We start from the raw sequence: 72,089 nt of genomic DNA on the forward strand, positions 1-72,089 counted from the left end.
CTTGATCGTTACAGTCTTAAATGTTACCGTTACTTTACCTAATGCTAGCATTAATTGCACCATTAATGCTGTACAAAGACATTTAACGCTCCTTACTAGTTTTAGCATGGAACAAGACTGATTTCTTTGAAACTTTCTGCAAGACTCTTTTAAGGTATTAAAGCTGATCCTACTCAAGAGTCTCAGAAGCCGTTTTTGATTATAGACGTTGGATTCAAAGTTTTCTATATATAAGGGTCAATCCTTTATAGAAAATAGGATTATTATCATTATCAACGCAACGATTATTGCAACGCTAGTTTGAGCTATCAACAACAACTACTTATCTTCAAGGTCAACATACAGAAATGCAGCACACGCTTTATAATAGACATCTGATCTTTTGAGATCATTTTGTGCTGCTGTTTTTTCACCTTTTCACAAGCTATACACTTTACTACATCTTGTTGAGAAGAGTCTTTAATCTGAAAAGAGCCTTTTCAGAACTTTGCTATATTACATTGTGTTAACTGAGTGTTTCAGTAGGCGAAGGATAAGTCCTACTGAAGTGAGTGTGTACAAGTGTTGTACTGTAAAAACCAAAGTCTTTTAGCGATACCTTCTGGAAACAGAATAAGGGGAGACGTAGAAGATTTTACCTTCGAATTTCCAAAAACAAACACTGTTTCATTGCCTACTGTTTTACTGTTTTCACTCTCATATCATCATATCGTTTCCGCACTTATTATTGTGATCTGCTGAGTATTTATTCGAAAACGATAAGATATAATCTCTAACAGGATTCTAGCACCCTTTGCAAAAATATTCAACAAAGGAACGAGTTTATTCACCCCCCTCTAAACTCGATATCGATCCCAACAAGTGGTATCAGAGCGGGTCATTCTTGTTCTAAAGAATCTACAACAGATATGGCAAATTTCAGTAAAGTTCCTATGTTCTCAAAAGAAGATTTTGATGACTGGAAGATCAGGATGCAAGCCAATCTTGCAGCCCAAGACGATGACATGTGGTTTGTCATCACATATGGTCCATTGAAGATTCTAAAGCCTTATACAACTATTGTTGTTACTGATGGTGCGCCACAAATGGTTGAAAAACCAAGAAGTGAATGGACTGGCGAGGACAAAAAGAAAGCTAATCTAGACAATGTTGCGAAGGATATTCTCTACAAAACACTTGATAAGAACACCTTCAGCAAGATCAAGATGTGTTCTACTGCAAAACAGATTTGGGAGAAACTCATCAAAATCTGTGAAGGAAATGAACAGACCATGGAGAAAAAGTTGTCTGTAGCAATGCAAAAATTTGAAAATCTCAAAATTAAAGCTGGAGAAACTCTGAGAGAGTTTGATGAACGTTTCAACAACTTGATAAATGAGCTAACAGCTCTGGGAAAGGAATATGACAACAGAGAAATAACACTCAAAGTAATGAGAGCTTTACCCAAGAAATGGGATGTAAAAAATATGGCTATGAGAGTATCTAAAGATCTGAACAAGTTAGAACTACATGACTTGTTTGCAGATTTAAAAGCCTATGAGTTTGAACTGGAAGTGAGAAGTGGAGAAAAGCCCTCATCGAATCCACCTACCAAGACTCCTACTGCTACTGCTACTGCTGCAGTTGCTCCAAGTGCATCACCTGCTACTGCCATTGAAAGCACATCTGAAAAGACTGTTGAACAGATCAGGGATGATGCAATGTCCTTATTTGTGAAGAAATTCTCCAGATTCATGAAGAAAAATCACCGAGCATACCAAAATCCCAATATAAATTTCAAGAAAGATTCACCATCTGGTGACATGGCGTGCTTTAACTGTGAAAAAATCGGACACCTAATTGTTGATTGTCGGAAGCCGAAGAAAGATGATCAGAACAAGAAGGAGTACAAGCGAAATGATAAAAAGTCCAGAAGAGACCGCAAAGCAATGATTGCTGAGGAAAGTAAATTAAAGTGGGTGGATTCTAGCTCTGAGTCTTCTGACTCAGATAGTCACTCTATTGATAGTGATGAAGAAGAAGTCAAATATCTCATGGCAAACTGATGCGATATTGGAAGGCCAAGCCCCAAGAGAAGCATGGGATTCTTTGGAGTTGCCGGAAGGACCAATCACGAGCGGACGAATAAAGAAATTCAAGGAGGCACTATATCATGGGATTCTTTAGAATTGTCGGAAGGACCAATCACGAGGGGACGAATAAAGAAATTCAAGGAGGCACTACATAGAATCATGAACAGTCGAGAAGGGCTTATGAGCGAGGAGCAAAGTGCCGAATGGTTCTTGATGCATGGGAGTGAGTTTGGGAGTTGTAGGAGCATTATTCAAGCATAAAATGTTGAGGAATCCCGAGAGCATCGCGCCTGGGCGGGTACAAATTATTACCCGAACGGGACACCTTCGTCCCCAAAAATAAAAGTGCGAGAGTCTCGCACCTGGGCAGACAAAAGTTACCGCCCGGGCGGACACAGTTTCGGGAAAAAAAATATTATTTCCTTATTTTTAGCACTAGATAATTTGGTAAGTTATCTTTTGATATCTTTTGAATTTGTGATGAATATTTGGACGAATTTTGAACATAATTTTCAGATTATTATTGATTGAATATCAATCTTTTGAGATTTTTCTCTCAACTTTCAAGGCTCTTGCTTTGTTTTCAAAATCAAACTTATCAAAGTTTTAACTTTGTGGCGTTTGTCAATCGTTCTTACGCGGATTGTCAAAAACGAGTTCTTTGAAGGTTCGTTCGAGTGTTGATTGTTTTCTTGTGATTATTTATTGCTAAACCGTTCATAGTTTAGAGGTGAATATCACGTAATACTTGATTCAAAAGGTCGGGACAACAACAACGATTCCTTGTTCGTTATTGAATTGAGGGCGTGATTCTAAATTAATCGTGTTTGCTATTCTTACGTACGTGGATTCATATCATTTGGTATCAGAGCTTAAACTCATTGAATTCAAGTAAGTATTTTTCGTTCTTAAATTTTCAGATCTGCAATTATCCTTTTCGTTTGTTTGTCAGATCTGTTATCCTTTCGTTTTTTTCAATGCTATCTTTTAGTATATCGTCCTTCATCAGTTTCTGGAATTTTGGTGATTTTTTTGTTGGGATTTTCGAGAATACTCAGCCTAGCAAAAAAATTAAAATTGCCAAAAATCCGAAAATTCACCATTATTTCTTTTTGATATTTTGCTCTAGTATATATTGTGAGTCATATTCAATTGTCTCTCACAATCAAAAAAAAATATTTATCTTCAAATTTCTTGTCTACGCAGTCCAAGTGAGTCGATCACAATTGTTCACAAGTTGAACTTGATTGTTTGATATAAAAATACAAAGCTTGAGCACAATTTCGAGAATACTATAAAATTTGAGTGAAATTACTTGAGTGCAGTGAATTTTCTTTGGAGTGACTAGTGAGTATTTGTTGTGAGCAAAAAAAAATTAAGAGAGGAGAGACGAGCGAACTTTCTTTGGAGTGACCGTGAGCATTTGGGTGAGGAATATTTTGTTTTCTACTAACGTCTTTATTGCAGATACAAATTTGAAATTAAATGGAGAGGGAGGTAGGAGATAGTTCGAACCTGGGGTTGTCTAAGGTTCAAATGGAGGCGTTGTTTGGGCATTTCACTAGGATGATGAGGGTAGAGTTGGAGCCATTACATGAGAGGATGAGTAGGATTGAAGTTAGTACTAGTGGGAATAAATATAAGCCTAAGGATTTGGGTAGAAGAGAAGAAGAGGAAGAATATGATTTGGGAGGAGAAGAGGAGAGCCAAAATGAGAATTGGGGCAGGAATGGAAGAGGTAGAGGATTTGGGAGAGGAAGAAAGAAGCTGTACGGGGTAGATATGATGGGAATAGGGAAGATGGTAACATGGGTAGTATTAAGATGAAAATTCCTTTGTTCCATGGGAAATCTGACCCGGAGGCATATTTAGAATGGGAAAAGAGGGTAATGATATTGAATACTTATGGGGATTATGAATCTCAAAGTGATGGTGATGATGATAACATGCCTGAGTTGGAGGATCCAGTTGAGGGATATGAAGTGGTTGTAGGTGAAGCGTTGGTGATTAGGCGTATCATGAGTGCCCAAGCCGAGGAGGATGAGGCGAATCAGAGGGGTAACTTATTCCATACTAGATGCTTTGTAAACGAAAAGGTTTGCAATGTTATTATAGATGGAAGAAGTTGTGCCAATATAGCAAGTTGTGAGATGGTGGAGAAGTTGAAGTTGGCCACTTTAAAACATCCTCAACTATATAGGCTTCAATGGTTGAATGATTGTGTGGAGGTGAAAGTGAACAAGCAAGTTTTGGTACCTTTTTCTATTGGGAAGTATGTTGATGAGGTATTGTGTGATGTGGTGCCAATGCATGCTTGTCATATCTTGTTGGGTAGACCTTGGCAGTATGATAGGAAAGTGACACATGATGGTTTCAAGAATAGGTACTCATTTGTACTAAACAAATAACCGATTGTATTACTTCCCTTGTCCCCAAAACAAATATTTGAGGATCAATTAAAGAAAAGAAAAAGAGATGAGGCCGAAAAAATGAGTGTTCAAAAAAGTGAGATGGCCTTAGAAAAAGAAAGAGATATGGTTGAAAGAAAGAGTGAACAAAATGGTGAAATGACCATAGAAAAGAAAAAAGAGAGAGAAAAATGGGCCAAAGAAAAAGAAAAGAAAAATAATTTGAAGACCCAAAAAAGTGAAAAAAGTGAGGTTGAGAGTTGTTTATTCTTGCATAAACCATTTCATGTACCTTTGTACAAGGTGGTTTATTCTTATTGTGATGACATAGCCGGTTCAATCCCGAGCATGGTTAACTCTTCGTTGCAGGATTCTAGTAGTGTGATGATGAAGAGGGGAGCGAATGTTGATGGTACAAAAATGCCGTGGAGTGATCCATATGATGTTGAAACCAATCATCGTGAGGTAAGGGTAATTGACGCCGCAACGACCATGAGGTATGACCTTCTTCGTTACCTTAGTTCCTTGTGTTGTCGTTTTCAAGGGTTCGGAGAGCGTATTGAACATGTGATATTTAGGAGGTATAACTGTGACTTATCCTTTTTGCCTAAGTATCTTAGAATTGAGGATGATAATATATTTCATGAATCAAATTCAACTGATATTGATTTTGAGTTTTCAAAAATTGTCAAATTGATGAGACTTTGTTATGGAGATGACATGATGGCGTTGGTATTAAACACATATGATGTGATAAATGAAAGCATGGTTAGTACATTTTGTGTGTCACATTTGCAGGATTTATACTTAGCTGATGATTTTGAAAGGTGCATGATAGAACATGATAATTCCTCCATTCATGATGGATATATGTTTAAAGAGAATAAATTTTACATTCTATATTCATTGCATGAGGTAAATTTTATTCCTAGTGAACTGTGGATGTACACGCATATGGATCTTATTTTTGTGTTAACTAGGTCTAAGAAGGGGAGGAATCGGATATTTGTGATACTTAATCATATTTTATCATTTGGTGTCATTTATCAATTGGTGTATGTTGAGGTTGGTGATTTGATAGTGAAGGAAACCTTGGAGTTGGAGTTCAAAGCATTGATGGGACACGTGGGCGATAGCACCTACAGACTTGAGTTTAAAAGTAAGCATGTTGATCATATAATCCTTGTTATTACTAACTTGCCTCATTTTTGTGTAGGTAGCAAAGATTTGAGGACAAATCGTTTTCAAGAAGGGGAGGATGATGCGATCATGGTAGGCCAAGCCCCAAGGGAAGCATGTGATTCTTTGGAGTTGTCGGAACGACCAATCACGAGGGGACGAATAAAGAAATTCAAGGAGGCACTACATCATGGGATTATTTGGAGTTGTCGGAAGGACCAATCACGGGGAGACGAATAAAGAAATTCAAGGAGGCACTACAAAGATTCATGAACAGTCGAGAAGGGCTTACGAGTGAGGAGCAAAGTGCCGAATGGTTCTTGATGCATGGGAGTGAGTTTGGGAGTCATAGGAGCATTATTCGAGCATAAAATGTTGAGGAATCCCGAGAGCATCGCGCCCGGGCGGGTAAAAATTACCGCCCGAGCGCGACACCTTCTGCCCCAAAAAGAAAAGTGCGAGAGTCCTGCGCCCGGGCGGACAAAAGTTACCGCCCGGGCGGACACAGTTTTCGGGAAAAAAATATTATCTCCTTATTTTTAGCACTAGATAATTTGGTAGCGTATCTTTTGAATTTGTGATGAATATTTGGACGAATTTTGAACATAATTTTCAGATTATTATTGATTGAATATCAAACTTTTGAGATTTTTCTCTCAACTTTCAAGGCTCTTGCTTTGTTTTCAAAATCAAACTTATCAAAGTTTTAACTTTGTGGCGTTTGTCGATCGTTCTTATGCAAATTGTCAAATACGAGTTCTTTGAAGGTTCGTTCGAGTGTCGATTGTTTTCTTGTAATTATTTATTGCTAAACCGTTCATATTTTAGAGGTGAATATCACGTAATACTTGATTCAAAAGGTCGGGACAACAACAACGATTCCTTGTTCGTTATTTAATTGAGGGCGCGATTCTAAATTAATTGTGTTTGCTATTCTTACGTACGTGGATTCATATCACAAACACTGAATCAACCTCGACATCTGGAGAGGTATTTGACTTTTGACTCTGATGAATTTACACGAACTGATTTAGTTAAAGCAATGCATGACATGGTGGAAGAGTACTCAAGACTTTCTCAATCATTCGAGGAAGTTAAAACTCAAAATCAAAACTTAAAAGATCAAATCAGTAAGCTTACTTGCTTGCAAGAAAACAGCTGTAGTGATCTAAAAGTTAAGATTAGTAAGTTGAAAACTGAGAATGACAGAGTAAATGCAGATTACCAGACAATGAGGTCTGAGAAATAGAAGCTATCGGTTCTGGTAAATGCATGGAATAAGTCTTCTGTTTCTTTAGAGAAGATACAAGAATTACAGAAACAATCTGGAGACAGGAGTGGTCTCGGATTCAGTAATAATAAAAGCACTTATGAATCAAGTATTAACTAGAACTGGATACAAGCAAAGGAAAATACGTTAATTTTGTTAAATCCAGTGTGGTATATGAACCAGTAGTACCAACTATTCGAGTAGAAAGGTTTGTATATCAGACAAACAGAAGGAAGCATTATGGTCTGGTTATGTTGAACCTAAGGGAAGAGTCCACAGGAGTGCTTGATCTAGTAGAGGATTCAACTCAGGAGGAAAACCCTCTATGAAGGTTAGAAACTACCGGTACTATAATTCTAGACCTGTTCATAGGAGATAGAGAATAGACGACAAAAACAAAAGGGAAGAACAACATCCGAGAATGCATTCTGTTAGAAATAAAAGACCTTCTGTTGCACACATCTTTGTGGATACCCGAAGTACAAGGTCACCTAAAATTGTACAAATGTGAGTTCCTAAAGGACTGATAAAGCTTGGACCCAAATAGATTGGGTACTAGTTACTAAAACTTGTGCTTGCAGGAACATGAGAGGAAAGCCAAGATCAGCAGCTCTACATGGTTATCTCGACAGCGGATGTTCCAGACATATGACTGGACAAAAGAGTCTACTTTCAAAAATGATGATTTGTATTGGACCAAAGATAACTTTTGGGGACAACTCAAAAGGTAAAACCATGGGTAAGGGTAATATTATCCATGGTAATATTACTATAAATGACATTCTCTTAGTTGAAAATCTTTGTTACAATTTAATCAGTATTAGTCAACTGCACGATAATGGTTACTCAGTAGCTTTTCAAAAGCACACCTGCACAGTTAAAGATGCTGATGAGTCTACTATCTTAACAGGAAAAAGAGAAGGCAATACTTACAAAGTATCATGGAACATAGATCATGTTAATGTTCCTACATGTTTAGTTGCCTCCCTTAGTGATAAACATTGGTTATGGCACAAGAGATTGAATCATATGAACTTCAAGTCAATCAATAATCTCAAGAAGCAGAACATAGTTGATGGTTTACCTGATATTAATTTCTTTAAGAATCATGTTTGTTCTGCATGTCAACTTGGCAAACAAGTAAGATCTAGCTTTAAGAATAAAGATAGTAAATCAACATCAAGATGTTTAGAATTATTGCATATAGACTTATTTGGTACAATCCCTATCATGATCTTAGGGGGAATGAAATATACTCTTGTTGTTGTTGATGAATTTTCTAGATTTACTTGGGTGATATTTCTTGATGGAAAAGATCAAACCAGTTGCCTCCTGATCAAGCTTCTGAAAAAGATTCAAAATGAAAAATCAGTTTCTATCATTAAAATCAGAAGTGATCAGGAAACTGAGTTTACTAACAAGATTCTTGAGTTGTATTTGGGTTAACATGGTATACATCATGAATATTCAGCTGCCATAACGCCTCAACAAAATGGAGTAGCTGAGAGGAGAAGCAGAACTCTTAAAGAAGCTGCTAGAACAATGCTAGCAGATGCAGACATCTCTTAGCGCTTATGGGCATAAGCAATCAATACATCGTGTTACACACAAAACAAAACCATGATCAACAAAAGGCACAATCAGACCCCATATGAGATATGAAAAGGGAGCAAGCCTAATGTATCATATTTTCATATATTTGGTTGCAGATGCTTTGTGCATAATAATGGCAAAAATTATTTATCTGAATTTGAATTAAAATCAAATGCTGGACTATTTCTTGGATATTCAGCAATAAGAAAAGCATTCAGAATTTTCAATAATAAAACTCTCAATGTTGAAGAATCTATTCATGTTGTTTTTTTATGAAGATAGCAGTGCTCCTGGAATTTCTAACGTGTCAAATCTAAGTAACAGGTTAGACATGATTCATCTTGAACTGGATAGTGAAGATGATGCAGAACCAAGTGTCAAAGATGCTCAAAATCCAGAACCAGACATTCCTGTGGTAGAACCAGTTGTTCAGACACAGGACATATCAGAACCAGAAGTTGACATTCCAGAACCTGCTATTGTTTTAGCTGAGCATGATTCGAATTCATCAAACCAGGAAGAAATTTCTTAAACTCTTTTGTTTGGAGAAAATCTCACCCTCCATCTTTGGTTATTGGTAATACAGCAGCTCCATTAAGAACCAGAAGGCAAATAATTAATGAATATATGCATGCTGCTTTTATCTCTCAGGATGAACCAAAGAAGATTGAAGAAGCTCTTCTGGATCCCAGTTGGATTGATGCTATGCAAAAAGAACTGAATCAATTTAAAAAAAATGAAGTGTGGTTTCTTGTACCCAGAACATCTCATCAAGCAGTTATTGGAACTCGGTGGGTATTTAGAAACAAGCTAAATGAAGAAGGTACTGTTGTTAGAAATAAAGCAATACTGTTGGCTCAAGGTTTCAGACAAGAAGAAGGAATAGACTATGATGAGACCTATGCACCAGTAGCAAGGCTTGAAGCAATCAGAATATTCTTGGCCTTTGCTATTTTCAAGAACTTCAAAGTTTATCAGATGGATGTGAAAAGTTCTTTTATTAATGGTCTACTTCAAGAAGAAGTCTACGTTGAACAACCCCCGGGTTTTATTGATCATCTCTTATCGCATCATGTTTTTAAATTACCCGAAGCCTTGAATGGTCTGAAACAGACACCTAAAGCTTGGTATGAAACTCTCTAACATTTTCTTGTCAATCATGATTTTCCTCAGTACCAGTGGTTTTTGTCAATTTCTTGGTGATAGGTTGATCTCCTGGTTCAGTAAAAGCAGACTTCCATAGCCACGTCTACGACAGAAGAAAAATACCTTTCTTCTGGAAGTTGCTGCCCTCAATTACTTTGGATGCAACAACAACTTAAGGATTATGGAGTTCAAGCCTCTGAATCGCCTATATTCTGTGACAATACCAGTGCTATAGCAATTACACACAATCCAGTACTTCATTCCAGAACGAAGCACATTGATATCAGACATCGTTTTATTAGAGATCATGTGTAGAAGAAGAACATTCGTCTGGAATATGTCCCTACTGATCAACAAGCAGCATATATCTTTATAAAGTCTCTGCCAGAAAATAAGTTTTCTTATTTTCGTAATGTTCTCGGTTTAATTGATTTATCTTAACTACTGTTTACTATCTTCTGTTTTCTTTTTTGCAGTAAGTAAAAACAATAGATAAACAAGAGATGTGACAAAATGGAATATTTCATTTAAAAAACCATATGCTTTACATTGTCTAAGCTATTACAATTTTTGATATCAGCAGTACTAAGAAATTATAGAGGATAACCTAATTAGAACATGCTGGAATCATCCCACTCTTTTTGCATGGTCGTGGTTTGTAAAAGGGATGATTCCGCAGCTTAGTCCTTCTATAAATTTTAATAATCTAACTGATTATTCAGATTAAAGGTCAAGGAATTTCTTTCAAGTCTTCATCTCTTGGAGAAAGATGCCTTCAAACATCTTCTTACGAGACGCCGGAAGTTGCCTCTGGTACTCCTCTGCTGCATCCGACTCAGGAGAAGACTCCGAGAGAATGGTTGCACTATCCATTTGATTTGATTTGTTTTATGTGTAAATGACTTAGTTTGTGTATTTGTAGGTATTTATAGAGCCTCGGGGAAGCTAAAAAGTCACTCGACTGTTCACCTCATGCACGAATATCAAGAGTCATCTGTCATTCCCTCATAACTCGAATCTTTTCATTTAATATTTGTTTATTCGTATTAATTTAGGGGGAATATTATTGACTGATATTTCCGTGCCTTGTCAAAAACAGAAGGAGATGTGTCTTTTCGATAAAACAATGTTTCTACTGGTTTTTATCAAGATGTTGGATATATTTCAGTGCTTTATAACTTCCAGTAGACATTATCATAAAATGACAAACTCTCTTCTGATTTCTATTAGTAATCGCTTGGACAGCCCGCCTCTTTTATTGTATTTCAAAACTTTGGCGTACCTGACACTCATCTTTTAACTTCTCAAAAACCAACCATAAACATATTGACACGTGTCCTTATGCTTACACTGATGGCTGTAAATTTTGTATATTAACCGCCTCTTCTCTCTCATTTCAACTTTTTACGATTTCAGTCTATTGCTTACTAGCTACTGCTTTCTCTCGTATTCATCTCAATTACATAATCTACTTCGTATTCATCTTATTTGCAGAAATGGCTGGAGCTTCTCTTATCAAGTTAACTTTGCATCGGTTCTGATCATCAAAGATGAGAATCTTCTTAAGATGTTCAGGGCCATCGAAAAATCTTGTCTCAGGAGATTTCTGGAAGTCCATACAATTATCTATAAGACAACCCTCCTGGACTTCTATGCTAAAGCAACCATTGAGTATGGGAAGATCATTTACTCCCAGGGAGATGCATCTATTACCATTGATGCTGCACTGCTGGGATCAACTTTCTTTCTTTCATTCTCAGGTACTTCTGATTTTTCAACTATTTCTTAGGAGGAGATGTCCACTGCTCTCATCACTTTCTCAGCTTCTGGAGAGGAACTCTCTCCTTCTTGCTTCAAGAAGCTTCTGAAAATGGAATACCAATTGCTTGCCAATATCGTGGCAAAGGCGCTTCTGGTCAAAACTGGTACGTTTGATAAACTGACCAAAGAAAAAGTTCAAGTGATGATAGCTATAACCTTTGACATTAAAGTAGACTGGAGTCGATTTTTGTTCAGAATAATGAAGGATATGATTTTAAGAAATGGTACTGGTTTTGCTATTCAGATCAGCATGATGTTGAAGGATGCTGGTTTTTCACTTACTTCTGAACAGGATGCTTCTTATGTCACAATGGCGGATGCTGATAATGTACTTGCTCTAAGGCCTAAGCAAATTGTGGCTGAATTTGTTGCCCTGAAAAAGGAGATCGGCGACACTCAAACTGAGGTTCTAGCTCCTCAGAAGAAAATCAAGATGAAGAGAGTAGTTGTTTTTACTGACTCGGACAAAACCATATCTGAAGAGTCCGCTTCTCCCAACCAAGCCTCACTCCTAGCCACCCCCAGCAAAAAGAAATCCAGAACCACCATTCGCCTCAAGAAAACATCAGCCGTTGCTGATCTTGACATTTTCCCTCTTAGACAAGTGTTTCCAGAAGCTACTTCATCTAAACCAAAATCCATCCCCGTCTCAAAACCAGCAGCCATCCCCACTACCACAACCTCTACTTCTTTTCAGACTCTCAGACCTGCTTCTGGAGTCATTATTAGAGAAACTAATGCAGGGTCTTCTGCATTTAAAACTGTGCTGCCTGCATCATCATCAGATAAAAGCAAGGGAAAACTCGTTGAAGAACCACAACCTCTTGGTGCCAAATCATTTACTCTTATTGCTATTGATCTTCACTTGGAAAAAATTGAAAAATCTGCCATAAGACATGACTTTCTTTGATGATTTGCTTAAGGTTAGAGTTTTCCACCCAATCACATACATCGAGATCACCAGGTGTCTATGCAAAAATGGTGAAGAATGAAAAGAAAGTCTTTGCTGCTGCTAAGACCAATAATGTAATTGAGGCAATGAACAGACGGAATTACATTTTTGAGCGGCTCAAAATCCAGAATCTGGATTCTATTTTGAAGACCTTGAAGTCAAATTTTGATGACAAAAATCCTATTGCTGCTCTAGATCAGAAAGTGATTCAAATTTTGACTGATCGTTTGCGATTGATGAATGAGCAACTTCTTGCTCAAGAACAGGTCTTTGAGAGCCGTTGCAGTACCAAGTAGATGATGTCCCAGACTTTCACAAAATTAAGCCAATTGAGGAAAGGACCACAGCTCCTTCAGAAGCTAAGGTTTCCAGTACTCCTGCATCGCCGACATTGCCTACCAAATCTTCATCTCTAAATATTTCTGTTCATGAGTTGGCGTCAGTAGATGAAGTTATTCAACCAATTTTCCTATCTACTACTGCAGTAGCAGCACCTCAGGTTGCTGAAGTGGAAATTCCAGAAGGTAACCAAGGAGCTCAACCATCAGACAAGACTATGGAAGAATCAGTTGCTATTCAATCCTTATCACTCCCAAACTTGGAGAGATTTTCTGCTGAACATCAATCAGAAATGGAAGCTCTATTGGATGACCCACCTGAATCTAATCCAGTTGTTGAACCTCTGGAATCCAGTGACACAGTTGTTGTTGTGCCCCAACAAAAAAATAGAGCAGAACCTGTACATTCCACTGCTCCTGAAGGAAATTCTGCCGAACCATCTACTGCTCTACCAGAATATGCCCCTTCTACTACTTTGATTGTCCCTCTTGATGATTTTCCTACTCGCATCGCTCATCTTGCGGAGATTAGACAGCATATGCTTGAAAGAACTCCATCCCCGGAAGAGCAATTTGATCTTGAGTTTAAGATAGACATTCTCCAAAGAAATCTGAACAATCTTTCGGAGATTGTTAAACAGTTGTCCTTCGAACATGCCGGTGAGGTTAGTGCCACAAAATTCTTCCGTGATTACTCGCACGGCAGAATCAATGGCCAAGTTACATGTTGAAACAAGTATTTTTCGACAGACTGTTCTCTCAAGTCAATGGAACATCATGATTGGACAAGCTGATATCAAGAAGAATGTCTCTGATTATGATTCGACTATTTGCTCAGTCTCCACCAAAATTGAAGCTATAGATTCAAGGCTTGAAACTATTGATGCCAAGATTGAGTCTCAATCTCAATTTATTCATGATCTTAATGATCAAGTCTCGAATCAGGCACCTGTTCTGGAGATGCTGAATCATGGCATTATTGCTCTTACTGGCCGAATGGATGATTTAATTTCTCAAGTTCAAGCCAATGATGCCAAAAAGGGGGAAGCATAAGGTAGGACAGAAGAAGGCAGAACTGGAGGACATCATGCAGAATCCTCCTTCAGAGATCAAGATCCTCAGGATGAGGAAACAATGTTCAGAGACATCGGAACTGATGATTAAACTCTCATAAATTCTTTTGTTTAATTGTGGTGATGAGAGTTAAAACCAGTAGGTCGTGATAGCTAAAATTAGAAGACAATATAAAAGCAGAAGCCCTCGTTAACGACTTAGAAAACCAGAAGCAGAACTCGGCTTATTAAAGCAGAATTAGAACTTAGAAAAGCAGAAGCATAACTTATCAGAAATTAACGGTTTTTGCTTGATCTTTACAGTCTTAAATGTTATCGTTACTTTACCTAGTACTAGCTTTAATTGCACCATTAATATTGTACAAGGACATTTAACGCTCCTTACTAGTTTTAGCATGGAACAAAACTGATTTCTTTGAAGCTTGCTGCATGACCCTTTTTAGGAATTAAAGCTGATCATGCTCAGGAGTCTCAGAAGTCGTTTTTGATTAGAGACGTTGGATTCAAAGTTTTCTATATAAGGGTCAATCCTTTATAGAAAATAAGATTATTATCATTATCAACGCAACGATTATTCCAACGGTAGTTTGAGCTATCAACAACTACTACTTATCTTCAAGCTCAACATACAGAAAAGGAGAACACGCTTTATAATAGACATCTGATCTTTTGAGATCATTTTGTGCTGCTGTTTTTTCACATCTTCACAAGCTATACACTTTACTACATCTTGTTGAGAAGAATCTATAATCTGAAAAGAGCCTTTTCAGAACTTTGCTATATTCCATTTTGTTGTGTGAAACTGAGAGTTTCAGTAGGCGAAAGATAAATCCTACTGAAGTGGGTATGTACAAGTGTTGTACTGTAAAAAAAAAAAAGTATTTTAGCGATACCTTCTTGAAACAGAAAAAGAGTAAACGTAGAAGATTTTACCTTCGAACTTCCAAAAACAAACACTGTTCCATTGCCTACTGTTTTACTGTTTTCACTCTCATATCATCATATCGTTTCCACACTTATTATTGTGATCTGTTGAGTATTTATTCGAACAAGATAAGCTATAATCTCTAACAGAATTCTAACACCCTTTGCAAAAATATTCAACAAAGGAACGAGTTTATTCACCCACCTCCTCTCTAAACTCGATATCGATCCCCAACAAGAAGTAAAGAAATTTGATTCAGTACAATGTAGAGAATGTTCCGGATTTGGTCATTATGCAATGAATGTACCAACCGACTTTGCAGAAATAAAAACATGGCAGTTACTTAGAGTGATGAAGATACCGATGAAGAACATGAGGAGATGATTGCACCTCTCTAACTGCCATCCAGAAAGATATATACAAACTGCAGGTCAATCCCTTTGGTGTTGCCATTGGTGTTGCAACACCAAGCCGCAAAACCATCTCAAAGTCACTATGTCTTAATGCTAAATCTTTTGAGAATTCAGATCTTGACAAAATCCAGGGATCTGACCAAGAAGAGCTTACTGTGGAGGTTGTCCAGATAATGTACGAAGAACTTTATGATGATTGACTCAAAAGAAATGAGACAAACTCTATAATTTCAAAAGAAAACACTGATCTAAAGAGCAGTCTGTCTCGTCTTGAATTCTTATTGAGTAGGAAGGACCTCGAACTATGTAAAGTCAAGGATGATCTTGAGAAGGCATCAAAGAACCTTGCTAAATTCAACTCAAGTTCATCAAAACTTGACTCAATGCTAACTATGGGAAAGGATAGCAGAACTGGTCTCGGATATGTTGAAAGTGTGTATGAACATGGTGAATCATCCAACTCTGGTTCAAAATCCACTGTGTTTGTAAAGAGTAGTGAAGACTGCACTGTTTCCTTAGCAGTGAGCCCCCTCATGGAGAGTCTGCCAATCTCAAAGCTGGCCCCTGAACAAAAGCTGAAAAAAATCAGTTCATCTTCCTCATCTTCAAAAGTTCACTCCCCAGTAAAGAAGTTAAAATTCAAGAAGCCAATGTCAACCTCAAAACATAAGCAAAGAAAGCGTCATTTCATCTGTCACTACTGCCATAAGCTTGGGCACATCAAACCTTTCTGTTACAAAGTGTTGCCCAAAACCAAGGCCAACAATGCAGTCAAGAAATCTTCCAACAAGAAAATATGGGTACCCAAAATTGTTATTCAATGCAATGTCATTTATAATTCCTTGAAAACTAACATTTCAGGTGCATGGTACTTTGATAGTGGGTGCTCATGCCACATGACCGGATCAAAAGAACACATCACGGATTATGTCGAAGTAAAAATTGGGCGTGTAACCTATGGTGGTGGTGCCAAATGAAAAATTGTATGCAAAGGAACCCTGAATGTTAACGGGCTTTCTGAACTCCACAATGTTTTACATGTTGAAGGACTTAACTCAAGCTTAATAAGCATAAGTCAACTGTGTGATGATGATTTACATGTTAGATTCAACAAAAGTAATTTTGAAGTTTTTAATAATGCCAATATTTGTGTAATGTCAGGTGGTCGATCTGCTGACAATTGCTACCAATTATGAGAAGGTGATAACTGCCGCAGTAATAAAGTAAGTGATCTAGATCTCTGGCATCAAAAACTAGGACATGTGAGCTTCAAGACCTTGAAGAATCTGTGTAAGTTTGATGTTGTGACAGGTATGCCCAATTTAATTTCAGGTGATGCTTATATCTGTGGACCATGTCATAAAGGTAAAAAAGACCCGTGTTGCATACCCGGTGTTGCAACACTTTAGGACAACACGATGCCTTGAACTTTTACAAATGGATCTAATGGGTCCAATGGATGTTAAGAGCTTGGGTGGTAAGAAATATTCATTTCATTGTGTTGATGATTTTTCCCGATTTATGTGGGTAAGTTTTCTTAGAGAAATATCTTACGCTTTTGATGTTTTTAAGAAGTTGCATGCTAGAATAACCAATTTGCATGACATAAGGGTGGTTAAAATAAGGACTGACCATGGTAAGGAGTTCGAAAATTCACATTTTACTTCCTTGTGTGAGAAGAAGGGAATTACTCATGAATTTTCAGCTTCAAAAATAACACTACCAACCTCTCAAAAACCACTCAAAATCAATCATAATAGTCGTAAAAATCTTTAACATAAACTTTAAATCTTAAATGCGGAAAACTAGCGCTGGTCCACGGGTTATGTGTACCTTCAGTCCAGTAAGATCAACCATCAAGTCCCTCCACATCAATATTATCATGCTCACCTGCATCCATCACATCTAATGAGTCTAAAGACTCAGCAAACCATAATCTTTATAACAAGTAATACGTATACAATCACATGCAACAGTGAAAATACTTTTACGTAACATAACATTTCATGAACAATGCATAAACACAAACATTTTTCATATCCTCATAAACATATTCATTTTCATCATATACGTATACGTTTTACTTTCGTTGAATTCAGATCGTTAATTGTGACTTTCGTATTAGGGGTCGATAGATCCATCTACATGTAACCACAGTACTGGGCGGCAGTGACATCAGCGACACTCTCACCCGTCAACTGAGTCTTGGCCTTACGTATTATCGTATCATCTTATCATCGTATTAGTCACAATTACTTAACTTCCTTCAACATTTCATATTCTCATCACTTTATAAAAATTACTCATGCATAAATCGTTTTTCTTTTAAACCAAGCATTCAACATATCTTTTAGCATTAACATTTCGTCATAAAATTCCATAAACATTTAAAATAATCATATTAACATATTTTACAGAATTCAGGACACTGCCATGACGTTTACTATTTTTCAGGTGTAAAATGACCGTTTTACTCGTAGACGTAAAATTTAATGATTTTGAGACTTTTAAAATATAATTTACCCTCGTGCACCATGATTCGACCCCCATTGAAACACGATCTAAACCTTAACCAATTTCAACCTGATTCTCGAACCCTAAGCTCAAACCCACGAGCCATCTTACGTTTTCCACGACCCAAGACCTAGCCACCCTGAGCCAACCCCTGACCAGACCCTCTAGGAACCCTCCTGGACCCACTGGACCAACCTAGCTCGTTGCAGCCCCTGGTGCAAAGGACCCGAGCCGCGCGAGAAGTAGAACCACTAGGACTCTTCGATTTACCTACTAGGACTCTAACCACCGAGCCAGCCCCTAACCCAGCCCCTCTTGAACCCTCTCAGGACCCTAGAGACCTAGCCTAGCCCAGTCCTAACCACCCTGGCCGAGCTCCGTCTCCTGCGCAGAGTTGCACCACACAAATAGCCTCGGATAGAGTCCTAGCTTTCTAGACCTCCTTCCCAGCCCCTGTGCTCGAGTTCTAGCATGACTAGGACTCCCATCCTAACCCAACCATGTCCCAGCCCAGCCCTGGTCACGCCAAAGTCAAGCCATGCATGGTTTTTCCCTAAAAATCGAGCCATTGGCAATAAAACGTGCATCCATGGTTCCAGCTTGTTTCAATCAATGTGCAGCCTATCAACGTGCATCCTAGGACCCTTAACTCGTGTAAAACGTTCCGTAAACAATCTCTAATCATGGTAGCACCTTCATGCAAGTAAACATCATGTTTTGGCGCAAAAGTCATACTTCAAACACATGTATATGCATAAAAACGAAATAAATTAAAAGAGAAACTTTTTTTTCATACAAATAATAATTAAATACATATTAGGGTGTGATAGATGAGAAAAGGAAGAATTATGGCGTGTTTTTGCGTATTTTAGGCTCGAAAACAAATCGATAATGCGAAGAACGACGATGTAGAACTCCTAAACTGAAATCCTTGTGAAAACCATGCCTTCCATTGCTTAATTCGTGTTGGTGTGCTGTGTTTTGGGGGAGGGGAGGGTCCTTGCAACTTGAGGGGAAGGGGCGTGGGAATTATGGCGTTAATGGGGAGGGTTTAGGCTTATTTATTTGTTAATTAGCATGTGTGCAAGTTTGGGCCCATTAGTCTAGCATAATAGGCCAAAAGCCAATTAAAAATTATTTCAAATATTTCGTTTAGGAAAGTTCGTGAAATTATTAGCCGATTTGTCAAAAAGTTCATAATTTCATCGAAAATCAAATGTCGTTAAAATTTACATCTCGGCATATAAAATCACCTCAAAATTTCTTACTTTTAAAAATATCATAAAGCATCAACCTTATTTTAAATAATTAAAAACAATTATTTAATAAAAATTATTTTTCATTTTTTAGCCATCGGTCTCCGTTCCTCGATCGCATCTCGAATAACTTTTAAAAATACAATTTAATGCATTCAAGTAAAAAAAACTTCTTTAAAATCATTTATACATAACAAAAATAATCAAGTTAAGCAATTAAAATAATTTAATTAGCTATTTCCCATTTTCCCTAGATTTGCATGCAGTTGGATTACGTCGTTTTAATTTTGGACCTTACATGATTCATATTCGAAAAAGAGTTCAAAAAGCCAAATTGTTTATTCAAGACCCTTCTAAAAACATCACCCATATCAACCAATCTTAACAATTAGTTTGCTTTATTTTGTTTATAACGCGTATGAAGAAATTTTGTAATAATGTGGAGAATAGGCTTATAAACCATTTCTTGCTAAACGTGTTTGTAAGTAATGTTAAAACACTTATGAAACTCATGGACTTTCTGTAGTTTACTGTATTATTGGGGGAGTGTTTGTTGGCTTTGTTGGCCAAGTTAAAGGTGAGGGTAGAGTCGGTTTTTGCACACCTTGAACTATTGGTGAATGTTTTTAGAAAAGTGTTGTTTTACTGTTGTTATGGAATGAAAAATAAGGTGTTTTGTAACAAATTGTGTTGACTGACATGTTTGTATATAATGTTGAAGTAAAAAGGATTTTTAGTCGTTTTTTTATTTTTTAAGAAAAATTGGATAGAGTTTCCCTTGTAAGTGTGACATGCCAAAACTATAAGTATATGTAGACATGCCAAACAGCAGGTATAATCTTAACATGTTTTCAAGAATAAAGTTTGGCTTTCAAACTATTTTTCCAAGTCTAAAAATCAGAAAAACACTTGTCAAACAATGAAAAACATGTGGAAAAAAGTTTGATTACTATTAATAGTCTATATTTTTAATTCTTCTCAATGTTGTGACATTGCATGTGTATGATCTCAGCCATTAGCAAAAGTTCCATCTAGGATTGTTCGTTTCTTTGAAGCTGGCCAATAACACTCCTATGAGACAAGCTTCTTCATTTTCAACGGCCTATGAAATTCTTAAATCCTCACCTTTCTCCTATTGGTCATTCTTGTAGAATAAGTGAGAACCATGTGATAAATATTGAAGTGGTGATAAAAAAAACTATTAATGCTCAAATAATAATGTAACATAACAAAGTGGAAGAAGAACATATACCAAGCAAGATGTAAGTCCCCCAAGATGACATTTTTTGCTTCAAAGCACAATTGCCAAATAATGATTTTTTCCTCAAGTGCCAAGGTCTAGGTGATGTAGTGAATGTGATATAGTTGGACAGAAGATCAACAAAATGTTGAGAATAAAGTTCATTATCATTAGGGACATTGTCACGAAAACAGCATATGCCATGAGCTTGAGGAAAGTAGTATCCATGTATGAGTTTTTCTTAAAAGTTATTATTTGAAATTCTTTGTACACAAGATTGCCGAGTAAAAGAAGTGCGAATTAGATTCAACTGAAAGAAAAATGAAGTCAAGCATAAATTTAAGCTCTTAATCGATGAAGTTCCAAGGTGAACTACAAAACAAACATTGAACATGCAATCCTCATTTAAACAAAATATCAAACACCTTGAGTGCATGAGCATGAAAACAAGATAAATTCCAAAGCATTCATATCATGAAGAATGAGAAAAAATGTTGAAATATACTTCTCTTAGAAATGGTGTGGCTGGATGCTAAGGATGTTGAAGGTGGTGATTTTCATAAACTTGGATGGCGTCACAAAGATGATGTATTCGGTGGTGATACTGGACTCAGGATCTCCGTGAGCAGCCGAATGGTTTTCCGGAGGTGAAGGAGGATTGGTTGTGAGGGAAGTGAGGAATTGGAGGAGTTGGGGAAGAAGATGAAGTGAAATGGTTGAAACATGATTCTTACCGTGAAATTTAGAAGATGGAGTTGGAGTTGAAGGAAGACGATATCTTTATTTCTTTTCTTCCTGATCCTTAAATTTGGTCTTGTGTATTTGGCTCTATTACTTATAAATGAGCTAAGACAATATGGCTGGATTAAATAGTATATCTGAATTGGCTATGAATGGCATTTTTTTGTACAAAATTATAATTGACCCAAGTCCTGAAAGCCTAGTTTCCAAATCCCATGAAGAAGTCGGGCGGCCTGCACGATTGGAGGAGTTGGTCTGTGGGGACCCGAACCTAATTCATCTTCTTAATCATTATTAGGATCATTTAATTAATCTGGGTCTAAATTTTTTTAAAATACATAAGTGCGGAACATAATGAAATCCATCTAATATACATATCAACATAAAGTACAAGTCTTGTACAACATATGTTTATCTCAACTAAAATTCAGCCACTACATCAAGCACTGAAAATCAATCTACTCTAAGTCCGGATCTCCACGCTAATCTTGAATCTCTCATCCTCTTCGTGACCCTGATCCTGTTCCACCTGTTGTCATGCACACATACAAACACAACAACAGCCGGATAACTCCGGTGAGAATATAATCCCAGTATAAACAATGTATACATGCAATCATATAAACTGATATAAAAGCATGAAACAGATATCAATAGCATGTATCAAATCTGAAAGACATGAATCGATATAAAGCTGTAAATAAACTCTGGACTCGTCATCTCAGACTCAACTCATCTCTAATCTAGGGATCCCGATTCCTGGACATTGTCACATATATCGAATCTCAGCGATAGGAATGAATCAACTTATAAGCAACATCGATATAGATTACACATCCAGTGTCTTGGCGACTCAGCCAAAGACTTGGCACATCAGCCAAAGACTAGGCACATCAGCCCATGACTCGGCACATGCTCTGTTATAAATCAATAGACTAAGCATATCTATCTCATGAATTGCAAATATCAATGCAATAAAGTAAATTATGTGGTTTTTTTTTGGGAAACTCAAGTCAAATCAGACTCAAGTCATATCTTCCCGATTCGACATTGATTTATACCTTTCTTTCGTTGGGGTTCGGATCTGATCTGTCTTCGAAGCCTTCGATATCAATCTGGAACGGCATACAATATCAACGTATATTCCAATCAATACCAGATATAATCAAACTCAATATAATTCTGTTTCAACGGCATAACGGTACACTTATACCAAGCAATACAATATCAATCAGATATCAATTCCAACAACTCATAATCAGTAACAATACAATTCTAATATCAAATCTCAATCAAATCCATTCTGAAAATCATAACAATTTCATAAGATATATGTTCTTCAATCCGGTTTCGATTATACGATGTCTAATATCGTAGGAACATCATATATGAATCATATCTGATTCATTCAATATCATATTTTCAAAGCATAACAAAACATAAGAAAACTTACGTCCGGTTGAAGCTCTCGTCGGAAAAAACACGGTACTGAAGTCGGATTGAAATTCTGACGGGCGGATTTTTCAAAAATCGCAACTCTACGATTCAAGGAATTTTGAGCTTTTCCCTTGGAGCTTTTCTCGTTTTTTCCTTCCTGAATTTTGAGGAATGAATCATATATATATCAATGCATGTTAAGGGGCAAGGGGCTTCAACTTTAGGCTGCACGTCTCGCGCATATGTGCGACTTCCGCCGGCGCATATGCGCGAGACACTATGTCTCGGCGCGTATCTTCACGGCATCTCGCGCATATGCGCGCCCTCGCTCGGCGCATATGCGCGAGGTTCTCTGCCATCCTCGCGCATATGCACGGGTCTTGGTCGTGCATATGCGCGAGGTTCTCTTCCTACCTCGCGCATATGCGCCCAGCTGGGTCGCGCATATGCGCGAGGGCTCATCCTCGCACATAATTCCAATCTTCTTTCCGGTTTTCCGGTCCAATCTATTCCGTCTATAATCACATCAATTATCAACAAATCATTTCAGATTACAATAACACAATTCTCGGGCATTACATTTCTCCCCCCCTAAAATCTGATTTCGTCCCCGAAATCACGGGCAATAAAATCAGATATCAAATCAGATACAATAAGGAATGGAGAATAGAAGCTAAAAAAATAAACTCACATCAGTGAAATAATTCTGGAATCTCTATCTCATATTTGATTCAGTCTCCCAGGTAGCTTCTTCAATGCCATGATGACTCCACTGAACTTTCACAAGCGGAATAGTCTTTGTTCTGAGCTGCTTTTCTTTACGATCGAGAATCTGGATCGGCTTCTCAAAGTAACTTAGTGTCTCGTCAAGTTCGGCCTCTTCTGGCTGAATAATATTTGAAGCATCATGAATATACTTCCGCAATAAAGATACATGAAAGACATCATGTATTCCAGATAGAGAAGGCGGTAAGGCGAGTCGATAGGCACGATCTCCTATCTTCTCGAAAATCTCGTACGGCCCAATATAAAGTGGAGACAATTTCCCTTTCTTGCCAAATCTGACAACTCCTCTGAAAGGAGAAATCTTCAAGAATACTCGGTCTCCTGCCTCAAATACCAATGGTCTACGTCGAACATTGGCATATTTAGCCAGTCTGTCTTGAGGTGTCTTCATTCTCTTCTGAATCATCTTCACTTTTTCTGTCATGTCTCGAATCATATCAGGTCCAATCTCAGGAACCTTAGAGATATTGTCCCAAGAAAGAGGGGATCTGCACTTCTTACCGTACAACGCTTCAAACGGTGCCATCTCAATACTCGTCTGATAGCTGTTGTTGTACGAGAACTCAAAAAGTGGCAAAGAATCTTGCCAGTTAGTGCCATAATCCAGCACTACAGCTCTCAGCATATCCTCCTATGTCTGGATAGTCCGCTCTGACTGTCCATCAGTCTGTGGATGATATGCGGTACTAAGATGTAACTTCGTACCTAGAACCTGCTGTAAACTGTGCCAAAAGTGCAAAGTAAACCGAGGATCACGGTCTGATACAATCGACTTCGGCACTCCGTGAAATCTGACCACCTCTCTGACATAGATCTCTGCCATCTGGTCATGTCTCTACGTCATCTTGTATGGAATAAAACATGCGGATTTGATCAATCTGTCAATCACGATCCAAATCGCATCACAACCTCGGGAGGATCGCGGTAGCTTCGTCACAAAACCCATAGAAATGTGATACCATTTCCATTCAGGAATAGACAAGCTGTGTAACAAACCTCCTGGTTTCTTTCTTTCCGCTTTTACATGTTGGCAATTTAGACAATTGGAAACAAATTCAGCAATATCAGCTTTCATCTGTTTCCACCAAAACTGTCTTTTCAAATCATTATACATCTTCCTGCCACCAGGATGAATACTGAATCGACTACTGTGCGCTTCAGACAATATCTGTCGTTTCAAATCTTAAACATCTGGCACAACAAGACGATTATGCACATACAGTACCTGATACTCTGATCAATGCCCTGCTCTGACCATCAATATCGAATTCTGCACATTCTGATCAACTTTATGAGCCGCTTTAATTCTCAAAATCAGCTCTGGTTCGACTTAAACAGCATAAAGTCTCAGCGGTCTACAATCTGTTTCAAATGATAATCCAGACAAACAGCAGTCTTCAATCAAATTCGAAACACCAATCGTCGATAAGGATAGAGAACATACCTTTCAACTCAGTGCATCAACTGCTGCACTAGATTTTCCTGGATAGTACTTGATTTCACAATCAAAGTCTTTAAGCAATACAAGCCATCTTCGCTGCCTCATATTCAGCTCTAAATGTGAATAAAGATATTTCAAACTTTTATGATCAGAATAAATCTCAAACTTCTCACCGTATAGATAGTGTCGCCATATCTTTAGTGCAAATACAATGGCTGCCAATTCAAGATCATGAATTGGGTAGCGAGACTCATGTGGCTTCAAATGTCTCGAGGCATAAGCAATCACATGTCCTCGCTGCATCAAAACACAACCCAATCCTCTGTGAGAAGCATCGCAATAAACGACAAAGTCACCAGTACCTGATGGAATCGTCAATACAGGAGCACTGGTCAATCTCTTCTTCAACTCAAGAAAACTGGACTCACAGTCTTCTGACCAAACAAATGGTGCGTTCTTCTGAGTCAACTGAGTAATAGGTTTAGCAATACTGGAGAAATCTTTAATAAATCGTCGGTAATAGCCTGCTAAACCCATAAAACTGCGTATCTCTGGGATAGATGTCGGTCTCGGCCAACTGATCACTGCCTCAACCTTACTAGGATCAACAAAAATCCCATCTCCAGATATAATGTGACCCAGAAATACAACATGCCTCAACCAAAACTCATATTTTGACAGCTTCGCATACAATTTCTCTTTTCTCAAAATTTTCAATAAAGTTCTCAGATGCTCAGCATGATCAATCATATTCTTGGAATAAATCAGAATATAATCAATGAAAGTAGTCACAAAATCATCAAGGTATCTCTGAAACAAACGGTTCATCAGGCCCATAAATACAGCTGGAGCATTTGTTAAACCGAACGGCATGACTATAAACTCATAATGTACATACCTGGTTCTGAAAGCTGTCTTCGATATATCAGAATCTCTGACTCTCAGCTGATGATATCCAGATCTCAGATCGATCTTGGAATAAACAGAAGAACCCTGCAACTGATCAAATAAATCATCTGTACGAGGCAAATGGTATTTGTTCTTTACCGTAGCCTTGTTCAGTTGCCGGTAATCAATGCAGAGTCTCATTGAACCGTCCTTCTTTCTCACAAACAGTACTGGAGCACCCCAAGGCGAAACACTCGGTCTGATATAACCCTTGGCCAGTAAATCTTCAAACTGCTCTTTCAATTCTTTCAACTCAATCGGTGCCATTCTGTACGGAGCTCTAGAAATCGGAACTGTACCTGGTACCAATTCGATGCTGAAATATATCTCTCGAATCGGAAGCAAACCCGGAATCTCATCTGGGAAGACATCAGCAAACTCACATACCACTGGCAAGTCAGCCAATGATGGGCTCGATTTCAATAAATCAACTGAATACACGAGGAATCTCTTTGCTCCTTTCTGTAATAATCGAGTCATAGACATAGCAAATATCCAAGGAATTATCGATCTAGAACCCTTACCGTAGAATTTCCACTCATCAGCCATCTCAGGTCTAAATCTCACAATCTTCTAGAAACAATCAACGGTAGCTCTGTACTTGGTCAGCATATCAATACCAATAATGCAATCAAAATCAGACAACCCATGTACAATACAATCTAACTCAATCTCATGCCCGTCATACTGTAGCATACAATGTCTAACAGAATTCACTGATATCAAACCTTTTCCCAAAGTAGAAGAGACAGATACTACAGATGATAATGACTCCACAGGCAATGCATGAATCAATGCAAATCGTTCAGAAATAAAAGTATGAGAAGCACCCGTATCAATCAATGCATAAGCAGGATAACCACATAAGGAACAGTTACCTGCCACAACATCATCTGGTGCTTCTTGAGCCTGTTCTTCAGTCAAAGCAAATAGTCTGGCCTGCTGTCTCGGACGCTGGCTCACAGTCAGGATTCCTCCTGGCCTCTGCTGTGACTGAGGAGTAGTCGGTGGTGGCTGGAAGGAGTGAACAGCTGATGATCGTCTATCAGTCTGAGCCACTGATCCAGATGATTCTGCTCCCTAGGATCTTTGAGAACTTCTCTGTGGACATACTCTCGCAAAATGTCCCTGCTGTCTGCAGATGTGGCAACTACCAAATACTCCTTGGCATTGCTCTGTGGGATGTCTTCCTCCGCAAGTTCTGCAATAGACCCATGTACTACTCTGGCTCTGTCGGGAACCACCGGAACTAGATGAACTGTTCCCTGACTTCTTGAATTGCTTTCCTCGGGCTTTCAAGAAATCTTTCTTTCCACCACTGCTACTACCACTCTCAAATCTGGGAGGGGGTTGTTGGAATTGAGTAGAAGGTAGCTGCTGTGGTCTCGGTGCTAGAGGAACATACGAAGCTCCTTTATGTCTCATCAGACCTGTTTTTGCTCCTTTTGCTCTATTCAAGGCGTCAACAAAATTATTCGGTCGTCCAGTGTTCACCAATGTAAAGATCTCAGGATTCAGCCCATTGATGAACTGATCAGCAACAGCTTCGTCATTCTCAGCAACATGAGGAGCAAAACGCAACAAAGTAGAGAACCTGGCCACATACTCTTCAATATTCAATTGACCCTGTCTCAGATTTTCAAACTCTGCACCCTTGTCTTTTCCGTACGATACTGGGAAAAATCTTTGATAAAATTCATCCGAGGTACTACCATGTTCTGGAACTCTTCGAGGAGGCATATCTGATTATCAAAAGGGTTAGCAACAAATACAACAAATATGTTTCAGTCCTCCTCTGATCATCTTACTGCTGATCCAGAATCTGTTCTGATTTATTTCTCAATAATACATGTTTCCAATCAAATCATAAATTCAGGTAAACATGCATTTCAAAGCAATAAAACATGCAAGCATAGCCAAAGCAGGAAAGAAAATTCAATCTACCCCGCTCACTAGATTCTATCTCAGTCTAAGGAACCTATTGCTCTGATACCACCTGCTGTGGGGACCCGAACCTAATTAATCTTCTTAATCATTATTAGGATCATTTAATTAATATGGGTCTAAATTTTTTTAAAAAATACATAAGTGCGGAACATCATGAAATCCATCTGATATACATATCAACATAAAGTAAAAGTTTTGTACAACATATGTTTATCTCAACTAAAATTCAGCCACTACATCAAGTACTGAAAATCAATCTACTCTAAGTCCGGATCTCCATGCTAATCTTGAATCTCTCATCCTCTTCGTGACCCTGATCCTGTTCCACCTGTTGTCATGCACACATACAAACACAACAACAGCCGGATAACTCCGGTGAGAATATAATCCCAGTAAAAACAATGTATACATGTAATCATATAAACAGATATAAAAGCATGAAACAGATATCAATAGCTTGTATCAAATCTGAAAGACATGAATCGATATAAAGCTGTAAATAAACTCTGGACTCGTCATCTCAGACTCAACTCATCTCTAATCTAGGGATCCCGGTTCCTGGACATTGTCACATATATCGAATCTCAGCGATAGGAATGAATCAACTCCTAAGCAACATCGATATAGATTACACATCCAATGTCTTGCCGACTCAGCCGAAGACTTGGCACGTCATCCAAAGACTAGGCACATCAGTCCATGACTCGACACATGCTCTGCTATAAATCAATAGACTAAGCATATCAATCTCATGAATTGAAAATATCAATGCAATAAAGTAAAGTATGTGATTTTTTTTTTGGGAAACTCAAGTCAAATCAGACTCGAGTCATATCTTCCCGGTTCGACATTGATTTATACCTTTCTTTCGTTGGGGTTCGGCTCTGATCTGTCTTCGAAGCCTTCGATATCAATCTGGAATGGCATATTCGAGGGATACAGTATCAACGTATATTCCAATCATTACCAGATATAATCAAACTCAATATAATTCTGTTTAAACGGCATAACGGTACACTCTCAATATACCCAGCAATACAATATCAATCATCTATCAATTCCCACAACTCATAATCAGTAACAATACAATTCTGATATCAAATCTCAATCAAATTCATTCTGAAAATCATAACAATTTCATACGATATCTGTTCTTCAATCTGGTTTCGATTATACGATGTCTAATATCGCAAGAACATCATATATGAATCATATCTGATTCTTTCAATATCATATTTTTAAAGCATAACAAAACATAAGAAAACTTACGTCCAGTTGAATCTCCCGTCGATAAAAACACGGTATTGAAGTCGGATTGAAATTCTGACGGGCGGATTTTTCAAAAATCGCAACTCCACGATTCATGGAATTTTGAGCTTTTCGCTTGGAGCTTTTCTCGTTTTTCCCTTTCTGAATTCTGAGGAATGAATCATATATATATCAATGCATGTTAAGGGGCAAGTGGCTTCATCTTTAGGCTTCACGTCTCGCGCATATGCGCGACTTCCGCAGACGCATATGCGCGAGACACTATGTCTCGGCGCGTATCTTCACGGTATCTCGCGCATATGCGCGCCCTCGCCCGGCGCATATGCGCGAGGTTCTCTGCCATCCTCGGATTATGCGCGGGTCCTGGTCGCGCCTATGCGCGAGGTTCTCTGCCTAACTCGCGCATATGCGCCCGGCTGGGTCGCGCATATACGCGAGGGCTCATCCTCGCACATAATTCCAATATTTTTTTCGGCTTTTCCGGTCCGATCCATTCCGTCTATAATCATATCAATTATCAACAAATTATTTCAGATTACAATAACACAATTCTCGGGCATTACATGGTCCACGACCCATGATCACTAATCGTGGAAGGTGGCTAGAAATGCTCGAAAGAGTTGAATAAAATCAAAAAGAAGGATTAGAAGGGACTCAGACAAAAAATCAACAATCAACTTTTACAAAATTACATCTAAATGTTCTATGCAAAATTTAATTAATTCAAATTCATCTTTTTTCGTTTATTTCTAATTATCAGTAATATAATTCACTTAGTTTTAAGCATATTTCTTCATTTTTATTTTCATTTTTAGTTGTGAAAGATGGTGAACCCAAATCATAATAGCGCAAATAGTTTTGGTGTTGTTCCTAAATTTCTCTTTTGCAATTTCCGTCAAATTTCTTATTTAATTTTTTATTTTTGTGGCTTACTGAAATAGTTAGAACTAACAATCAAATCATGATCCATGTTGTTCGAGCGTAAAAGTCCGATTATTCAAAACTTTGACACAATTTCGGACTTGAAACACCCACAAATTTTTGTGATAAATAATAAGTTTGGTATAACCTTATTTTTAATCACGTAATCACCCTTATCCATTTTGATAAGTATCATTTCATCTCTTAATAATTTTCACAAATACCACTTTGACCATTTTAAATAATTACATTTTAACTTTAGGAATATCATAATTATCATTTTACCTTTTTGTTAATTTAATAATTACTTCATAAACAAACTTTGGAATGGAAAAAAAGAGTATATTAATTCTTAGTATAATGAAGACAAAATTTTGGTAGTTTTGAAATAGCTTTATTTTTAATTGCAAAATCAAACTTATTCATTTGATAAATATCATTTCATCTTTTAACCATTTTCACAAATACTACTTTGATAATTTTAAGCCGTTACATTTTTAATCTTAACAATATTATAATGACTTTTTTATCTCTTTGTAATTACTTGATAAATAAAATTTGAAAATAAAACAATATAAATTTTGAGATTTTTAATAGATGAAAGTTTAGATTTTGAGATCGAACTCTCCTAAATCTTGAAATATTTTAGTTTAAAATTTACCAACCAAAATGTAAATTTGTCTGTGAAGATATAATAAAACAATGTCTAAGAAACCCTAATTTAATGATTAAGTGCCTCTGTTAAAAATATGTGAGAGATTAAATCATAAGACCTTGAAGCTCATAATAAATACATTATCACCTGCTAGATCAAAACTAACAAACGAATTGAATATTATCACTAATATAAAGCAACATAATAAATCATAGACCATAAATTTATTCATTGTTTAAAACAAACCAGATGAAGATGGGGCGAGTAAATATGATCAATTGAATTGAGTATGTCATTTATATAAATACTTTGTTTGCAACCAGTATCCTTCATCTTTTGAGAAAAAAACACAAAGGAATTTCATAACCAAAAAAACTTTACATTATTTGAAATCATTATATTAGCATAATAGTTTTTTTTTTGGTTGAATCTTACATTCATGGATTGAGAAGGCATCAAGGAACATTGAGTTACGATTCTTAACCAAAATTGTGGTTAAATCACAAAGAAATAAGAATTCTAATGTTTTAATATAGAAGCCGGCATCCCATTCCCAAAAGGAAAATAACAAAAACATTACATTATTTGACGAAATAGATTGAAACCAAAAAGATAATTAAGATATTATTTAGAACTTTTTTCAAGCTTGTTTTTATCAAAATTCGGTAAAATTTCAAAAGAAATGATGATTCTACAACTTTCCATCTATTTTTACTTAACTTAATTATTTTTGTGTCAGCCAATGCAAACCTTGCATAACATCAAGAAGTGGTTGGAATTTTTACTAAAGGAAATAAAAAAGTGAGTAGATAACCATTATCTTTTAGGGCCATCGCATAAGTTTTTTCTCTCTTGTGTTTTCTTTACGATGTGTTGGGTACAATAACTGTCCTTGTTTGGTAGAGCGATCGAACCGTGGTGCTTGAGCTGCTGTGCGGTTTAAAAGATTTGAGTTGCACCATTACTACTAGCTATAGTTTTTGGTAAAGCGGTAAGCACTCGGTCCTATAATTGGTATCAGAGCCAAGATCACGCGTTCGATTCCCATTGATTACAAAGAGTGCAATTATTAGGAGGGAGATTGCTGGGTGCAATAATTGTCCTTTCTTGGTAGAGCGATCGAACCTTGGTGCTTGAGCTGCTGTGCGGTTTAAAAGATTTGAGTTTCACCATTACCACCAGCTATAGCTTTTGGTAAAGCGGTAAGCACTCGGTCCTACAATTGGTATCAGAGCCAAGGTCACGGGTTCGAGGTTCGATCGCTCTACCAGGTAGGGACAATTATTGCACCCAACAATCTCCCTCCCAATAATTGTACTCCTTGCAATCAATGGAAATCGAACCTGTTACCTTGGCTCCGATACCAATTATAGGACCGAGTGCTTGCCGCTTTACCAAGAGCTATAGCTAGTAGTAATGGTGCAACTCAAATCTTTTAAACCGCACAACAGGTCAAGCACCACGATTCTATCGCTCTAGCAAGCAGAGACAATTATTGTACCCAACACGGTGATTTACGAATACAAAATAGAACAATTAGAAGATTTTAGTTTGAAACGATAATTTTCATCAAAGAAAAGGTGAAAAAGAAAAACCGTGTGAATGGGGAAAAAGAGGAAATAATTTTTCGTGAAATTTTGGTGAATTTTGAAGGGCAAAAATGGATATACATATTTTGTTGTCCTTCCTTGACAGTTTCTATCATGTCCTCAAATTTTATAAAATAGAATAGATGTTTACCAAAAATGTTTCAGAATTTGAAAGTAAGAAACTCAAAATAAAACATGCGCGCGCGGCACTGTGCGCGCACAGTGCACTGCCCGGAACAGTTCCGGGCAGCCCCGGTTTTTTTTTTTTTTTTTGATTTCTTGAAAAATAAACTTTTTAATGGTGCTACAATTTTCTGAAAAATTTTCTTGTGTGGTTAGAAATAAATTATTCAATATCAAAACCATACGATTTAGAAAAACCTGGCTCTGATACCACTGTTGGATCTGGTTTTCTACGCGCCCAAACGCAGCGGAAGATTTAAAAATTTTATTTTATTTTGAAAAACAAAATAATTTTGCTTTAGGCGCTCGTATGATCTAACAAAACAAAACATACATAGGATGTCAGAAATTATACCTTTGTGAATTTAATTCACTTGGACACCAACCGATCCGGTATTACAGATCTGGCTCTTGATGATTTCCTACGAACTTTCTTCAAAGAAATCCTTCTATCAAGTCCACGACTAGATAGTATGTTCCTCTTTCAAATTGCACTAGAGAATGGGAAAGAGATTTTGCGTAGGAGAAGATTATTTTGAGAGACGGCTCAATATTTTTTTTCTCTCTTGAAAAGGGTTGGCCGATTTTTCAATTCTTGAGTGGAGGCTTACGCAAGGTCTTTCTGTGGGGTGGGCTAGGTTTTGCTTTGCATATATTATTTATAATAAAATAATAACCTAATTACATAATTAACATTAATGGGCTTGATTTAATTAATTGGGCTAGTCCAACTAGTTTAATTAATTTAATCAAAGCCCATTAAAACTTTAATTATTTATTATGTTGGACTTTTACTCTTACAAGCCCATATTATCCACCATATTTAATTTATTAATTAATAAACTCAACTTTTGAGCTTAATAAATTAAATACATTACAAATTCAACATTTGAATTTATTATTTAAATTATAAATTCAACTCCTTGAATTTTTATCACCTCCAACATTTAATATTTAATAAACCCAACAATTGAGTTTAATAAATTAAATTCTCAAATTTTATAAATTCAACTCCTTGAATTTATTTTCTAAAAATTTAATTATCATAAATTCAACTCCTTGAATTTACTATATAATATAAATTCAACTTCTTGAATTTATTCTCTCAAAATTCAATTATCATAAATTCAACTCCTTGAATTTACTATATAATATAAATTCAACTTCTTGAATTTATTCTCTCAACGGGAATAAACAATTCAGTACTTGTGTGGCCCTCAATGGTTCAGGGATACAGCTAGCTGTGGGTTCACAACTCTTTGTGATTCAGGACAAAATCCTTTATTCGGGCTTACCCTAGTTAACCACATTCTTTTCATCAACACTTTGATCGAGAATGTCAGAACTCATTTCTGATTGCACCCATCGGATCATGGTAAGAGCGTCTAGTAGCATCGCCCCATGATCCCCTAGGTATCACTGATAGTGCCTGCAAAAACCAGTCAATTATGATTAACGTTCAGTATGGTCCCTTCATCTCAAATATCCCGATCGAAGCTGCAACCATTGGTTCATCGAGGGTTGCATATTAATTCGATAACTATGTGATAACTGTAATAGTGGCATCGCGTGTACTATTGGAGAACTCCTTCTCCAACGTACATCTCTTACTCTGGCCAGAGATTCCATGCACTATTATTACGTTAGATCACATAGGATATTCACACCCGTAGGTGAGCGGTGAATCCCCGAGTACAATGCACTGGCTCCTATATGTGTCGCAACTGTACCCAACCTCGCCACCTGATGACTCTCCTGGAGCCGGTAAACGAGTCAAAGCACAGCCCTAGCATATAGAGCCTCAGTGTTGTCCCGGGTCGTAAGGACTAATGGTGTACAATCATAACCACGAACTTATCCTCTCGATGAATGATAACCACTTGGAAAGTCCGAGGGAGGGTTGTTCGGTATAATCATCATATGACTACCCATCTGCATGTTTGGACATCTCTATGCCCTTACTAAGAAACGCAGTACACAACATCACAGATGCTAGTCTCGAGCTCAAGAGACCTTTATCCATGTTTTAGGCGGCTGAATCGACTAGGAACGAATTTAGATCATACAATATTTACAAACGAGTTTCAACATCGAATTACGATTCATTTGTATTAAAGTATAATCAAGGTCTTTATCTATGTTTGATAACATGGGTATACAGATAAAAAAATAAAAAACCATGAAATAATGAATTATATATTAAAATAAAGATTGTTTATTATACTTGAGTCAATAAAATCCCTAGCCAACAGTTGGGTTGCAGAGCATCTACTCTAACAATCTCCCACTTGTCCTAGAGCCAACTACACATAAACTTTAATCCCATTGCTTCGCGATGCTTCTCAAACAATGGTCCTGGCAAGGGCTTTGTAAGTGGATCAGCAACATTATCTACAGAGAGAACTCTTTCGACTGATATGTCTCCTCTTCCCACAATCTCACGGATGATGTGGAACTTCCTCAGAATATGTTTGGATCATTGATAAGACCTTGGTTCCCTTGCTTGCGCAACGGCACCAGTGTTGTCGCAGTACACCGGGACTGGATCAACTCCATTAGGAATGACACCCAACTCTTGGACAAAATTCCTCATCCAAACTGCCTCTTTGGCTGCAGCCGATGCAGCAATGTATTCAGCTTCAGTGGTGGAATCCGCAACGGTGTCTTGCTTGGAACTTTTCCAAGAGACAGCCTCACCATTAAGCATGAATACGAAACCAGAGGTCGATTTCGAATCATCTACATCACATTGGAAGCTAGAATCAGTGTAGCCTTCCAATTTCAATTCTCCACCCCCATAGACCATGAACAAGTTCTTAGTCCTTCTTAAGTACTTAAGAATATCTTTCACGGCCTTCCAATGCATTGGACCAGGGTTCGCCTGATATCTGCTTGTAACACTCAAAGCGTAAGCAACATCAGGACGCGTCGATATCATACCATACATGATACTACCAATGGCTGACGCATATGGAACACGTGTCATCATTTCTATCTCTTCATCAGTTTTGGGACACGTTGCTTTAGATAGAGTAACACCGTGACACATTGGTAAGTATCCTCTCTTGGACTCTTCCATAGAGAATCGCTTAAGTATGGTATCGATATAAGTGGTTTGGGTGAGTCCTAGCATCCTCTTCGATCTATCTCTATAGATCTGTATTCTCAATACATAAGATGCTTCACCCATGTCCTTCATGGAGAATTTATTAGCCAACCATACTTTAGTTGATTGCAGTAATCCTACATCATTCCCAATGAGTAGGATGTCATCAACGTAAAGTACTATGAATGTCACCGCACTCCCACTAGCTTTCTTATATACGCAAGGTTCCTCAGGATTCTTAGCAAAACCAAACTCTTTGATAGTGCTATCTTATCTGAGGTTCCAACTCCTTGACTCCTGCTTGAGACCATATATTGATCTCTGAAGTTTGCATACCTTATGCTCACTTCCTACTGATGTGTGTCCCTCAGGTTGAGACATATAAATTTCCTCTTTGATGTCTCCATTGAGGAATGCAGTCTTTACATCCATTTGCCATATCTCATAGTCATACCATGATGCTATGGCTAGTAGTAATCTAATGGACTTAAACATAGCAACTGGTGGAAAAATTTTCTCACAGACAACTCCTTGCCTTTGAGTATAATCTTTTCCAAGCAGTCTTACTTTGAAGGTCAATACCTTCCCATCCGCCCCAAGCTTTCTTTTGTAGATCCATTTGCATCCTATGGGAACGATTCCCTCAGGTGGATCCACTATTAAATGCATGAAGGATGATCGAGAGCCTTGACCAATGTGTTAGGTGTATGTTAGGATATTTTACTGTTTTATTCGTTTTGTTAATATTTGATATTATTAAAGTGGACCTGGTTTATGGCCCGTTCCCACCCCATGAGATGTATCCCTTATGTGCCATGGCTATTTAAATGTAATTATTAAAAATAGTGGGAGATCAAGACTGGAAGATGGTGGGCCCGATGATCAAGATGAAGACATATAAAATATTGGAAGCTTTTGTAATTGTTGCATTTCCATCCCTGCATTCACCTAGGTTTTGGACCTGGATCCATGTTTGGCTCACATGGATCTAATAGTGTTGGCAATCGATCATCCTTATTTATTGTTGAATGTCATATTATGATATATGTGATATATAGTAGTATGCATGTATGTATATTATTATATAATATAGTTGCATGAATCGGCCAAACATACAAACTCGTGGCACGCGATTTTTAAATTAAAATGATGAGACAATTTTAAAATTAAAATCCCTCGTTTTGAATAAGATTCAAAATTTATATCAAACTGAAAAAGTAAAAATTAAAGGAGTTTAATTTTTCCTTGCCTTCCATCAACCGTGGTTGCATGTTGATCGCTACCCGCGGACAGTGTCTGGCTCATATTATTGGGGAGGTCTGTACGCCGGAAAGCTGTGACTTCCACCGGACATATGATGTGAATTGAGTGGAACTCCCATGACTTCGGCTCATATTATTGGGGGAACTCATGGCGACCGTCTACTACAATTCAATATTGATGGGTTGGTTTGACACGCGAAAATAAACGACGTCATATTATTGAGTCCTTATTAAACGTGAGGCCAAACACGCGGAGGTTGCATAGGAATGCAATTGGACTCTACCTTTTAGAAATTATAATTGGCTGATATTATTCGGGATTATAATTGGCTAATTGGACTCTACGTGCCCACTAAGGAAATACGATTTCCCTTTGAAGAGCTAGCGCGAGTGGGAGCCCTATTTCAGTCTTTTCTCGTTTGCGAGTTTTTCCTCAGTTTTTGGTTAGTGTGTCTCTCTATTTATTTGTTATTTAGTGGTTTGTTGTTGAGAAGTCGAAGCCCTAATGTTTTCCCTGTTATCCCTGCGATTTCTAGCCATTTTTAGCTCTGGAATGTTGTTTTTGCATTTGTTTTGTTCGTTTAATTGGGGGCACTGGAATGTTGTTTCGGGGTTAGTGCTTTATTGGAGTGATTTTTAGGGGTTTTAGTGATGCAGTGCAGTTCATGGAACAGAGATGTATGGTAGGATTTTGAGCATGGACGGCGGGAGAGTTCAATGCCTTACTTTTTTAGAATTAACTTGTTGAGGAATGAAGAAAACATAAGCTATCAGTAGTTCATTTAATGATAAGGATAATATGAACATTTTATCCCTTTCACTTCTTGTGCTTCAAAGGATTTGCTTTAGAACGAAATTAGCATATATTGATATGAGGCAGACAAGTGCAGAGGAAACGAAGCTAGCTGATTGTACAGACAAATGTAATTTGATACCCAGGGATGAACCCATCAAGATCCGGCCCAAACTCCTGGCCCATATCTAAGGTCCGCAGGTGAATGGCCCATAACAAGCTCAGGTATTCTCCTATAAATACCAGGTTTGAGCGTATGATATAAAAATTCATCATATTGTTTTCAGCAGCACCCTTAGCTGCTCCCCCCATATATCCTCAGTCACTGACTTGAGCGTCGGAGGGGCTACGCCAGGACACCCTCCTGGCCCCCTCCTAACGGTCTTCTTCTTGATTTCAAGCTCAGGGTAATCTTAAAGCCCACGTCTGTACTAGTGACGCTCGTTGGGATCGGACCCTAAATTTCCCTTGAGTATCACTTGACGCCGTCTGTGGGAAAATTTGAGTTGAGACGTAGAGATGGTAGGGAGAAGAGGGAGTAGAAGAGTTAAGTCAGCGTCATCGCGTCCTCAGAGAGGACCCGAACAGTCTCATGCTGAGGCGAGGCAGGAACAACCCCATTAGGAGACAAGAACTGAACAACCTCGTCAAGAGACCAGGGTCGATCAACCCCGTCCTAATGAAATTGTGGGGGACCCTGGAGCAGTTGGGTCAATTTATCACTCGGACAGTGGATGAGGCTATAAAGAGGAACCAAGAAACTGTGTTCATTGAAGAGCAGGCCGCTCGTCAGGAGCGAGAGGGAAATTTTGAGGGCCAGCAGAGCAGAATTGAAGAGACCCAGCCCCTCCCAAGCGAAGGGAATGCAGAGATTGGAGAGATGTGGAAGGAAATACGGATGTTGAGCTTTTTCGCTTGCCATTCTGAAAGAAGGACTTCCCCCGAGTTTCCGACAACCGAATGTTGGAGAATATGATGGACATAACGACCCCGAAGAGCATTTGGGTAGATTTGAGAATGCGGCTCTGTTGCACCAATATTCAGATGGAGTCAGGTGTAGGGTTTTTATGGGCACGTTGATGAGGTCAGCCCAGCAGTGGTTTAACACTTTGCAGCCCAACTCTATACGTTCTTTTGAGGACTTCTCAGCTGCCTTCTTGCACCGATTTGCTAGCAGCAAGAGACACCAGAAAAATTATTTGAGCCTGTTCGTGATGAAGCAGCAAGAGAATGAAACTTTACGAGAATTTGTCCAGCATTTCAACAGTGCAGCGCTGGAAATACCAGCGGCTACTTCTGACATCATGATAAGTGCCTTCACACAAGGATTGAGGGGAAGGGAGTTTTTCAAGTCGCTGGTCAAGAAGCCCCCGTCAAGCTATGATGAACTGTTGGCTCAAGCTGAGAAATATTTAAACTTGGAAGATGCCCAGCGGTACGGAAGGATGGAGAACCGGCACGGAGGAAGTAGAGTTGAGAGAGTGGAGAAAGGAGGAAGGAAGAGGGGTGCGGGGGAAAGAGAGAAAGACAGAACTAGAAGTAGAGGACAATTCTCATCACATGTTCCCCTGTATAGGAGTCGTGACGAGGTGATGGAGGTGAGGGAGCCCGCGAGGAGGTGGGAGAAGTCACGAAGGGTTGAGTGCAGTGCTAGATTTTCTTCGCGGGACAGACGAGAAGGATCCGCATCCGGCAGTTGACCGAGGTCTCACCCGTCCCCTAGACGTGGTCAAGGCCCTCCATGGATAAATCAGGGGGTTGGGGAGCAGGGAGGGGAAGGTCGAGGTCAAGATGTCCTTCAGGAGCCCGTCGAACCGAGGAGGGGAACGAATGAGGATAATCACCCTACGAGAGGAATGATTCATATGATCTCGGACGGTGCTACTGATGGAGGCTATGGGCGAGCTCGGAAAGCACATGGGAGAAGATTGGAGAACTTTGAGATATATAGTGGTGCAGACTTACCACAAGACCCCGTCATCAGCTTTGGGCCGGAAGACCTCCGAGGCGTTGTGACTTCACATAACGATGCCTTGGTGGTGACGGCCACCATTGCCAATTATGATGTGGCAAGGATATTTATTGATAATGGAAGCTCCGTGAACGTCTTGTTCAAGAGCACGTTGGATCAAATGAAGATGGGAGAATTTGAGTTTGAGCCTGTATCCACCCCGCTGTATGGGTTTGCAGGACACGCCATCCCGCCTTTGGGTCTAATTGTTCTTCCCTATCCTTGGGGACTGATCCTCGGCGGGTAATAAAGATGATAACATTTACCGTAGTGAATACTCCCTCATCGTATAATGGAATCCTGGGGCAGCCAGCCTTAAAGGATTTTAGAGTCGTAGCTTCCACTTATCATCAGAAGCTTAAGTTTCCTGTGGGAAAAGGAGTTGGAGTCTTGTGCGGGGACCGAAAAGTCGCACGTCGTTGTTATGAAAGAATCGTGAAGGAAGAAGAAAAGAGAGGTCGCAAGCATTCGCATGGAAGCTTGAGCTCAGTCTTACAGTTGTAGAGTCATTCGCAGAAGCTTCTAAGTGGGTAACTTTGTTCTGTGGAGATACAAGAGGAGCAGAGAAGAAAGTTGGAGAATGCGCTGGTTAATGCTCTAAAGAGGCCCGGGAGCACTTATCATCTTAGAGAATATTAATCTTGACTTGAATTTTGCTGTATTTCATTTCTGAATCTGTCTTATGTTATCAGTTGAAATTTAATAAAGCCAAGTTCTTATATTAAGTTCATGGATGTTGTTGTATTGTGAGATTGAAATAAATTTTATTTTCCTTCTAAGGCATCGTCTAGTAGAGTTGGGGAGGAGATAAATTTTATTTTCCTGCTCAGGCATCGCCTAGCAGAGGAGCAGAGTTGGGGTGGAAGAGAAAGTTTATTTTCCTACTAAGGCATCGCCTAATAGAGGATCAGCGTGTAGAAGAAAAATTTTATTTTTCTACTAAGGCATCGCCTAGTAGAGGAGCAACGTGTAGAAGAAAATTTTTATTGGAGCAGCGTGTAGAAGAAAAATTTTATTTTCCTACTAAGGCATCGCCCTAATAGAGGAGCAACGTGTAGAAGAAAATTTTTATTTTCCTGCTAAGGTATCACCTAGCAGAGGAGTTAGAGGGTGGGGATGTTGAATTTTTATTTTCCTGCTAAGGTATCACCTAGCAGAGAAGTTAGAGGGTGGAGATGTTGAATTTTTATTTTCCTGCTAAGGTATCACCTAGCAGAGGAGTTAGAGGGCGGGGGCGTTGAATTTTCATTCTCCTGCTAAGGTGTCACCTAGCAGAGGAGTTAGAGGGTGAGGAGGTTGAATTTTTATTTTCCTGCTAAGGTGTCATCTAGCAGAGGAGTTAGAGGGTGAGGAGTTAGGGGGTGGGGATATTGAATTTTTATTTTCGTGCTAAGGTATCACCTAGCAGAGGAGTTAGAGGGTGAGGATGTTGAATATTTATTTTCCTGCTAAGGTATCATCTAGCAGAGGAGTTAGAGGGTGGAGGCGTTGAATTTTAATTTTCCTGCTAAGGTATCACCTAGCAGAGGAGTTAGAGGGCGGGAGTGATGAATTTTTATTTTCCTGCTAAGGTATCACCTAGCGGATAAGTTAGAGGGTGGGGGTGTTGAATTTTTATTTCTCTACTAAGGCATCGCCTAGTAGAGGAGCAGCGTGAAAAATTTTAATTTTCCTGCTAAGGTATCACCTCGCAGAGGAGTTAGAGGGCGGGAGTGATGAATTTTTATTTTCCTGCTAAGGTATCACCTAGCAGAGGAGTTAAAGGGTGGAGATGTTATTTGCCCTAGCAGGTTAATAATATCATATACAAACTCCGAAGAAGCCATAAATTCAAATGCAAAATACTCAAAAAGCGGCAAGGATGAGCCGATGACGAGCACAAATGTGTTGCACGCTTGTGCGGGCCGAGGGTGCCCCGGGCGAGCATGCGCTGTGGCGCGAGGTGGGCGGCGAGAGGCGGCGTGGCTGGGCGAGGATGGTGGGGCGTGGCGAGGGGCGAGCAGGCAGCGGCGGCGAGCGTAGGCGAGGCTGTCTGGGCTCGGGCGAGAAGGGGCGAGAGTGAGGCGCTGGCTAGGCGAGGCTGTCTGGGCTTGGGCGAGGAGGGGCGAAGGCGAGGCGCTGGGCTGGTGGGCGAGCTCGGCAAAGGAAAGGGCAGCGTGGCGAGGGGCGAGCAGGCAGGGGCGGCGAGCGTAGGCGAAGCTGTCTTGGCTCGGGCGAGAAGGGGCGAGGGTGAGGCTGGCTAGGCGAGGCTGTCTGGGCTTGGGCGAGGAGGGGCGAGGGCGAGGCGCTGGCTAGGCGAGGAAGGGCGAGGATGTCTGGGCGAGGCTAGGCACCCGGGCGAGGAGGAGCGAAGGCGAGGAGCTGGGCTGGTGGGCGAGCTCGGCGAAGGCGAGGGCAGCGTGGCGCGCTGGGCGAGCGTGCGGCAGACGGGCGAACGCCCGAGGAGGTGAGGCGCGCTTGGGCTGTGCTCGGGCGAGGAGGCGCTTGCAAGTGCTTATTTCTAAAAAAAAATTTATGGGGGCGTTGCCCCCACACCCCCATGATCTGACAGGGCAGGTTGATCTGCGCGACCTGACCGTGCAGGTCGATCCCCGTAATTTTCGCAGCGGTGAACATCGTTCATTAATGGCAAACGAAGTAGATTTTTCTATTACGGTACGATCTCATCGTCGATAAACCAAGGACAACACAACTAATCGAACTTTGAATCTACGATTCAGTTCGACTCGGGAGGGGGAGGCTGGTGATACCCAGGGATGAACCCATCAAGATCCGGCCCAAACTCCCGGCCCATATCTAAGGTCCGCAGGTGAATGGCCCATAACAAACCCAGGTATTCTCCTATAAATACCAGGTTTGAGCGTATGATATAAAAATTCACCATATTGTTTTCAGCAGCACCCTTAGCTGCTCCCCCCATATATCCTCAGTCACTGACTTGAGCGTCGGAGGGGCTACGCCAGGACACCCTCCTGGCCCCCTCCTAACGGTCTTCTTCTTGATTTCAGGCTCAGGGTAATCTTAAAGCCCACGTCTGAACTAGTGACGCTCGTTGGGATCGGACCCTAAATTTCCCTTGAGTATCATAATTGATAAAAATAAATATAAATACTAAATAAGTGTATGAAGTGGTAGTGGGTATAAATATACAGTTATTCGTTATCTATGATCAGTTCGTGGAATGTCTGGAGACCCAATCTCCAACTACCACCAGCTTCTATATGTATACCTTTTGTATTGTGTCTGACTTGGCAGATATCTTGTCACTATAAGTCTCAATCAGAGTGATTCTCGTATACTCGGAAGGAACCCTGCTATGCAAGCTCAGTTTCGTAAACTACAAGTACAGTGTAATTCCAGTAAAAAAAATCATTTAATTGGGAGAGATCGAGCGTTAATCAAGATTCGCAGCCGACAATAACAACCATTTAAAGAGCTTTCAGCTAAGGGTTATTTTAAGCTCATGAGTACAAATAAAAATAGAACTCGATTCAGATTAGTTTTACATTTAGATATCATAATTTTAGATTGAGAACATGAGAGCAAACCTTTTCCTCTAGAGGTTTGCTTCCTGTAAACCACACATGAGATGTAAGGGCGTCAATTTGTCTCCTTGCAAATGCCTGTTAGAAGTACATAGTCAAACGAAAAGGGAATTAAAGTTCTATATATATATATATATATGTTATCAAAATATTTTCAATTTCATCATGAGTTTTACGAAGGTGACTTATTGTTCAATTGAAAGAAATTTATTTATTGGTTAAACAAATTGGCGACGTTTGCTTTTGATCTTGTGATCATGTAAATAATTTTGTGTAACTAGTTTTATTTCTTTGTTCATATGTGGTTTTGATTTAGATACATCAAATGTTTGAACTGTGAAGAGATTTTCCTAAACCCAGTTGGTTCATTTGCATTGCATCATGATGTAAATACATTTTTTTCTTTCTCATAGCCAATTTTTCTATTTTTTGGTTGGTCTTAGTGGCATCACATTTCATGTATAACTCTTTTTTTATGAACACATGACATTAGTTTGATCCTTTGCTAGACACAGTATTGATTATCCTCCCTAAATTATACAATATCTTATGAGCAGTCTTATCTTCCCATATCAATGATCTATCTCTTTGTTTATTTATAGCCAACGAACATTTAAACTATTTAACTGAAAATTAAAATACCATACTACTGAAATTAAGCTTATATATGTGACTAAAAAATATATAAATTATCTAAGTAGACATAAATCACTTAATCAACGTGATTATTAAAAATTATCACTCGAACATTAAAATTATATAAATAGATGAAATTAACATTGCTCACTAAAGTTTAAAACTCGTAATATATGTAGTGAGACAATTCATGACATCATGAATATATTCAAATGATATTTTAGTATATAATCATAAAATTTTTACCAAAAAAATAAAAACCATAATGTGAATTTATAAAAAATATTAAAATACTATTTTGCCCATTGTAGACCAATGTTGGAGTTGGTCAAATGTGAACTCCTACAACGAGTTGCCTAATGTTTTTCTGAATTTATTATTATTTCGGTGCCTTATACTGTGAAATTGTTATAGTTTGCGAAATAACATCTGACACCTAAGTAATTATATCATATAAATTAAATTAACATCGTGTATATGTGTGTGTGTGTGTTGATAAAATCTCATAATTATTTCATACAAATGAAAAATGTTTGTTCAAGAGATGGATAAGGAATGGATGCATCTGCCTTCTAGGCTTGTACCCAAGTATGAAGAAGGGGTAAAAAAATTTATAGCACAAGCTAGGAACTATGCAAAAACACGTGAAGTAATCTTATGTCCTTGCAAGCGTTGTAAAAATAAGAAGTCTATGAAATTTGACCAAGTTTACGACCACTTAATTATTAAGGGGTTCGATCCTTCTTATACTATTTGGGTCTTCCATGGTGAAACTTATAACTCACAATCTCAAGCTGAAGGTAGTTCAAGAGGAGTTCAGAAAGAGGATGAAAGTAGAGAGGCATATAACTTACATAAGGATGTTTTTTTGCCGGAAAAAGAGGTTGGACACACTATATCTGAGGCAAAGGATTATGAGTTTGATGATTTATTAAAAGATTCGGAAACTCCTCTCTTTCCTGGTTGTATATCTTACACAAAGTTGTCGGCAATCGTCACACTATACAATTACAAGTCTACTAATGGTGACACAGACAATATTTTCAATGAGCTCCTTAAGATTTTATGTGACATGCTTCCAGAAAACAACACACTTTCAGAAACTGTTTACACGATGAGAAAGTTGTTGAAACCATTTGATTTAGGATATGAGAAGATTCATACTTGCCCAAATGATTGTTGTCTATTTAGAAAGGAGCTTCAAGATCTGGACTCGTGTCCGAAGTGTGGATCCTCAAGATGGAAGATAGACAAAGTCACCACCAAAGTTTGTAAAGGAGTTCCTGAAAAGGTCCTGCAGTATTTTCCAGTGATACTAAGACTGAAAAGGATGTTTAAATCAAAAGAAAAGGCTGAAGAGATGATTTGGCACTCCAAACACAAAAGTCAAGATCATATGATGCGTCATCCAGTTGATTCAGTAGCTTGGGATACAATAGATCATAAGTGGCCTGATTTTGCATCAGATCCTAGAAATCTCCGCATTGGTCTTGCAACAGATGGATTCAACCCTTTTGGTGACCTTAGTTCCAGATATAGTTGCTGACCAGTTATTTTGTCAATTATAACCTTCCTCCATTGTTGTGCATGACAAAGGAAAATCTTATGCTGACATTACTGATTTCAGGTCCTAAGCAACGGGGAAATGATACAGATGTATACTTGGAACCTCTTGTGGAGGATTTGAAGGAGTTGTGGGACACCGGTGTTGAGGCGTATGATGCATTTAGCAAGTCAATGTTCAATCTGAAGGCTATTTTGATGTGGACAATCAATGATTTTCCAGCTTATGGAAACCTAGCTGGATGTGCCACAAAAGGGAAACTCGGTTGCCCAATATGTGATGAAGACATATGTTCTATAGTAGAAAGTTTGCATACTTAGGTCACAGGAGATTTCTTGCTCTTAATCATCCAGTTCGTTAGAAAAAGAAGTGGTTTAATGGAAAAAAAGAGAGTAAAGAGAAACCTAGACCATTGAATGGGTTAGAAGTTACCGATGCATTGAAAGATATTGAAAATGACTGGGGTAAAAAGCAAAAGGGTGAGACTGTCAACACTTTGAGGAAAAAGAGGAAGAAGCGGGATAGTTCAAAAAAGGTACAAAAACCAGTTCAAAGGTGGAAGAAAAAGTCACTTTTTTCGATTTTTCATATTGGAGTGTAAGTTATTTTGCACTGTATTCATTAGCTTTTGCAAATTTTTTATTTTATGTTCCTAAATTGTTAGAAATATTCTGAACTAACACTATGAAACTTGTTTATGATTATCTTTAGGGCCTCATGCTACGTCCTAACTTAGATGTGATGCATGTTGAAAAGAATGTCTGCGAGAATATCACAGTCACATTGTTAAACCTGAAGAAAAAATCCAAAGATGGTGTGAATGCTCGCAAAGATTTGGTACACTTAAAAATTAGACAAGAATTACATACTCAAGAAAAAGGAGAAAATAAATATCATTTACCGGCTGCTCCATACACAATGTCTAAAAAGAAATGGATGTATTTTGATCTAGGTTGAAGAAAATAAAGTTACCCGATGGATATAGCTCAAATATTGGTAACTTTGTTTCTGTAGAAGAGCGTAAGCTTATTGAGCTGAAATGTAACGTCCCGAAAATTTGAGTTCCACATGAACCACGTGCGTGCAAGTTATTAAATTCTACATGTATTTTATTAAATGGTTTTAATGTATGCTTAATTCATTGAGTTGGGTTTAGTTCACGATCTAAGAATTTGCATTATTTTAATATTAGGTTTAATTGATGCACGTTAAAATGTTTTTCGAGTTCATGTTTCAGGCAATTATTCGAGACGGGAACGGGGAAAAGACCGGTGACGATTTTTGGCAATTTAAAAGACGGTATTTTATTTTAAGTTAAGGATGGGGCGTTTTTAATAATTTATTTAGTTTTAGCATTTTAAAGCCTTATTTATGTATTTAGTAATTTAAGAGTTTGGAACTTTTAAAATTAGCATTTTGTGGGTGTTATTTTAATCAATGAGAATTTCATAAAATTGGGTGTATTTATTTTAATTATGGGAGTTTAGAATTTTAACCTTTAAAGATTTGCTTCTTGAGTATTTTATTAAGGGCTTTTGTAAAGTTAGGGGTTTAGTAACTTTTAATTAAGTTGTTAATCATTTATTTAACAACTTTTCCCCTAAGTAAAACACACACATACACGTTTTACCCCTTAACTCACACACACACATATTCTACACACACTAGAAATCGTGTAACACACACAACACACACTACACCACTCATCTTTAGATTTTATTTGAAAGAAAACTAGGGTTCTTACTCCTTCAAGCAGCCGCCCCCTTTCCCTTAGATTTCCAGCAAATTTCGTTGGTTCCCTCCAAAGAAAATCGAGCCAAGTTCGTCCCGGATCAATCCTCGTGCCATCTCCGCTTCGGTATCGTCGTTTCGGTAACGTTTATCATCAAAGGCACGTATAATCTGTTCTTTCTGCATCGATCATGTCATATTATGTGTTGCGTTGTTTTATGCGTAAAAATATATGGGTGACGTTCGTCGTTTGAGGAGAAAACGATTTGGATCAGTTTTGAAACAATTTTAGATCTGAAACTCGTTTTTGTTGTCTTTTTAAATACTGCAACTTTTAGGTCGTGAATCTGAGAAAACTTTCAACGTGAAAATTATAGAACTTTTTGATACCTTCGGTTTGACAGTAAATTCGAAATATTTGGATAAAAATTGAGTGATTTATGGCGTTTTTCGTGGGACTGCTCAAACTGCGTTTTTTCAGAAAACTATGTATTGACGCGTTCTTGAAGTTTATTTGTTGCAGGCTTCGTTGGGGATCGATGGGTGATCGTTGCTGCATCTAGGTATGTTTAGCGTGTTGTTGGGATGGCTATTGATGTGTCATTTCATGTCGTTGGGTCCTTGGGAGAACGAGTAGCCGTGTAAATCATTTTTCTGTCGAAGGCTTCGTTTATGAGTTTGATGAGCTATTTGGGATATGTGGTTGTGATGGGACAATCGTATAGGCTTGAGTCAACAATATAGTAGCCTAAGATGGTCTCGTGGTGTTGATTCATGGTCCGTACAATCGAGTCGAGAGCGTTAAACAAAACATGTACAGAATTTTCGTAACTTCGCTTGTCCCGCAGGCACACGGACCCAAGCACGGACCCTGGCACGGGGTCCGTGTCTTTGGTTTTCCCTTGGTGTGCCATTACAATGAGTACACGGACCCTAGACGGACCTTAGCACGGGGTTGGTGCCTCCCCTTTTCCTTCGCACACATTTTACCGAGCCTACACGGATCCGGGGCCGGACCTGGGCACGCGGTCCGTGTCCTTCATATTTTGGGGAAAATCTTATAGTATGCTTTGAGGTTTGACGTCATGGTTTATGGGAAGAGGAGATATATCAGTCGAAAGAGTCCCCTCTGCAGATAATGTTGCTGATCCACTTACAAAGCCCTTGCCAGGACCATTGTTTGAAAGCATCGCGAAGCAATGGGATTAAATTTTATGGGTAGTTGGCTCTACGGCTAGTGGGAGATTGTTAGAGTAGATGCCCTGTAAGCCAATGGTTGGCTAGGGAATTTATTGACTCAAGTGTAATAAACAATCTTTATTTAAATATAATTCATTATTTCATGGTTTGTTTTACTTTATCTGTATACCCATGCAATTAGCATAGATAAAGTCCTTGGTTATGCTTTAATACGAATGAATCGTAATTCGATGTTGAAACTCATTTGTATACACTGCATATTCTAAATTCGTTCCTAGTCGATTCAGTCGCCTAAAACATGGATAAAGATCGCTTGAGCTCGAGACTGGAATCTGTGATGTTGTGTACCACGTTTCTTGGTAAGGGCATATAGATGTCCAAACATACAGATGGGAAGTCATATGTTGATTATACCGAACAACCCTCCCTCAGACTTTCCAAGTGGTTATCATTCATCGAGAGGATAAGTCCGTGGTTATGATTGTACACCATTAGTCCTTACGACCCGGGACAACACTGAGGCTCTATATTCTTTGACTTCTTTACCGGCTCCAGGAGAGTCATCAGGTGGCGAGGTTGGGTACAGTTGCGACACATGTAGGAGTCAGTGCATTGTAGTCGGGAATTCACCGCTCACCTCAGGTGTGGATATCATATGTGATATGATGAAATAATAGTGCGTGGAATCTCTGGCCAGATTATGAGATGTACATTGGAGAAATAGTTCTTCAATAGTACATGCGATGCCACTATTTATATGTTTCACATAGTCATCGAATTAATATGCAACTCTCGATGAACCAATGGTTGCAGATTCGATCGGGATATATGAGATGAAGAGACCGTACTATACGCTAATCATAATCGACTTGTTCTTGCAGGCAATATCAATGATATCTAGGGAATCATGGGGCGATGCTACTAGACGCCCTTACCATGGTTCGATAGATTTAATCAGAAATATGATTTATGACATTCTCATGATCAATTGTTGATACATGGAATGGGGCAAATAAGGGTAAACCCGAATAAATGATTATGTCCTGAATCACAAGGAATTGTGAACCCACGGTTAGATGTATCCCTGAACCATTGAGGGTCACACAAGCACTAGATCGTTTGTTCCCGTGGAGAGAATAAATTCAAGAAGTTGAATTTATATTATGATATAGTAAATTCAAGGAGTTGAATTTATGATAATTAAATTTTGAGAGAATAAATTCAAGGAATTGAATTTATAAAATTTAATAATTTAATTTATTAAACTCAAAAGTTGAGTTTATTAAATATTAAATTTTGGAGGTGAAAAATTCTAGGAGTTGAATTTATAATTTAGGCATTAAATTCAAATGTTGAATTTATAACGGATTTAATTTATCGAGCTCAAAAGTTGAGTTTATTAAATATTAAATTAAATATAGTGGGAAGTGTATTTAATGGACTTGTAGGAGTACAAGCCCAACATACTAAATAATTAAAGTTCTTAATGGATTTTGATTAATTAAATAAACTAGTTGGACTAGCCCAATTAATTAATCAAGTCCATTAATGTTAATATTGGATATTATGTCATGGTTCGATTATAAAAGGTTGTAAATAAGTCATAACTCTAGCCACCAAGCAAGCCTCAATCTTTGTATTTTTCGAAAATCAATCCTCCCTTCTCCTCCAAATTTCGGCCCCTAAAGTGAATTTAGGGTTTGAGCCGTCTGTCAAGCTTTGATCTCCAACGTAAAATCTCTTCTAATTTTTCTAGTTCAAATTAGAAGATGAACAAATCTTCTAGTCGTAGACCTGATTCGAAGAACAAAGAAAGGAGATTTGAAGAAAGTTTGTAGGGAATTCATCAAGAGCTATCTCCGCTAACCCCGGAATAGTTGGTGCCGTGTAAATCTTTCACCAAAGGTATAAACTTCAAAACTCCCTATGAATGTTTAATCATAAAACCATACGAGTGCTCAAACAAATATATTTTGATTGTCAAAATAAAATAAAAATTTTAAACTTACGCTGCATTTTGGGCACGAGAAAACCGAGATCCAACATAATATACATATATTTTGACAAAATAAAGAACAAAAAACATAATCGGTGCATAAACAAAATCGAAGGACATGGAGGCGAAATGATACCAAATCAATTTCAATGTATTCGAGATCTTAAGGAACGAATATAACAGAACTCTATATTGCATAGTACAACTAATTTACGATCAACAGTCACCCATGATTCAATTCATCAATTCAACTAATTTACGATCAACAGTCGCCCATGATTCAATTCATCAATTCAACTAATTTACGATCAACAGTCGCCCACGATTCAATTCATCAATTGATGAAGTATTTGAAACTACCGGGAATATTTTCAAGAACACGTATCTAACGGACCGAACAAAATATAGGGAAATCATTGGATCAAACTGACAATTTCGGCGACACGAAACAAGGGGTCAACAAAATCAAGCATCATCTTCATCATCTTCATCCTGTGGATTTCGTGGCGGGGCTGGCTGTACTTTTCGCGCAGCTGTTTTATTGGGATGAAATCTCCAGCACCATCCATGCCGTAAAACAAAAAAGAGGCGTAAGGATGATCAAATGCATCCTGAATATAGTTAATTGATCACAACCCACAAGCTTCTAGATATTTATTTATTCGAAAACCCAGTTTCCATTCAAATATGGTTCAACTAACCTTGTCTTGCTTTTCAAGGGCAAGTAAATTCTCTTCGGGGACTGCAAGAAAATGAGGGAGATCATGAGACGTTAAAAATGAGAGATATCATGAAACGAGGTACTCGTTGTAAAAAAACTGACAATGATGCTCACGGAAGTAATCAGCGGAATCTTTACACAATGGTCAATGGGGTTATATCGTCAACTAAAACATGTGTTAGTTGCCTTGCACATCTGCGGTTTTGTCTGAAACTATAATATGTGACAGTAAAAGTGCAATCCAATTAAATTATACAATAATCCAATCCAAACACAATGTTTCAGTCCTTGTGCCAATACAGGCAATCATAGGATAAGTTGAGCAATTATTGCTTCTTAATGATCCTTGATCAAATAAGTAAATCATGTTGCAACTCAGGGGAATCACTCACATGATTTTGAGTTTTGACACCGATTGTACAATCAGGTATATGTTGCTCTACCAAAATCTATAGTCTGTATCTATAGATATAAAATATTCGACTCAAAATTTTTGAACGGCACACACACGTATAATGTACAAGACAGTGGGGCAATTGTTGCTTCACAACTTATGACAAGCTGATAATCGATGTTAATTTAAATACGGGAATATCAATGTTGTGGAAGATTTGAAAAGCGCAGGCATAGAATATCCTTTATCCTTGGGTTTAGAGTGCTCCATCAAATAGAAAAAAAAAATAAAATTAATTGAGTCTAGGAGTTAAAAGTAGCTAGAATTGGTACATGGCTGGCATCACAAAATCAGGTTCGCTTGGCTCACCGTATGCTACTAGAAGATTGGGGGGGTCTTCTTGTGCAACAACCAATACCTGCGAAACAGGTTGAACTGACTATGACTATGAGTTTACCTTGCATTCAGATTTAATGATGCAAATCGCTTCAACAATAGAATCATGAGAACTGGAGAGGAATTGTTAAAAATAGAGCAAATTGATTTTACTTTGTTTAGGAATTTTCATGAAGGAGAGAGGTAAAAGTATGTCTTACGATGCTGCATAGTAGTTAACCAGGAGCTGGATCTATGGATGCTAAGCCACATTTGTAATTAATCTATACATGGAACAAAAACATAATATTGGAAACAAGTGACAAGTAACATACCATCAAAAAGGGCATATGAATTCTGATAAAACAAGGGTTGTGACAAATATATAAGTTTAGTGTAGTCCAACCTGATAAAATGGTTGATCCAGACCGCGAGTCAGCTTATCGATTTTTGCACCTTCCATCCAAGATTTGGACTCACAGCACACCGGATCCTTGCCGCAAATGACAGCTCGATATCCTAACATCTCCAGCACAATTTTTTAGGGGCAAAAAAGTGAGTATTCAGTTCGTTAGATTAACCCGTTACATCCCGAGGAAGAAAATTTTTTCGAGACAATATACCAAATAATTTATGCTTCACTTTCTGGCCTAAACGGAAAGCATGTTGAGCATTCTCATACCCTCGTGCTTTTACTGATGCAGCCAGTGACTCTGCTTCAAGGTTGGAAATTTTCTCTCTTAAATCAGCTGCCAAATCATATTTCTCACTCTGAATCGCATTCTGCACGAAAAGAAAAAAAAATAAATTCAAAATTTTTAATAAGTTGTTTAACAGACCAAACCTCTGAATTGGGAAACTGATAAGTGATGATAAAAGGATTAAAGACAAAAGAAAATGCTTATTTGGCATTTAGTTTTCAGTGAATCAGATACATACCGTAGGCGTAAGATACCAATAGCCAAATCTTGAGCTTCACTTTTTGCTGCTGGCCCCCTTCCACTTTCCCGTAGCTTGATTACCTCTGATTCAACCTTCATATAAAAGCATTAATAATCAAGAGGCCTTGACCATTAATAAGGTTCTTGATGATCAAGATCCCTCCTCATCCAAGAAAACGTTGAAGCATTTTTTCCAATTCTCAGAGTACAGAATTGACGCAGGTCAAAAATTCTAACCTCGGTCAACTTGTTCCTGCTTGGCTATGTCATACTGCTCAAAATTCAAAGCATACTGCAATATAAGCATAGCAATAAGCGAACAACATTCTTTTTCTAGCTGTTACGAAGAAAATTAACAGATTCAGAACCAGCTCTTTGCACCAGTACCCGTGTTGCTAAGTCCAGCTCAAAGAAAAACATTAGTAAATCCTCGTTGGCGCTTTCCCTTTGCTCGCAACTGGCATCCAAGTTGGCTCCCCTATCACCTCCTTTAAACAACCATCCAGCTCCAACCCTCCAAGATCCAGGTCCAGATATATCAAACGCTCCAAGGTACGAGGCTCTTCCATCAGAAGAACACAAGCATGATCTTCCGATCCCAAGAAACTGGGGTTCCTTTAAATGACCCAAATTTCTCCTACATTCTTCATTTAACCCACAAGTAACACCGCAACTAGAAGGCGCTACTGCATTAATAAACATGCTTTGCACCATTTGAAGAAATAATCCTTCTCACTATACGCCCACTTAAGATTTGATATTTGCACGTCAATCTCTCAAATCATTAGATTGCACCTACATTAAACCAATGCTCCATTCATGGTTACAATAAAAAAACGAATTTAAAGAAAACTACCTCAACCACATCAAACAAATAGTAGCACTAAACAACTCGTTGAACTAAACTATATGTAGAATAATAAACTATTTTTTAGAAACGTGTCAATTCTCAATAATATTCAAGAATATTGCGCACAAGAATCACTCCCCGAATGACTCCAATCCATTATCCAATATCAAAAACAGAAACACCTCCTGACCTCCTCCCCTACACCCACCCCACCTCACGGCCCACCCCAAAACCAGCACACAAACAGTGTCCCTTCAAGAAATTAAACAAACGAGTAATCATTTCTAATGAAACAGGCTCAATCAACGGCACGTAGAGCGCCTGTATTTAGCAGTGGGTTCGCGAAAGAATTTTGTTAAGTGCTGGTTTTGGAAACACGCTTCATACTTATTCTTACGCTTTTGTTCTTAGTTAACTCTTCTAGTATTAATGGGCTGGGTGGCTGTTATTCTTGTACATCACAGACTGACATTTCTATATACTAAAAAAAAACCGTTTCCTCCATATATTTTGACATGGTATCAGAGCAATGAAAATTCAAATCCGAACTCTCGATCTCTTGGATCGTATTTTTTAATTGATCCATCCATCTTATCATCCACGATTTCTTAGCTCGCGACATCGATTCCAACTTCACTGCAGCTTCATCACAAATTAGAGGTTCAACAATGGCGAATGGACCTAATTTCAATGATCCGATGTACATTCATCCCTCCGACACTCCAGGTATGAATCTCGTCAGGGATCAATTAGTAGGAACTGAGAATTATGGAATTTGGAGCAGAGCTATCTTGATAGCGTTGCAAGCTAAGAATAAGATTGGATTTATTGATGGTACATGTAAGAAACCCGAAGCTGGTAGCGCATCGGTATTGCAATGGGAAAGATGTAACGCTCTATTATTATCGTGGATTTTAAACACTGTTTCTCGAGAAATTTTTGGTGGAATTGTTTATGCAACCAACACCTCTGTTGTCTGGACGGATTTGAAGGAGCAATTTGATAAGGTGAATGGTTCTCGCATTTTTGCCTTGCACCGAGATATAGGACGATTGGTTTAGGGGCAAAGCACTATTTCCACATATTTTTGCAAGCTCAAACAACTTTGGGATGAGTTCGCTTCTTTGGTAATTTTGCCATCCTGTGAATGCGCTGCAGCTAAGAGATATGTCGAGCATGATCAACAGCATCGATTACTTCAATTTTTGATGGGGTTGAATGAGAGTTACGCCGCTATACGAAGTCAGATTCTGATGATGCCTCCTCTGCCTACTGTTGGGCAAGCTTTCTCCATTATTTCTCAGGAAGAATCTCATCGTTCGTTGTCTACTACTGAGCCTCCACCAACCGTATTTTACTCAAATCAGAATAGAACGGATGACCAACGGAAGGCCCTCTTGAAATGCGAATATTTTAATCTGAATGGACACTTGAAAGAAGATTGCTATAAGATAGTTGGTTACCCACCTTGGCATCGTCTTTACCGAGGACAGAATAGAGGAAGTGAGTATAAACGCTCAGGGCGTGGCTATGGTCGAGGAAATAGGAATATTGCTGATGTGAACCTAGTTGAGAATGTTGAAGTTCAACCTCTGAATACTTCTGGTCTCATCCATAATACAACTCCTAATACTGCTCCAGTGTTCACCTCTGCCCAGTATGCAGAAATCTTGAAGCTTTTGGGCAACAGCAACCTTCAAACGAGTCCTGAACCCGTGGTGAATATCGCAGGTAATTTACATTCATTTCATGTCTCAATGCCATCTTCTCATTGGATAATTGACACTGGAGCTAATGAACACATGGTTGGGGATTTAAGTCTACTACAAAATCACAAGTACCTGTCGAATTCCAATAGTTCAGTGAAGTTGCCTAATGGTAGTACTACCCTCATTAACCATATTGGTTCAATGGCATTATCTTCCTCCGTTACTCTTCAAAATGTTCTCCACATTCCAGATTTTCAATTCAATCTATTGTCCATATCTAAATTTACCAAATCCCATAATTGCTTTGTACATTCTATCCTCATTTTTGCCAATTTCAGGACCTCATAAGTGGGAAGATTGTGGGGATTGGTAAAGAGAATAATGGACTCTATCACCTTGAAGCTTCCCATTCTTTGAAGACTGACCGACGATTTCGGTTGAGAATAAATCTAGCAAGCGGACTAGGTCAAGTTATAGTAAATCGATGATGAATCCAAGTATCGATCCCACAGAGACTAATATTTAATTACTAGAATTTTTATCACTTAACTTAAGTTAGACAAAATAAATTAAAAGATTATATGTGGATTATTAATCTAAAATATTAAATAAAATAATATCAATTAAAACGACGAATTCAGATATCAAGGAGGGATTCAAATTCAAATAAATAACTAAGACATACAACGGTACCAAACTCTACTATGTTGATACGTGTTGAAATTCAATTAATTATTTAATTCTTGTCAATCACGGTGAAATCCCCAAATTTATTTATTAAACAATTCCTCAAGTTAATAAACCTATTTAAATCTAATAGTCCAATTATTTCTAATTGAATTTAATCAGATCTAAATGCATTAAATCTTCGTGGAATTTCAGTTTTCACCTAAAACCGCACACTGAAACCGAATACTATTTCTAGTCAGTTTAACCATGTGTTGATGATGTCTTTGTTGCTATATTTAATCAATCATCTTCCGATTCGTGATTAATCAACATACATGTAAATAGTTAATCAGGCTATTAACAAGAAATATTAAACTAACATCAATCAATAATTAAAATCTAGAAAAATAATATAATGAAAATAAAACAAATATCAAATAAAATATTTTTTGGCCATATCGTGGTTTTAGTCTAAATAAAATTATTCCATGAATTCAAAACCAAAGTGCAAACTCAGATTTAATTTCATAGAAGAAAACATAAGAAAGAAGTAAATAAGAGGAATTCTCTGTGATTTAGGCGTATGTGAGGAATTCCTTCTGCTTCTGCCTTCACTCTTCCTCCCTTATGTTCTTCTTCCGCGCTGGTACTAATTCACAGTAGCCTTCTCTTCCTTTCTTCCGTCTTCTGTTACGGATCTTCTCTTTTTCTGTCTCTTTCCTCTGTACGCTTCTCTCTCCTCTCCTCTCTTCTCTGTTTTATCCCTTCCGCGTTGGTTTTTTCTTTTGTTTTGCGCCTCCCTCTCCTGTTACGCTTCCGCCCCTTTTTATTCTTCTCAATGGGCCTCCTCTTTCAAATATTTTAAGCCCATGTCAAGTATAAAAAATGTAGATAAGATATTTATCAAGATTTACATAGATTTTTCTAAATTTTCAATATCATCAAGGAATGAGAATATTTTATTTTCTTTCTTTTGATATTTCGTTTCCTTTGAAATCTTATAAAATCATCTTATCTCCCAATTTAGGCATTTTTTCCTCTTCTATTCAAATCTACAATCATTATAAAATTAATTAAGATAAGCACAAAATTAGGGATAATAATTCTAGATAAGCACAAATATTATAAAATAAAATCTCTATAAGATTTGGGCTTATCAAAGACCTTATGTCAGCCTATAAATAGTTCATGTTCATTTCTTCCTGTTTGTAATACTATATTGTTACAAAAAGAGATTTTTGCTGGTACTTTTACCGATGTTTTTTGTGACATAAACAACTCGGTCATATGTCTGGATCAAGAATGCGTTTGTTGTCCTTTTTGTCCAATAATTTGTCACTCTCACATTGCCCCATTTGTCCACAATCTAAGCAATCTAGATTGTCATTTCCTTCACACAGTGACACTAAGTCTTTACATTGTTTTCATTTACTTCATATAGATATTTGGGGGCCATTTAATACCCCAACTATGAATGGGGAGAGTTATTTTTTGTCAATAGTCGATGATTTTTCTCGTGATACATGGGTGTATCTTATGCACTCCAAATTAGATATACTTCGAATTCCTAAAATATTTTTTGCCATGGTTCATAATCAATTTTCCAGTAAGATTCGGGTTATTAGGACAGACAATGCCTTGGATTTCTTCAAAACCGAGTGTCAAGATTTGTTTTCTTCCCTTGGCATTATCCATCAAAGCTCTTGTCCCCTTATACCCCGCAACAAAATGGGATTGTAGAGCGCAAACATACATATTCTTGATATTGCTCTTGCATTTCTTTTTCAAGCCTCTCTTACTCTTCGTTATTTGGGTGATTGTGTGTTGACTGCCACATATCTTATTAACCGATCTCCTAGTCCCATTTTGCACAATAAAACTCCCTATGAATTGCTAATGGGCACTCCGCCTTCATACACTCATTCACGTGTGTTTGGTTGTTTGTGATACGTTGCTTCATTGCCACTGGAACATAAGTTCCCTCCTCGAGCACATCCTTGTGTCTTTCTTGGATATTCTAACACCCAAAAGGGATACAAAGTTTTGAATCTCAATACCAAGAAACTCTCTATCTCTAGGGATGTGATCTTTCATGAAGACAATTTTCCTTTTGCCAATATTTGTCCTATTTCCCCAACTTTTCCTTCTCATTCCTCTTTACCTGAAGATGTTTTTGATATTCCTTCTCCTCATCTACCTTCTACTCTAACTGATCATCCACAGCGCTCTTCCCGCTCCATCATCCCGCCTATTTGGACAAAGGATTATGCTTGTCCAACCTTGTCTAACCATTGTTTATACCCCATTTCTGATTTCCTTGATTACTCTCATTTTTCTCCTTCCTATCAAAGTTTTCTTGCCTCAATCTCTTCTGTTAAGGAGCCACAGTACTATAATGAGGCACTAGCTGATTCTAGATGGAAAGATGCAATGGCTTTAGAAATTGCTGCCCTTGAGTCCAACCATACTTGGGATATAGTTGATCTTCCTAAGGGGGCTGTCTCGATTGGTTGTCGATGGGTTTTCAAGGTCAAATACCATTCTGATGGTTTGATAGATCGCTTTAAAGCTTGTTTAGTTGCTAAAGGCTATACACAACAGCCCGATATTGACTTTCATGAAACCTTCTCACCCACAGCTAAAATTGTAACCATTCGTTGTTTGTTTAGTTTGGCTGCGGCTTATGGTTGGCCTCTGTATCAAATGGATGTGACCAATGCTTTTCTTCAAGGGGATTTAGATGAGGAAATATACATGTCACTTCCGCAGGAATATTGCGTCGAGGGGGAGCGTAAAGTATGTAAACTCCGCAAGTCTTTATATGGCCTTAAACAAGCCTCTAGGCAATGGAAAAACAAGTTTTCTAGTATCATGGTTGGTGCTGGTTACAATCAATCTGAGCATGATCATTCATTATTTGTTCAGCGCAATGGAACATTTGTTACCCTTTTGATTGTGTATGTGGATGACATTGTAATCACGGGGAATAATGATGAAGAAATCAATTCCTTGAAAGCCTTCTTACATTCGTAGGTTCAGCTGAAAGACCTTGGATTATTGAAGTACTTTCTTGGGATTGAAGTGTCAAGATCATCAGAAGCCCTTAACTTGTGTCAAAGAATGTATGCATTGGAACTTATAGCAGATTTTGGAATAGCAGGAGCTAAGCCTTGTGAGACTCCAATGGAGAAGAATCTCAAGCTCACCAGCCATGAATTCGAGGTTATAGGATGTAAGAACAAATCTACCATGTGTAGGGATACTTTATTGGAAGATGAGGGTTCATATAAGCGTTTAGTTGGAAGATTGATATATTTAACCATGACACGACCGGACATATGTTATGCGGTGCAACATCTGAGTCAGTTTATGCATGCTCCAAAGAAATCCCACATGGATGCTGCTGTTCGAGTTGTGAAATACCTTAAAGGTTCTCCAGGTCTTGGCATCACATTTCCAGTAGCAAACAATCTGAAGATATTAGCATATTGTGATTCGGATTAGGCTAGTTGTTCAATGACTAGGCGTTCTCTCACTGGTTATTGTATCAAGGCTGGAGACTCCTTGATATCATGGCGCACAAAGGAACAGAGCACAATCTCGAGGTCCTCGGCAGAAGCTGAATACAGAGCTATGGCAAACACCACTTGTGAAATTGTTTGGATCCTTGGTATTTACAAGGACATGGGAGAAAATGTACCAACTCCAGTAGTGTTGCATTGTGAAAATAAAGCAGCGATGCATATAGCTGCAAATCTCATGTATCATGAACGAACGAAGCACATAGAAATTGATTGTCACTTGATTCGAGAGAAGATCAGAAACGGAATTATTTCGACGAGTTATGTCCCAACGAACCAGCAGTTGGCAGATGTCTTCACCAAAGGTTTAAATAAAAACCAGCATGGGTATCTCATTTCCAAGCTTGGTGTTCGAAATCTACACAAAGCTTGAGGGGGAGTGTAAAGTGCTGGTTTTGGAAACACGCTTTATACTTATTCTCACGCTTTTGTTCTTAGTTAACTCTTCTAGTCTTAATGGGCTGAGTGGCTGTTATTCTTGTACATAACAGACTGACATTTCTATATACTAAAAAAAAACCGTTTCCTCCATATATTTTAACAAATTTAGTTTTCGCCTGCGTAAACCGAGAAATGAGCATAGAAACTATGAATCGAAGCCTTCGAGACCGATTTGAAGCTTCTTTTCTTGGCTTTTTATGCGTCTGAATTGGAACACTTTGCAGCCTCTGAAGAAGGTGTCTTCCTTCTGGTGGCGGATATTTAACTAAAAACACAAAATAAATTAAAAATGGTAAATTACACTATGATTTTGGTAAAATTGTTGGGACATGGTGTTCTCACAACCTAGACTGAGAAAGTTTAAAATTTTTGTTTTTGGGCATTGTGTGTTTAGAAACACGTTTAGAATTATACTTTTGGGCTCTAAACGTTGGATTCCAAACTATTCCGAATATTATGCGGAGATAGCTCTTCTTGTAAATCCCTACGAATGGCTTTTCTCTTTTGGTCGTCTAATTAGGTCCACGATCGAAAGCTTTGTTCCTCGTTTGGATTGCACTAGAAATCGCAAGCGATTTATGTGTTGAGATTGTAGCCTCTAAATTTCCAAAATCCGGGGTTGGTGCAACGTCGGAAGGACACGGCCATGGAAGAAACAAGCGGCCGAAAAATTCCTTTCAAATTTCTTCAAGGTGGCCGAAACTTCATGACTCTAAATCATGTATCTTGTGCTAATGATTATTAACCAATTATTAACAATTAATTACTGATTATTAATAACAATTAAGCAAATCCAATTTGCTTTTGTGGCCAAAATTCCTCCAACTATTTAATGGGGTTGCGGTGACTTTCAAGGAGAATGGAGAGAAATTTTTGAGTTTTTGTGTGCAAAAACATGTTTTTTATTATGAGTCCTAGTGGTGTATATATAGAGTGAGACTCATAATTCAATTAAGAGTCCTCCCACAAGGACTCTAATAATTTCATTATATTAAAACTCTCATATAATTAATATATAATGTATTTATTAACTTTTAATAATATATGATATAATAATATCATATACACATATTTTATATCATCATATATGTACATTAATTAAATTTAATAACCATTATTTAATTTATAAAGTAACTCTTTGCTTAATTTAATTCTAGATTCCTCTAGAACATATATGAGAATTTGTGCATGTTGGTAGTCAGTTAGTAGTCACCACTACTAGCACAATCATTTAATTAGTAAATTCTAAATTCAAAAAAAAATGATACTGAACTAATTATAATCTCGATCGACGATCCGAGAGCGCCGATATACCAAGGATACAAATCTTGTTCATATAATGAAAATCGAAAATTTCGAATATCAAAATTTTAACTTACTATATTAGGCAGCAGCTAGTTTCAGTGTACTCCTTCACAAACCAGCCAGTTCCACTCTCTTTTCTTATTTAGCAATCATGCTAAATTCCATTTCTTCCATCCTATGAATCAGCTCATAAACTCCTTTATAAGCTTCCTGTTTGATCTCCATTAAACTATAACTGCCAAATTCAAACTCCTAGAAATTTGACTATCTAAACAAGAACACAAAATCCGATACTTGTGTGACCCTCAATAGTTCAGGGATACAGCTAGCCGTGGGTTCACATCTCCATGTGATTCAGAATAAAATTTATTCTTATTCGGGTTTACCCTAGTTAGCCTCATTCTTTTCATCAACATCTTGATCAAGAATGTCAGAACTCATTTATGATTGCACACATCGGATCATGGTAAGAGCGTCTAGTAGCATCGCCCCATTATCCCCTAGGTATCACTGATAGTGCCTGCAAGAACCTTTAGTTATGGTTAGTGTACACTACGGTCCCTTAAACACATATATCCCGGTCAAATCTGCAACTATTGGTATATTGAGAGTTGCATATGAATTCGAAAATGATGCGATTTATCTTTGATTATTAATAGCGTCATGGTATGTGCAACTAGGAAAACACATTTCCCTAAAGCACATTTCTTGCTCTGGCCGGAGACTCCTTGCACTATCAACTAATCAGATAACATAGGATATCTTCGTCTACAGGTGAACGGTGAATCCCCGACTACAATGCATTTGCTCCTACGTATTTCGAAACTACACCCAACCTCGCCACCTGATGAGCCTCAATGAAGCCGGTAAACGAATCAAAGTGCATGCTTGTCGATCCCAAATTCAATACACATAAAACTCATGTATTTATTTAAAATTGTCAAATTGGTTATTTAAGTTTAAAATTATTTATAGCGATGCATGATCCATTTAATTTAATTATTTTACATTATTATGTTTATGTGATGCACGTTAAAATGTTTTCTCGAGTTTTATGTTTCAAGCGATTATTCGATGCGGGATCGAGGAAAAGAGACCGGCGACGATTTTGGCAATTTTAAAATGTGGTATTTATTTTAAGTTAAGAATGGGGTATTTTAAATAATTTATTTAGTCTTAGCATTTTAAAAGCTGAATTTATTTATTTGGTGATTGGAGAGTTTAAAACTTTTAAAGTTGAGCAATTATGCATTTTATTTTAATTAAGGGAATTAATAAAGTTAGCCTTGAATTAACCTTGAAATTAGCTTGTCATATGGTTATTAGTTATTTTAATTAAACCCATTAGCCCCTAATTACTCCCCACTAACACACACACGTTACAATTTTTAACAAAAAGCCCACACATTTACACACATATACGGTTAACACACACACACAATGCTTGGTGTTCCATTCCATTTATTTTAAAAGAAAATATTAGGGTTCTTGGATAGGAAGAGCAGCCGCCCCCTCCTTTTGATTTTCCAGCAAAGTTTCGTTGAGTTTTCTTCAAAGAAAAAAATAGTGTCATGTTCGTCCCGGATCAAGCCTCGCACCGTTTCCGCTTCGATATCGCCGTATCATGAGTTTTAAACATCAAACGGCATGTATATTCTATTTTTCCTGCGTCGATCTCGTCATATTATGCGTTGTGTTATTTATTATGCATAAAAATCCATGTGTGATGTGCAAAGTTTGAGCAGAAAATCGTTGGATCGATTTTTGAAACGTTTTTAGATCTAAAACTCGTAATTTGCTATCATTTGAATTACTGCGATTTTTTTAGTTGAGTTTCTGAAAAAACTTTCAACATATGAAACGTAGAACTTTTCGATACTTTCGATTTGACAGTAAATTCGAAATATTTGGATTAGAAATGAGTGAGTTATGATCGTTTTCGTGGTACTAGTCAAACTGCGACTTTTATGAAAATGTGTTCTTGACATGTTCTTGAAGTTATTTGTTGCAGGCTTCGTTGGGAATCTCTGGGCTTGTGCTACTACATTTAGATATGTTATGAGATGTATTTAGGTGTTATTTGGTGGTTCGTTTGGGTCGGGATTGGCTTGGGATGTAGTAGAAGTCGTAGGAAGCGACACGATGTCGAATTACGGGTTATTGTTGTATTGAAGTTACTTGACGATGCTTGGGGACGTTTGGAGTGTTTGTACAGGTTTGAATCCATGTAATAACATCCTAGGATGAGTCTCTAGGTGTTGGTTCATGGTCTTTAGGCTTGGGTTGATAGAGTGAATGAATAAGATAGCGAATTTTCGTGAATTTCCATGTCCAGAGGCTACCCGGACCCCTTTCCGGAGTCCGTGTCCTTTTTCCTTCAAAAATATGAAATTTCAGTGCCTACCCGGACCCCGACACGGGGTCCGTGTACCCCCCCTTTAAAAAAAATAAAAAAAATTTTATTTCTTTTAAAATATGAATATAAAGTATAGGATTTGCTTTGTGGGTATGAATATAAAATATATGATTTGTTTTGGGGTTCTATGTCATGGTTTAGTACGATGATTAAACGATGTCAAGTCCCGAAAGATTTAGAATGTCATAAGCTATTTATTTACTTCGGTGGCGAGCCCGAGTACCTACGCCTAAGTTGTGCAAGTTAAGTGTTGGAATTCATGTTAGTATGTGCAGCAGTGGCCTCAAACGAGATCCAACGAATCCCTCAACACCAAGTAAGTATGTTCGACGTGCAAAGAAAATACTTTTAAGTTTTTGAGGTATGCTAAATGTCTTGTGACCAAATTATGTATGGGATTGGAAATCGGTAAAGTATGACCAGGGACCAATCCACTCCGTTAAATTATGAACGGGTTTAGATTAGGATTGGAAAGCGGTAAAGTATGACCAGGGACCAATCCACCCGTTAAATTATGAACGGGGATCTCATGTATGTGGTAGTGGATCTTCTCTGTCAGCCCATTACTATGGGTTAGTCTGATCAGGCGTAATTACGTATGGGTCACTTGCTTCGAAACATCCATCTATGCAAAATGATGAATTCATGTATGTTCAAGTATGTACGATGCAAGCATGTTTAAGAAAGGTTTTATGTTTATGGCACGTCTATGGTATGTATGTTCAAGCTTTTATATGCACGTTCAAGTTCAAGTACATACGTTCTATTTTAAAGTTGCATGTGATTTTATTACGTATTACTCGTTACTTCCAGTTTATACATGTTGAGTCTTTAGACTCACTAGACTTGATCGATGGACGTGAGGATGAATTTGAGGAGACGAGGGGTGAGGACCAGTGAGCTGGCTTGGACTGAGCGGGAGGCTAAACCCGAGGACCGCCATATTTTAAGTTTTTATTCAATGTTCAAAATACTTTGATTTCACGTTTTGGTTTACGATGTTTAAACAAGTATTTTTCTTTAGCAACTTTACTGGACTTATTTTGTCGCATATATTTTGGGATGAGAAGTTTATTTTTAAATCGAAATTTGAGAGTTTATTTCTTATTTAAGAAAATTTTTATTTTTTCGCAAAATTTAAGTAGTTCAAAATACGGTACGTACAATGCTAGTACGTATAGCCCCTATATTGTCCCATGTCAAAGAACTAATGGTCTACAACCATAATTGCGGACCGTTCCACTCGATAAGTGAAAACCACTTGGACAGTTCAAGAGAGGGTTATTCAGTGCATCATCATATGATCACCCATCTGTGTGAATCTGCATCTCCATGCCCTTGCCAATGAAACATGACGTTTACATCACAAATTCTAGTCTCAAGCTCGAGCGACCTTTAGCCTTGTTTTAGGCGGCTGATTCGACTAAGAACCTGTTTGGAATATATGGTACACTTTCTAATGAGTTCCATGATCGTACATTCCGATGCAGACCTCATGGTACCTAAACTCCAATAAACAATAATTCTATCCGCTGAACTACATATAACTTGCATTAAAATTTGAACATTTTATTAATATATATAATTAATCAAACTATAGTTGACAATTATGACACCAAAGTTAGTTACTCTAAATGTTTCAAACTTAATAAAATAGTATAGAAATATAGATATACAAAAATAACCCACAAAATCCGCACTTACTAGAATATTAGCACAAATCAGATACACTACTCTTACTCCAAAAAAATTTCAACATGTTACCATTCAATTGCAAAATTCTCATGTTGCCCCTATTATTTTGTTTTAAATAAAAGAGAATATTTCTCCTATTTTATCATTAAAAATTTGAAAAAAAAATCCATAAATGTACACACACACGTGGAGAAAAATGGGTTAGAATATGTTAATAAGATGGTAATATCTTAATCTAAATGTTCAATTTTAATTTATGTATGTGAAGTTTACTTTTTTTTCTATAGAGTTCACATGTCAAAATCAAGTATGTTTCTCATATATTTAGTTTATTTGACACTGATTTTTCTTATCAATGAGAAAATTATCACACACAAATAAAGCAGATGACAATTAAAAAAAAATCAAAAATACAAAATGAGTGTTATTTTGATAAATAGGAAAATATCTGATGGCTAAAAAGGAGGAGGTCATATAAAATAATTAATTTGTTTTAATAATTTTTGTTTTATTGAGAAATAAATTAGAATATAATCGTAAATTCATCTCAAATTTCAAAAATTAGTTGGAAAACGGTTAATTGAAGAACTTATACTATAATAATATAGTAAGATAATATAATTTAGATTAAATGTTGATTATGTCTAATATGTTTATATTTCTCAAATAACTAGTTGAGTTTTATGATTTATTTACATTTATAACTATTGATAAAGAAATTTCTCTCTCCTGTAGAAATTTGTTGATGTAAACAAAATAAAGATAAAAACTCATGTGTTATTTTTATGAGACAGATTGTCAACTCGATCCGACTCATGAAAAAATATTAAAATTTTGGTCAAAATTATTAATTTTCATTGTAACTATGGATTGTGTTAAACTATCTCACGGATAAAGATTAACTGATCAAATTGGAAATCCATCCAAAAATATGTTGGTATAGAGAATCAAACATATATTAATTTTTGATACGCCCTGAACTAACATAGTAACATACATATCATGTTAGTCAGGTAAAGTGTACTGATCAAGCTCAGGGGGACATGCTCTTCTAAAAAGACGTTGGTACTTGACCAACATCGAAACATTTGACCAAATCTATTATAAAGTACATTAATTACATGATATTTGAATTTTAAAAAAAATCCGAACTTTACACTATTAGATCAAGCATCAGCGTATTACCTTATATTAGCAAGAATTCAAACAATAAAATCTGTTATCAAAGATGATACTATGAACTTTTGTGCAAGATCATAGAATACCACGCCCAATAATAGTAGATAAGAAAGTGTTAAAGAAATGGACCATTGAATAGAAGCCATCATATTAATTCATTAAAAACTCAAATGGACAAAAAAATTATAGAAGATAAAAGGCTAAAATGAATTATTTGTTTGAAGCCCATAAAAAGAAAGGGCTAAAAAAGGTTATTTGGTCGAAGCCTATCCTTTTAGGACTAAAATGAATTGGCATTCCAGGATTTTGTGTGTCTTGGTAGGAAAGTAAATGAGTCGAGCCGAGTCGAATAGTATTAGGCTCCAACTAAGATCTTTTAGGATATATTGTAATACCCAGAATTTTTATCTGTTAATCTGTGAAATGATTTATTGTGAATTGATATGATTATGAGAGGATTAATCGGGACACGAGTTGATTCAGCATGTGAGGTCGAATGTGCGAGGACAGTGCCTCTCGCGCACATGCGCGACATGATGCGCGCACATGCGCGAGGAAGCCAGAGGACCTTGAGCATATGCGCGAGGAGGTGCATTGGCAAACACCATGTCCAGGGAACCTCGCGCATATGTGCGGAAGTGGTGCGCGCATATGCGAGAGTCATCCGAGAAGCCAAGTAAAATTCGAGAGGACCTCGCGCATATGCGCGGAAGAGGGACGCGCATATGCGCGAGCTGCCGTGCTGACACGCGCCGAGACTTAGAGCCTCGCGCATATGCGTCGGTTGATGTCGCGCATATGCGCGAGACGTTTAGATTGTAGGATGCGCCATCTATCCTTGGCATGCATATATAATATGCAAATTGAGTCATTTCTTCAGAATCAGCAAGTAAGAATCGAGAAAGCTTCAGAAAAGTTGTTGAAAATCCTTACGCCTTTATATTTCGATCCGGCCGTCAGAATTTGTATCCGACTTCAGTACTGTGTTCCTATCGACGCAGGCTATAACTGGACGTAAGTTTTATTAAGTTTTGATATGTCTTGAAATTATGATATTGCCAGAATCGGATATGATTCATATATGATATTCTTGACATGTTAGACATCGTAGAATCGAAGTCAGATTGAGAAACAGATTGATTATGAAATTGTTATGATTTTCAGAGTTGAATTGATTGAGAATTGATATCAGAATTGTATTATTATCGATTATGAGGTGTTGGGATTGATATCTGATTGAGGTTGTATCACTGGGTATATTGAGACTGCGCCGTTATACCGTTGAAACAGAATTTGATTGAGTTCTGATTATATCTAGTATTGATTGAGTAGTGTATTGATATTATACTCCTTGATATTGTCATTGCCAGATTGAGTATTGACAGATTCGAATCAGAGACTTCGACAGAATCAGATTTACACAGAAAAAGGTATAAGTCAATATGGTATTGGGAGATCGACTCAAGTAGGATATACTTGAGTTTTCTCTAAATCACATACTTATTATTATTATGTTCATTGATTTGACTTGAGATGCTTGTTCTATGAATGTATAGAAAGCATGTATTAGTCGAGTGATCTTGTGACATCAGTGCCGATAGTGATGGAATCGTCACTGGCACATTTCACGGTGTCACAAGATAGTTGAATTGGCGATAGTGCCATAGTCTGTGACGGATAGGTCAAGACACCGGATGTTTGGTTATATCGAAGTGGATAGAATTGGATTTTCTTCTATTACTGATATTCGATATAGGAATACCAACATCTGGAAATTGGGATCCCTAGACTAGGATTGAGTCTAGTTTGAGCCGTGGAGTCACGAGTCTGATTTACGATTTCATATTGATTATGTTTCAGATTTCGATATTTGTTACATGCTTCTACATTGTTTATATGATTGCATGTTCGTTGATTTATACTGGGATTTTATTCTCACCGGAGTTATCCGGCTGTTGTCGTGTCTGTATGTGTGCATGACAACAGGTGGGACAGGTTCACGGTCGAGGAGATGAAGAGAGATCGTGATTAGAGTGGAGACTACGGACTTGATTAAAGATAGGGTTTGAACACTTGATTTGTAGTCGTTAAACCTTTCAAAGATTGTATATGGTACAGGATTTGTACTTTGTTTTCGATGTTATAATCGAATGAATCCCATTATGTTCCGCGCTTGATATTTGTATATAAAAAAAATTTAGACCCTGTCTATTATAATTGATTAAATTGTCCCAAATGATGATTAAGAACATGATTAGCGTTCGGGTCCCCACATATATGAAAACCAAGGTACTGTTTTTGTCTTTTTTCTTCCATTTTTTTATTACAGTTGTCAGCATAGATTTTTCAGTTCAAGAAATGATGTTTTTGTTCATTTATTTTTTTGAGTTTTCTTGCCCGAAATCCATGTTACATAGCTCATGTAGGGGAAGAAAGTGAATTTTTAGCTATTTTATGTAATGGATTCTCCATTTGCACACTGATACCCCATAAGAGCCCGGGTCATCAATCGATAAACCAAATTAGGGTCAATCTGCAGGAAGAGTTCATCAGAAGCCCAACAGGTGAATACCCGGGACCGACATCTTCTCCCCAGGCTATAAAGTGCCCGGGGTCTCATATAAGTTCCTGGTAGGTTTTCTACCTAGCTACCTCGAGAAGCGCACCTCACTCGAATGCATCAGTATGAGCTATCTTATGCTTGGCAATCATTATTGTCAGAACCTAATGGGTTGGCGTGTCAGAACAACTTGTCAGAAATAGGGTATGGGCAGCCATTTCGCTATCATTAGTAAGTGGTTACTGAAAACAAGGTAATCAAGATATTTCCTCCTATAAATAGCAGGTATGTATTTCATTTAAAGGATTCGGATTCTGAATTTCTTAGCACTCGTGTATATTCACTCACATATACAGTCCTTCTTCTTCATCCTTCACTTGCTGACTTAAGCATCGGAGTGACCACGTCGGACGCCACTCCGGCGCCCATTCACGAGTTCATTTCCTTGTTTGAAGGACACGATTACAGCCATATTATACAGAGATATACCTTCACCACAAGAGATATCTCCCTGCTCATTTTCCCCCTCATCGGATTCGGTGGATAGCCCGACCCTGCTCACCCTATTCACGATGATCGCATCATTGGCGCCGTCTGTATGAAATTGAGTATAAGACGAAGACATGGCTCCTACAAGAAGGACACATCAAGATACTTCCCGGGTTCCTGGAGATAATGTATTGATCTCTGGACAAGGTGGTCCTCCGCCCACAAGACCTCCACCTGTTATTACTTTGTCCCAAAGGATTTGGCTCGGATTATATCCGATGCAGTATAGAAGGTTGTAGCAAGGAGGGCCCCTTCTCATCATGCTACACAACCCAAAAGGGAGGTTCAGTTTGTGGCGGAGGAGGAGCAAGAGATGGTAGAGATTGAGCCAGGGAAGGAGTTTTTGCTTGGTCTCAACAGGAATTAACATGTATCTCATCCCAGGTGGCTGAGCATAGCTTAAATTCATTCTGTGGTCTTAGCCAGTTAAACAAAAAGAAAGACATTTTGGGCTAGAAAATGATAAAATAATTGATATGCAAGTCCGGGAGACATGAGGCCCTTGCACCTCATCCCATCTCCGGGAGACATAAAGCCCCCGATGCTTTTATAGCCAAGATTGATCATCTTTCTTTTGGAGTCCAAGCATGACTGATCAGGACAACGAGTAAGACTCTAGCCCGACTATTTTAAGGATGGGTGGTGATACCCCTATAAGTGCCCGGGTCATGAATGACCCGAGATATTAAAACGATGACCCAAATCAGGGTCAATCTGCAGGAAGAGTTAATTAGAAGCCCGTCAGGTGAATGGCCGGGACATACATCTTGGTAGCCCGGGTCCCATATAAGTTCTCGGGAGGTTTTCAACCAGGGCTACCTCGAGAAGCGCACCTCACTCTCAAGTACATCAGTATGAGCTACCTTATGCTTGACAATCATTATGTCAGAACCACAGGGGTTGGCGGGTCATAACAACTTGTCAGAAATAGGGTATGAGCAGCCATCTTGCAATCATTAGTAAGTGGGCACTGAAAAAAAAAGCAATAATGAGATTTTTTTCTATAAATAGCAGGTATGTATTTTATTTAAAGGATTCAGATTATGAATTTCTTAGCACTCGTGTATTTCACTCACATATACAGTCCTTCTTGTTCTTCCTTCACCTGCTGACTTATGCATCGGAGTGGCCACGCTGAACACCCTCCGACGCCCATTCACGAGTTTATTTCCATGTTTGCAGGACATGGTTGCAACCATATTGTACAGAGATATACCTTCACCACAAGAGATATCTCCCTGCTCATTTCCCCCCTCATCAGATTCGGTGAATAGCCCGACCCTGCTCACCCTATTCACGCGGATCGCATCACATCACACACTATTAGATAAATGACCTCCCCATTTTAAAATCTCAAAGTAAATTATTTTGCCCTTAATTGATAGATCTAAAACACAATTTTATCTTTAATATTTTGATCTTATGTCCAATCATGTTCTTTTCGGATAGCTACCTCCCATATGAAACCTCTCCTCCGTCGTCCGCTGCAATCCTCTTCCTATGTAAGTAGTATTGCGATATTTTATTCAGTTAGCTTCAAAAAAATTCTTCATCTCCTTCGATGTGATCTCATAGTAAATTATGATCTAGGTGATTGAATTGAAACATTATATTTTACAAATATTGTGGAATGAAATATAAAATTGAGAAATGACAAAAATCAAATTGTGGCCAACATATGTTCAAAATTATTAAATTATAAAATTCCCAAAATAATAATAAAAACTCGCGATTGTGCCACACGTTGTTTGTGTTATACAATACATCGATATTATGGTTTGCACATGTTTTGTTTATCAAGTTTTGATTTAGTTATGATATTTATAAATTAAATATGACGCAAGATTTAGTAATCATTTTTTTCCTTCTGCTTTTTTGAATGATTCAAATTTAAGAACTAATTATATATATTATAACCAAATAAATGAGAGATAATTTTGTAATTAACAAAAGATTTACCAAAAGTTAACTACCCATCAGATGTTGGATCTCGGTTTTCGCTCGTGCCCAAACGCAGCGGAAGTTTTAAAAATTTTAGATCTTGACATTCAATATATATATATATATATATATATTTGAGCACTCGTATGGTTTTGATAAATAAACATTCATGGGGAGTTATAATATCTTACGTTTAGTGAAATTTTCACTTGGCACAAACTACTCCAGTGTTAGCGGACGTAGCTCTTGTTGTAAATTCCTACGTACGTTTTTCAAGTCTCTTTTCTTCAATCTCCTAATCCGGTCCACGGCCGAATTATTCGTTCCTCTTCTAACTTGCACTAGAAAGTGTAGAAGATATTTTGCGTTGAGATAGAACACAAAGAAAAATCGACCTAATACCTATCAAATAGGGTGGCCGAAACTTTTCTAAACAAAGGGATTTCAAGAGCAGCTTTCTTTTGCAATTGGAAGATCCGAAAAAAATCTTGCTCAAAGCTTTTTGGATGCAATTCACGAAGGAATAATATGCAAAACAAGAATAAAGAAATTGTTGGGGATCGATATAGAGTTTAGAGGGGGTGAATGAACTCTTTCCTTTGTTGGTTGATTTTGCAAAGGGTGCTAGAATCCTATTAGAGATTATAGTTTATCTTGTTCAAGAGTAAGTCCAGCAGATCACAATAATAAGTGCGGAAACGATTCGATGGAGTACGGTGAAATACAATAAAACAGTAGGCAGTAGAACAGTGGTTGTTTCTGGAAGTTCGAAGATAAAATCTTCTACGTCTCCCCTTCTTCT

General features: G+C 37.8%; 1 protein-coding gene and 1 pseudogene across 1 annotated transcript; one reads left to right on the forward strand and one right to left on the reverse strand.

Annotated features, from left to right (window-relative positions):
* Window positions 1-44,014: 44,014 nt before the first annotated feature.
* On the forward strand, window positions 44,015-46,019 carry LOC142520273 (uncharacterized). The gene is made up of 5 exons (XM_075623276.1): window positions 44,015-44,987; window positions 45,098-45,333; window positions 45,396-45,569; window positions 45,746-45,871; window positions 45,987-46,019. The coding sequence occupies exons 1-5, from the start codon at window positions 44,015-44,017 to the stop codon at window positions 46,017-46,019; spliced, it is 1,542 nt and encodes a 513-aa protein (XP_075479391.1).
* Window positions 46,020-50,017: 3,998 nt separating this feature from the next.
* LOC142521154 (clp protease adapter protein ClpF, chloroplastic-like) lies at window positions 50,018-53,446 on the reverse strand (annotated as a pseudogene).
* Window positions 53,447-72,089: the final 18,643 nt, after the last annotated feature.

The sequence above is a fragment of the Primulina tabacum genome, chromosome 12 (assembly GCF_025594145.1).
Source record: "Primulina tabacum isolate GXHZ01 chromosome 12, ASM2559414v2, whole genome shotgun sequence".
Taxonomy (NCBI): Eukaryota; Viridiplantae; Streptophyta; class Magnoliopsida; order Lamiales; family Gesneriaceae; genus Primulina; species Primulina tabacum.

What these genes read in the sequence shown, in the direction of transcription:
- LOC142520273 (XM_075623276.1), top strand. Translation starts at nt 44,015, where the DNA reads ATGGATAAGGAATGGATGCATCTGCCTTCTAGGCTTGTACCCAAGTAT. An exon ending in AGATGGATTCAACCCTTTTG is followed by an intron (nt 44,988 to 45,097) that starts GTGACCTTAGTT and finishes TACTGATTTCAG; the next exon opens with GTCCTAAGCAACGGGGAAAT. An exon ending in ATGAAGACATATGTTCTATA is followed by an intron (nt 45,334 to 45,395) that starts GTAGAAAGTTTG and finishes CCAGTTCGTTAG; the next exon opens with AAAAAGAAGTGGTTTAATGG.